Genomic DNA, 72089 nt, shown 5'->3' on the forward strand with positions numbered 1-72089 from the left:
AATGTGTACTAAATCATAATAGCCGTTTTTTTTTATTTCGGTCTAAATGATTATATTATAAATCGCCAAATTAAAAAATTAATATATCTAAGAATCATTTTTTTAAATGTGGTGAAGTTGAAGGCTAATTTGAAAAATAGGGTTAATGGCTGATCCATTCTTCAAAAGGGTTTGATTGAGCACCCAGAATAGTAACTCCACGCCTCTGAAAAAGATAACTGGATAATAAAAATTTATATTCTCAATCAGCCCGGATTTTTTTTCATGTTTTTTTAAAATATTGACTGTATTTTGTTGTATATTATTCAAAAGGGAAAATCGAAAAATGAGCCCCAAAATGGATATTAAACTATCCATTTTCAACATTTTGCAAACTAATGGTATATAATTTGGCCAAGATGGGTTTATTAAAAAAAAATAATAGTTTTTAGACCCAACCATGTGGTTTGCATTTTTTAAAAATTTATTTTTAAGATGGCTTAAAATTATTGTTTAGAGCTGGGGTTATGGTCAGAATATAAAATAATAATTTTTTATATAATTTTAAATATTATGATGTACCGAATTGTCCGTAGGATAAGACATTAATTATATTTTGCCCACATTTTTTTTTTACTATTCAATTTATAACATAAAAATATATATTAAATAGTAATAGTAAATTACTATAGCCCGTCGTCTCCCATCTTTTGTTCATAATTTAAAATTCAGGGGGAATTTTTTTTACTAAAAATAAATAAATATGTATAATATAAATAAAAAATTTTTTATAAATATAAATAATAAACAATGTTTTATATTATTTTTTAATTTTATTTTTACATTTTTAATCTTGTCTCTTGTTCACATAATATTGTAATGTTTTTTTTTAAAAAATACATGAAAATTATTATCTTTTTATCAGAAAAATATTAAATCATCCCTTTTTGATCAAAATTATTCGTCCAATCATTATTCAATTTCTACAACAACCCAAACGGGTATAATTTATAAATTTTAAAAATTAGACTTATATTTTTTTTGATTAAAAAACATTGATATCCTTTTCAAATTTTGGCCAGAGCACCCTCCCTCTCCACTTTATAATGTGTGAATTGATTTAATTTAGATTTAATCAGAAACTAGCAGGTCCCGCCCCCTCCCTCCAAATAATCGGCAGGGTTTTAGAAAGGACTGGGAAATGTTATGCTTTAAAAATTCGGGTCAGGCCTAAAAATATGACCCCGCGTGTCTCTGGTTTTAAATAATCTTAAAACTCTTAGTTAAAAGGTGGAGGTCAACTTACCCACCTATTATTTTAAAAAATTGCTCGCCAATTTATTTTAAAATGTGGCTTAGCCCCCCCCCTCTCCAACAAAAGTCATTTTTAGCTTGGCTCTTTTAATAGTTCTGCTCTTTCTTATTCTATTCAGAAAATATTTCAAATTCTAACCATTGTTTAGAAAATATTTTTATCCCTTCCGCCTGCCCATTTTAACATTTTTACCCCCCACCCCCACGCAATATTATATAAAATCTAAAAATAATTTTAAAATAGCTCAGGCAATCTATGGGCGTAACGGGAACCAAACCTTAAATTATATTTATTTATTTTATATATTGCATTGTAAAATGATAAAATTTTATTTTGTACTTGTAAATAAAATGTCGCAGCGGCATCTGTCATCATTATTAAAAATGATAACGTTGAAATAGAGAACTTAGAGCTGGAATAGGACATCAAATTCTGTGCAATATTATTATATATATTTAATTTTAAAATTAATATGAATTCACTTTCGAGTCGAAGTTTTGTTTGGCATTTTATAATTGACACAAAAAAAACTTTTGTCCTTTTTTTCTCCATCTATGATTTTTCCTAATCAAAATATGATTTTTCCTCAAAATATTTTTGGCTTAATTTTTCCCTTCTGAATAATATCTATCATTTATAAAATCCTCCCCATTCATTTTACCAAATTTTTTATTTTTACCGTCGCCAAGGAAATGGAAAATCAGAAAACATAAAATTACATTCATTCTTATAATAAATTTGATCTAAACCTTTCGTCTAAAAAACAGACGTATTTGAATTTTTTTTATATACAATTTTACTTTTTATAAGCCCCTTTTTTAGAGTACTAGAGTGTTCCAAGGTCCTCGATAACTGAAGGTACGAATCAATTGCGCAATTAAAATTTTATAGGATGTATCCATTTATATATTAGTTATCAAAGAGCCCTATTGTCACTGACTCAATTGGGCCTAGAATGCGCTGGGGTGTTTCTGCTTTCTTATGATGTATGCAGCGCATAGCACTTTCAGTTAGAGGAAATTAATCTTAATGAAACTCAAAATAGTACTTTTAAAGAAACCTAGATAGAAAGTATTACCATACCAACCAATATTTTAAACCAAAGATTTTGACTATAATCCTTGGTGTTGTTAAAGTAACTAGTTACCTACCCATAACTAATATAACTATGACTAGTTATTTTCTAAAGTAACTTTTAATAACTCTAATATATAAATATATAGTTTGCTACTACTTTATTATTTTTTATAATTAGTCCAATTCTTTTGAAATATTTTATAAATTTGTCACAATCATTCAGATACATTTGTGGACCATTTTACAATTTTATAAATGATAACCTTGGAGATATAGGATTGGATAAATATTATATATATACTGGGTATTTTTGGACCAGGACGAGTACGGACTTCTTTCAGAAAATTGGAATTTAAAATTCTTGACCTCTAATTTGAGATCAAAGCCTTGGAGCTAGTGAAGGTCACGGTCCGGTCTTTGGTCCGGACTGGACCTATACCCTGGGACCGGACCACGGTCCTTAAGAAAAAGATCGATCCAGACCGTGATCCTAAATAAAAAGACCTGTCCTGGACCGGTCTTTTTATTTGTTTAAAAAACATATTTTTTTAACCTAATTTGATTTGTTTTATCATTTTATTAAATATAAGAGTATTATATAAACAATAAAATATATCCAATGGTATTGTAAAAAATGATTTTGTGCTTGTAGAGGGCATATAAAAATTAAGAGTAGATTGTGTTTTTTGAGATATTTTCATTTTCATCATTAGAAGTATATATTTTATGTTTTATAAGATGTCTGCTTAAGGTACCTATTTTTACAATAAATTATACAGACAGTTTCTTTAAAAAAATAGAACTAGATAATAACTAAAATATTTTAATAATATTATTGCTTATTTTGATTAATTTATTGCTTAAAAAATTATAAACAATTATTTTGTTACTAGGTGCTGACGATACATTAAATTTGGTACTGCAATGAACACATACTCTATGTTTTTATTGGGACTATAAGTAAAATGTTTCTTGGACAAACTTATGGTTTTCATATTGTAAAATAAAAATTAACAAAATCTAAAATGACTCCTCTAGAAAAATATCATAAAATAAAATATACAAAAAAATTATATTAATTGTATAGTAAGGCAAACTTAAACAATAATAAAAGACCGGTCCGGACCGCGGTCTGGACCGTAAAAAATAAAAAGACCGGTCCGGACCACTGTCCTCAAGAAAAAGATCGGTCCGGTCCGATCCCGGTCTAAGACCGATAGGACCGGACCGTTGACCTTCACTACATGGAGCAATGGCTTGATACAAATAAACAGGGGAGGAATGGGGGAGCATATCTTTCGAATATGCAGATTTAATAAAAACTATTTCAAGACCGGCTTCTTTATTCTTAAGCCCGGCCCGGATTTATTTTTTTAAAATATTTATTATATTATATGATTTTAATTGATATAATTTTAATTTATTTTTTATAAAAATCAAAATAATTATATTTAAATTTATTAGATAAATAAAAAATATTTCGTATTTGATTAATGAGTTTGACAATGAATTTAATAAATCTTAGAGCGTCGTAGAAATGTATATTAAATTTTTTTGTGAAAAAAAAAATATTTTAAAAGTTTCACTATTAGATACAAAATTTTTTATGTATTTAAATCAATCAACCCCATTAAAAAATAAAGGTAGGACTAAATTTTATTAAAATTTAAGACAGGTGTGTTAATTTTTTTTTTTACGATAATGTATTTTTTTTAAATATATATATAAAAACATAATATTTTAAAATTGATGGTATATTCTTGACAACCATAATTGAAATAATTATTAGAAGATATATCATTTGTTTTGATTAATTTATTACAATTTTCAATTAGCAATGATAAATTGTCGAAAAAAATCATTAAAAAAAGGACTATTTATTATGTAAAAGTAATATAGATTTATATTGGAGATCTTACAAACTTAGATTTTTATAAAGAATTTCGGTTCGGACTGGGTCAGCGGACTAATATTTTAAATTTATTTACCGCTTTTTGGGACAAATAAAAAAAATTGTTCGGGATCTAACCGGACCGGATAATATAAATGTAGCAGGCCGTAAAATAAATTTTATCGGAGGCATTAAAAATAACAGTTTTTATATAAACCGGGCTGGAAAAATTAAAAAAATAATTAATATCTGAGCAGGGTCAAAAATACCTTTAAAAACCGGGTTGGGTTTGAAAATGATAAAAAAAATCAGGGTCGGGCGAAAAAAATTGAATTCTGCATTGAAAACGATATGTTTAAAATTTTTTTTTAGAAAACTTTATTAAATTCTCATAAGTTATTGATTTAGAAAAAATTATTGGGCTTATTATCTTTATTTATACACATTTTGTAGCTTTTATTTTTGTGAACCATAAAAATATGAAACTTCGTATTCTTCCTTCCTTTGCTTTTATATTTTAAAGTTTACTCGATACTATATTTAAGAAAGAAATTAACAACTATTTGATAGAAAAAAAAACTGCTCTATTATACTTTAACCATAGAGAGGTCTTAAGATATAAAATTATTTGATATTGTTTTATATGAGTGTGAATAATTTACCTTTTGTTTGCGAAATATTATTGTAACCCGCATTTTATGCCATAACATTGTTATAAATAAGTATATAGTTTACCAGTATCTGTATATATTAATATACCTTTAAGCATTTATTTTATAATAATTAAGAAAAATTTTATTTCATTTCACATTTTGCTTATATTAATGTCGTCTGCTTTTCATGTTAACGATCAAAAATTACGTGTATTCTTTATTTTACATATTTTAAAAATAACATTAAGAGAAGAGAATTATTCAAATTTAGAAGAATATCAAAAATACTCAAGATTCATTAAAGTGAAATAATATTAATTATATAAAGGTAGCGTTTTTAAAAATTTATAATTAATTTTTAATCAATATTTTATTTAATATTCAAATTCACAAATTATCCGGAGCCCACACTTCTAGATTTTAACTCAGTTTTCCTCTTTTTTATAAATTAAACATACAAAATAAGTTGTATTTTCTTTCCTGATGAATTATTCATTTTTAATTTTAAAGGATAAATTACGCATATCAATATCTATCTATTTCTTGATACATAAAGGCATTATTTTATAATAAAATATACTTTTTTTGTGAATAAAATTAGCTTATATTCAACTAAACGGATATTGTTTTATAAATTTATTTTTTTTAAACCAGTAATTTAATACTTGAATATATATTTATTTATTTTTAAAAAGCCTTCAATTGACAATTTATTACCTTAACAAAAAATGATTATGGAATATTTTCTTTACTAGAGTTCAGTTGTGTCGCTAGCTTTTTCAACTTTAAAATGGTGGGCACATTTTTTTTAAAAAAAACAGCAAGAACAAAGAAAATTCTATTCAAAATTAGCAAAAAACGGATGAAAATATATTTAAAATTACACAATAAAAATAGCAAAAAATTTTGCAGGAGAGAAGCTCTCCATAGTTTTCAAGGGATTAAGTCTCCCTGCCCCCCTCCAACCACTACTGCTAGAGTTGCTTATTAGGTTTAAACGAGGTTTATAAAAGAATTTGTTTCTGGGTCCTATTTTTAATTTTTTTAAAGTTTTTCAATTTTATTTCTTGTTCCCGAAGTCACGAGGTCCTTGATTTGTTCCTATATTATAAGTTCTCACAAGGAGTTGGCATTCGGTAAATTCGTATTTTACGAAGGACAGGGCATGTGCATTCGCTTTTTAATATATATCAATTTACTTTTAGACATGTTTGATAGTTTTACTCTAGAAAAATTGAGTATCACTCCACAATCATTCTATAATTAAATGTTTAATATTATTTTGTAATTTCTTCAAAAATATTTGCATAACTTTTGACAAAAAAATAGTTCTATCTAAATCATCATTTGAATAATATTATTTGTTGACAAAATTATTTTAAAGACTAAGATTTTCTGCTTTCAAGTTCAGTTTCGTTTCAGTGAGAAAATAACTTATTCGAAAAATGCAAAGGTTATAAAATACAATAAAAAAAGTGAGTATATAAGTTTTAATGAGTTTCAGTTTGTAAATATTTATAGTTACATAAAGACGGGTTCTTTGATATATATTTAGTTTTTAACAATGGATTTCACTTCAACCGTATAGAAAATATTTTTCTCAGGTAAGTAAGGCTCATCTGGTTATTAATCGATATACTAATAATATTCTCTCATGTAGCGTGTATTTATCTCACCGGGTAGGTAAGGAAAATCGATAATTTTTGCTATTTTGAGTTTTAATGTTGTAAAAAAGATTTGAAATTGTGTGGGGTCTCTCGGGTTAGCGTCGTTAGGAATAGAGGGGGAGAGGCGTACCGGGGCTCAAATTGTCTATAATTAATTATACCCTAACAGATATGATTTTTTTAATGATTACAGCTAGTAACATTTTTATATGACCTTTATTATACATAAAGAATGCATCATTTTTTAGACCAAAAGCAGGGCCAGAACCAATTTTTAAAAACGGTCTCGAAGCCCAATAGTTTGACCCTGAACCGGTCTTTGGCATTTACTGCAAATTTAGATTTCTTTGAGTAAAGTTAGATACGAGGGCACCTCTTCCTAATCCCAGATTGTATATCTATTGATTAAAAAATATTAAACAATTCGTATAATTTTAAAAGTTTTTTTTCTTTCTTTCTAACTTCAAAGTTTATTTTTGTTCTACTAATTACGATTTTATATTTACATCAAAAAAAAAACTATTTACATTATATTTAAACTTATTTTGAAAATATTAATGTAGGTTAATAAACATTTTTTTATATCGTGGTTATTACTTTTTGAGATATCCAAAAAATAAATTATTTTGATAAAAATTTTAAATATTCACCTTTTGCAACAATGAATGCATGAACCACCATAATTTTATATACTTTTTTTTATAAAATAAATTTTTATATCAAAAATCTACCATTTTTTTGAAGTTTAATTTTGCAACCATATTTTTTTTGTTTGATAAAAAGGCGCTAACTCAGTTTGATGCTAAATTTTTTTATTTTAACCTTATTTATAATATCCAAAGATGATAGAGATAGCCTTAATCTCTGCTTGATAATAATAATTTGTTAATTTTTTATTTATATAATTTTAATTTTTTTTCAAAGTGTATTTTTTTTTTAAATATAACTTAATTGGAATTGGAAACATTAGTTTTTCGAGATATAAGTATTTCTATTTGTCCAGTTAGCTTAAAAGGTCGATATTTTTTTAATTTGGCGATCTGAAAAGTTTTGCCTAAAATATCAAATAATTCAAGTGTGTTGCGTTCTAAATTAATATTCGGTTTACGGCGCCATTTTATTTTTAACCGAGTACTTTATATTGGTATGATATTTTTTGATAAACATTATCAAGGCTATCATATTAATTTGCAAACAGCCTGTCAAGAATGACAGGGTTATCAGAAATTTCTCCTTTATTATTAATATAGTTGAAAAGATTAGAGACATTATAAAATTGATATCCTAGTAATAGTAAATTTACAAATATGTTCAGTTTATTTGTTTGTATTGAAGATACGAAATATACATATACACTTCATTGACATATTTTATCTAAATAATAAAAAAAAAATTGGAAGCCATCAGAATAAAGGTAAGCTTCTGATTCATACCTCATTAAATAGTCAAATTTCTGATACATTCATCATCAAATAGTGAGAAATATCTGATTTGCTTGTCATTTTTGACGGCTATCTTACGGCTATTAATAGATATTTATGATATTGTTAGTTTTTAGATAAATTTTTATCAAAATTAACGGAAGTTATATTACTCCTCGTGGTAAATTATCGAGTAATGATGCATAACCTTTCGGACTTTATTGGTTTTTATATAAAATATTCAAAAACCTATGTAATCTCGTAAATTATTCATATAAACAAAAATATATCATTTTTTGAATAACGAAGGTGGCTCAAGAGGTTACCCTGAATTCACAGTTGACGCTAATTCGCCGCGATTTATATAAAAATACATATTTTGTATACTTCGCCGCGAATTCGTGCAAACTGGGTGCGAATTCATGGCGGAGAATACAAAAATACAGAGTATTTTATATAATTCGCGCAAATTATGAATAAGATCTAGACTGATTAAGAAGGCGCAGTAAGCTATTTAGACCTGAGTTCCATCATTCAGTGTTATTAGAACTAACTTTTTTTCTGAAACCAACTTCTTGGACTTAAAAGGGCCATAGAGATATGGTGTATTATGGTTAATATACATTTATAAGATGGTTTTAATAGAATTTGAAATTAAATGACGATGCTGCTGCTATATATAATTACTCTAAATGATTAAGTTTATATTCCCCTCCCGCTAAAAATCTGCCTTGTAAATGATGAGCCCTCAGAAAATCGTAGTTATTTTTAAAAAATGAGTTCTCGTGAACTTTTCTCGGCTTTTCCATGAAAATCGTTTGTAATCTTTTGTTAAATATAGTTATTATTGGATGGATGATAATAAATTTGATATTTTATTTATAATAAATAATTGAATTAGCTTTGATTAAATTAAAAATATAAAATAATGGACTAAATACAACATTCTCGTTTACATATTAAACAAAATGTAATACAAAACAAATACAACGAAATAGATGGATAACCATAACCATAACCCCTAAAACATATGTTATACTCAATTTTTCATAAAAAAATATATGAATATAATCATAAATTTTATGTCTAAATTTTTTTTAATACCATTCAAAAAAATGTTAAAATTTAAAGCGCATATGTTTTATGGACGCGAGCGAAGCAAATTTTTTTAAAAACTTAGTATAATATTTTTTTTCTTTTTTGTAAACCCTTGGCAACTCTATATTAGTGGTATGTTAGAGAATCCCCTAAGATCTAAGGTAGTCTTCCCCTTGTATGCTTATCCTATGACAATCTGCAGGATTAAAATAACGAAGCATGTGACTTAGTGGCATTTATGAGGGTATATCTTTTATGTCTCAGCATCATAAACATCTATGACGAATTGATGTGGACTAGAATATAATTAGGTCTTGTTTATAATAAGCGCGAAATACCGCTATGTCGCTCAACCGATGCTTAATTAATTCTACGTTGAACATAATAACTATATAACATTAATTTTATAAATTACGCATCTTTGAACCAACCGCGATGTTTCACGCTTGCTATGAATGAAGCCTCAGTTTCTATGAAATTACCCATAGATTAGATTACTATAATATAACATCTTTTATATTTCTAATTATAGTCACTTGCCTTTTTATTTCGATCTTCTAACAAAGGTTCTAATTCCAATAATAATCGGTAAACCGAATTTCGCAAAATGAAAATGTTTCCATATCCATATATAAAAATCATTTATCGTTGACAGAACAGCTATTTTTAGCTTATTTTAGACAGAGGAGTTTCGAAATTTTTTATCCCATTCATATTCAGATGATATTAAATAATATAATTTTTCCTGCCAGTGTTAAAAAAAGCAGCAATTTAAATTACTGTGCTGGAAAAAGTTGCGATTAAAAAAATATAATAGAACGGTCTCTTAGACAATTTCTCTGATTTAAGTGGTTTGGGAATTAAAATCTATATTTTGTTGAGGTCTTTTACAACTAAGCAAACTGGTAATTATTTTGTACTTTCCTATTATAATTTAAAAAAATATTAATATTGCACTTTATCCTATGTATAATTAATTATAAATAATCATTTGTGTGTATCATATAAATATATTCTTCTATATATTAATTAAATTGTGAAAAAAAAATAATTATTTTAGATGCAACATTTAGATTATAATATTTAAAAAAATATTATTAGATTTTACCTTTATAAATTTTGAATTTAATTTTACAGATGAACGACTACCGACGTTTTGAATTATCCAACTAATATCCCAATTAAATTCGTTATATACTTGGTCACAACACGACAACCTATCCTGAATATGGTTCCTATCCTAAACTTTAATCTTTTATTGATGGCATTACTCCCGCTAAATTCTGATTTTAGTCATCCCATTCCTTTCGTCGGACACTTTTTATCTTTTAGAGGTAAAAAAAATGTTATAATATTTGATTGAACCCTTTAAAAACCCAAATTTTTTAATATTACTTATAATAGAGATCTGCAAAGTTAGGCCCGGGCCGGGCCTAATATTTTTAAAAAAAATTTGGGCCGGGTCGGACCTTGGAATTTTTTTTAAATATATCTAAATTTCTCAATTTTATATTGTATTTTTTATGTAAAATAAAAATATTTGATTTTATTTATTGAAACTAAACGACATATAACATATGTCTTTTATTTTGAGTAAATATAAAAATTAATTTCTATTTTAAATAAATTCGGGTCGGGCCGGGCTTGAAAAATTAGTCCCGATGCAGATCACTAACTTATAATACTCCGTAGATGGAGAATTTTTAGTTCAAATTTTTATTATGCAATGTATATAAAAATAATTGGCACCTTAATACAAAAATTATATTATTCGGAATAAAAATGTTAGCATTATAATAAATATTTTCAGATTTTATGTTCAATCTACTATAATTGTAAAAAGTGTATTAAAAACTGTAAGAAATAGAACGTTTATAATTTTGCCAAAATCGTAACATAAATGACCAATAGTTAAAACGTTATAAAATACAAGTAAAGGCATATTAGCCTGAAAATTAATAAAATGGGATTGAATTTATTATATAATTATATTGTAATGTCAAATTAAATCATCAAGCGTTCTTAGTGGTTATAAAATAACATGCAAGGTGATGCTGCTAAATTAGCTCACAGGCTAAAATCGTAATCGGGCCGTTTAACAACATTAAAGGATGGCATATTATATCGTTTGTTTTGAATACATAAGAAACCCATTATAAATTTCCCATATATTCTAATTTTTTTATTTCTCAGCAGAATGCACCAATTAAAGCCCTGTCAAAGGAATATATTTTCTCCGACTTATTCTCACCGAATTATTCTTAAATCACCCCCAAAGATTTTGAAAAATTTAATTTGTAACGTTGACCATTTGAATCACTAAAGATAGGAGTAACTAAAAAAACTAGGCGACACATGTCAATATAGTTTATCCTTTATTTTAAAGTGGTACGGGGATAGATGAGCCTTAGGGACTGTTGGGATAGAAAATCTAAAATAAAAATGTCCATAGCGTACGACATAGTCAATATAGAATCTTTTCTTTATATTTTCCAATGTAATCCAAAATTATTTATACAGATCATCATTTTTAAATAATTTAATTTTTTTTTCCAAATTTAAATGAAAATGCAATTTAAATTAAGAAATAATTTAAGATACGTTTTCCAAAAGTAACTATTTACTTTAACAACACAATATACGATTTTGCTAATTTTTTAAAATTCTTCTGGTATTAAAATATTTTTTAAAGCCAAACTAAGATTGGTTATATTTATACGCGTTTTTAAATTTAAAATATTAGCGCTGGTAATGTACCTTTTTGTTACAATTTTTCTCACAATTTAAAAATATTCTTTAGTCAATTATCTTGCGAATAAATTATATATTTTTTAAAATGGAGGGGGGGGGGAAATAAATTTTTTATTTTTACCTTCAAATATATATTTTTTTATAAAAAAAAAGGAAGAGGAAATACAAATTACTATGCGATAGCTATACATTTTATGTATCTGATTACCCATTAATAATTTTATTTTTAATATAATATAAAATATCAATGCAATTATTCCGCATATTTATTTGTCGTTGTCATCGCATATCTAATTACGAATTATTTTACAAAATCTATTTTTCACGGTGATTAAATTTTTTTCTTTTATATTATAACTATGCTAATATGTATAAATAATAAGAGAAATCTTTGAAATTTTCTTAATTCCCCCCCCCCCCATTTTTTTGTATACTACTATATAAAATAATGGAAGACATTTTTTAAATTTAATAGTTATATAATATATATTTAATATGTATTATTAATTCAATTCATCCAACCTTTAACAAAAATTTTTTTATAACAAAATATAATGAGCACGAAATGGGGAAAAACTCTTTTTTTTGTCAAAAGGTGAAAATTTTGCGATGATGATATAATTTAATATATATTTTTTTTTCCCATTGCTTTTAAAAAAGTTTCAATTTTTTTTATATATATAATAGTCAAATCATGTTCATGATCATGATACATTTTAATATAATATTTATATAAATAAAAGTAATTACAATTATATATTACAATAATAAGGAAAATGGATAGAATTATCAATCTGTTATAAATTTATTATCTAATTTGATCTAATATAATAACAGTACGTACAGTAGGTAATTTAAATTTGAACTGATATTTAAAAAAAATATCCTGGTTAAATAATAGAAATATATTAGTTCGATATTAAGCCTCCGTTAGTTGACCGCTCTCGTCTTTTTTTGGTCATAGAAAGATTTTAACTTTTAAAATATAATTACCGGGAAAATAATTCGATTTAAGCCATCCCATGGTTGTAGAAATATTTTGCCCACCCTTTATAAATATTATAACTGCCCGCTTGGTTGGTTCATGATTCTTATATTCATACAATATTTATTAGTGTTGTTATTGTTAGAAGTTACTTTTGAAAAGGAACTAGTTTTCATCTGCTAATTACATGTTTAAAAAGTATTTTGTGGCATGTGTTTTTTTTAAACTACTCGTTACATTTTAAAAGTAACGAGTTACATTGCATATATAAATTATTAATATAACCCGTCAAATCATCATTTGTAATATAATAAATAATTATTATAATTATTATTTACTTTTTATAAAATATGCAGGTTTCATAAGGATATAATTTTTAATAAACATTATCCCATCCCGCTCATAAAATATTTTTTAAAGAGTGCCCATATTCTCCTCTTTTCAGACCTATAAGTCGATTTCATTATTTATACCACCCAATAAATATTTTTTTTATTCTGACCCACCATTAAAATAAAAAATAATAATTTAATATCCTATGGACGGGTGGGTTTTCCCAAACCTACGGGTGGTGGGTTTTCTTCAATCGGGTTGGTAGATAGAGTTTCGAATTACTTTCATGATAATATGTTTAAAAAACATTAAGTTAGGTTGTCGGGTAAACTCTTTATTTTATCGAGTACATTTAAAATTATGAATGGGTTACATTTGTGACGCCATTTCGATTTCGTATATTTTATTCTTTTTGTGTGATAATTGTCATCTCTTTTTCATTTATTCAGCTAATAAATTTATAAAATCATTTTTATTTATAATTGCTAATAGTTTAAAAACTTTAATATTTTTAATAATGAAACGCAATATTTTTATTTTCTTATACTATACTTATTGTATAAAAAATTTTAAAAAATATTTATAATTATTATGAATTAAGAAAATATGATCCTTCTCCTCGCTCATTATTTTTAATGTAAAAAAATATTGAATAATTATAATTGGAAATTTTATTTTATAAAAGTAAAAATAAATCTATAATTTTCTTTTAAACGGGTTAATAGGTCTTGGGAAGAATTTTTAAAGTTTCACGTGTTGTGTAGTGTATGATATTTATTGTCATCAAATATAAAATGTCAATTAAACTTTTATATTTAATTGAGTTTTTTTTTTAAAAAAGGTAAGTTTTTACTTTTTTAAAATAGTTTAACAAAATATTTTTTTTAAAAAAAATTAGTTTTATAATTTATAATATGATAATAATATTATTAAAAATAGGGTGATTTTTTTTAAACTGTGGGATAGGCTATTATATATTTTATTACTAAATTATATTTCAATTAAAAAAGTTAAAACTAGAGATGGGATGAATTAATCCGAAATACAGTCTATTCTTTTAAACAATTTATAAAATACAACCACTATTCAAAATGAAAATTTTAGAAAAAATGATCACAAATGAAAATCCATGCCAAAAATATATACTGGGCTAGGATGGATATAATTTTTTTTGTTGAAATTTTGGCCGACCAATAGATACATCTACAATTCTTTGATATGCATTTATTTTTTTAAAAAAAATATGTATTTTATGGGAATAAATTTATTATAATATATATAATAACGCAAAATAATTTAGTTTAAATGTTTTTTACAATAATTGTCACATCAGCGGGATGTATCATACAATATTTTTTATATGTTAAATTTTCGAATTTGACTCTTTGTTAAAAAAATATTATTCTAATTTTTGCAATTCTAGGTTAAATAGAGATAGGATTGGTAAAATAATTAGCTTTAAAGAAATAATTATTTTCCACTTTGGCACGCAAATTGAAAATCAATAATTAAATTGATTATTTGACTTGTAAAACAGTTTTCAGTGAATCCTGTGATGTATCAAAGAATAAGCCTTTGAATAACTCGAATAACATAGTGAATGATATTAAATTATAAATTTGAAATCAGGTTGCAAAGAATAAAAAAAGGAATAGTAGAGACCAGGGTATAGCGGACAAGGGACACTTGAGTTCAATCTAATTTATTTTAAAACTAGTTTAATAATGTGAGGTTTGAAATTTTATCCTATAATAGATATCGAAATCAAGATTTAGCCAAAATATTATTACAATACCTGGAAATTTTCCCCTATAGATGTTCAAATCTTTCTACCATCTGTGGCAAAATCTCCAAGCTTAGGTAATTATTTGACTAAAGTCGTCTTTTTTTACTGGAGAAATTTGAGCCGCTAGATTCTTAAAATCCTTTTTATTGAAGAGATTTTTTTTATTACAAATAAATTGAATATTGGTTCCTTTTATCAATCTAATATGAAATTAATTATGTATTAATTAATAATTAAATAAGCAAATACAATAAAAATATTCGGATTGATTCGGTTATACGCGAAATATCGGCACAGTCCTGGTTCCCAGTATAATTTTTTTATATGCTTCCATATGATCTTTAGTACCCCATTACGTGGCAATTTTTTTATTTGGAAAATCGAAAAGATTTCTAGCCATACTATCAGAACGATAATACAAAGCAGAGATCTGCCCTATGCTAAAATGTATTATTTTTTTCCTTTATAAAAAATTATTAATGACCGGGTTAAAAAAAGGCCGAATCGAAAACCTTTACTAGCCAGGCCATGATAATCTCGAATACTAACATGGGAATAATCATTATAATAATATTTATAGACCAAAAAAAAGACATTATGAATTAATGTGGTAATTAAATTAAAAAATATTACATTTATCATTATCTTATTTTTAATAGAAAACTTTATAATTATCTTTTTTAATTCAATTTAGCCAAATCTAGACTAAAAAAGATATATATAAATATTTTTATAAAAATCCTTATGATAAGATGTAATCATAATTTTTCCAGTTCACCTAAACTTCTTGTATTTTTTTAAAAATTAAATTATATTATGCTATTTGATTTTGAGTGTTTAGTGTTATTCATTCTTTATTAAACATTGAGTAGTGTTTTTAAAAAGCCCGATTTGGGTCAATTTTTAATAATGACCCGATAAATTTTTTTAGCCGAAATAATAATATTACCAAACCTTTATGCTATCTATAAGCAAAATCTCCAGGCTTGCATAATAATATATTATTTTGGCTAAAATCTTGATCAAGCAGAAATAACGTTGAGGAATGAATATAATATTTTTTTATACGGATTAAATATATAGGCTAGTCATCTACATCATGCCTAACGAAAAGTCCGCCCTAAAATAAAAATTATTTGTCCGCCAGGCCTGGCCTCAATTTATTTAAAATATGGAAAAATTAATTGTTAAAAATAATACACAAATAAAAATATATTTGCGCCTTGTTTCTAGTAAATTTAAAATGTATCAATTTATTTCACAAAATTTCAATGTATTTAAAAATACTAGCCCGGTCTGACCAAATTTTTTTTTTAAAGTATCCGGCACGATTTATCTCGACTGGTTTTTTAAAAAGGGTTTTTTATCTCTAATATAGGCTGTGCCCTAGCTCGTCTTTCTTCCTTTAAGATTTCTAAATATCTGTTTTTAAACATATTTTAAAAATTTCATAAACTGATGTCCTAATCTATAAAAAAAAATTTAAAAAAATGGGTGACCAGGCTTCTATTCTGAATTGAATTCAGAATCAAGAACAATAATTAAGTCGAGCTATGACGCGGCCATAAAGTTATTTATACACTTCAAACCCTTTTATAAAAAATATATTTTGTTTCAAAGTCGTTTTTTTGGTCAGCTTCTTTCATAAATATATTAGAGCTTAGCGAGTTGTAATAGTTTTTGAAATAACAGCCTTAGACCGTAGGGTTCATAAATAAAATAAATTTAATTTTTGTTACTCTTTAAATTTTACAATATTCGCGTCATTTTAAAATGAGAGATGAAATTTAAAACCAGAGTTTGAAGAAATAAAAAAAATTTATGATTCTTTGAAGATATTTTTTGTCCAAGAATATGAGCAAAAAATCTTATTAGAAATAAAATCTTCAATGATTCTTTGAAGATATTTTTTTGCCCAAAATTATGAGAATTGAAGATCATGAAAGAAGATTTTTTAAAAGAAGATCAAAAGATTTTTTTTAAAAAAAACTTATAATTATAGGCAAAATTTGATAAAACGTTGGTGTATTGTATTCTCAAATTTTTTTAAAAAATTTATTAATCTCTGAAGATTTTTTATTTTGAAGAGTATTTGAAGCTCAGTTTAAAACACAAAGCGGGGGAAATGTCATAATCTGGAAAAATTTTGTAAATTATATGAAATCAAAATCCGTAAAACGGGTTTCCTTTGAAAATTTATCAAAACCAAATTTGTTTGTCATATCAAGATTTTTCGAATAACCTAAATTTAATTATGAATAAAAGTCGCTCAATTGCTCATTGACTTTGGGATTGTCCTATTAAAAAAGCATGGTTCATTCAATAAATTTTGCTAAAAAATTTGTTCTTTGGGAAATTCCGGAAAATTTAATTAGACTTAAATCTAAAATATTCAAAATTTGAAAAAAATCTTTTCTTTTTTTGAAGAATAGAAATTTTTGATCAAATTTTACCTAAAAATGCCAAAATCCTTTCAAAAAAGCTCTTTTTCATAATTTTCATGCATAAAAAATCATTAAAAATTTGAATGGTCACTCTTTTTAAAAAAAATTGATGCGAATATAAAATTCGTCAGACTTTAACAAATTATTAGGGCTAGCAATTTACCTATGCTTTAGTAAAGAGCTAAGTTCTTCATTTTTAAGAATATGAATTTGATAATATTTATGCAATATAATAGAGCACAAAATTCAAATAGTTTGTAATAAATGACTGAATTAAGTAATATTAATATAGTTAGTAGCATTGTTAAAAGCTTTTATTTTGCTGATTTTAATATTGGCGAAATCGAGCTTTTTAATTTTTAACAAAATTATGCTTACGATATAAAATTAGACGGTTCCTAAAATAATCCAATATTAACGGCCCGAGGCCACTGCCCCGCCCGTTTCCCTTTATGTACTCCTGGATTTAGCATGGAACTAACCTATAAAATATGATTGTTATAAAATATAGATATTTATCCTTAAAAAAATAGGATATTTTTAAAATAAATTTGAACTATTTATTAACTTTTCGCAGTCTCTTTCAATAAATATTTTAATATTGACATTTAAATTAGAGTCAAGTATGTATAATATATTTGCAATATAATGATTACACTTTAAATGATTTTTGAAGGATGATAATACTATCATTAGCATCATCGTTCTAAAATGCGAAATATAATTTACGTGTATGTCCACATTTATGATTTTAATGCGATAAGATATAAATCCCCATATTAAATTAAAATATACTATTATAAAATGTAGGCCATGACTGTTATGTGAGAAATTATGTGAATTCTTATATTACATAAATAATATAATTATATCTTTAAATATTAATCTTTACTTCAGGTCAAATCAAAACTATTACCTAAGTATCATAATTTTATTTTCTAAAATCGAAAATGATTTAATATTTAGTTATTAATTTTTTATGTCACAATCACAATTATACATATGCATTTTATATTTGAATGACGATTGACGACATTGACCAGCTTAGCAAAAAAATTTTTTTTTTAAAAAGCCTAGCTCTAACATATTTTTTCTTAATTTTATATTTTTATATGCATTGATTCTTTTATATTATGAATGGCGATTGACGGCATTGAAATAACTAACCCTCATTCACAGTTACTTCGCCGCGGATTTGCGCTAACTGTGAATGCAGGATAAAAGAGAAAAAACATCAGCATAGCAAAAAAAACATTTTATAAATTAAAGAACTCTGCCCTGCATCGAACATATTTTTTTTAAAAAATTATTATTTTAAAAATGGGGTATGGAAGTTCTATCCGAAATAAATTAAAAATATTGGATCGCAAGCAAAGATGGCGGAAAGTTTTTAAGTGCTAAGAGGGAAATAATTAATTTGATTGGGTTTTCAGAAATCCGGCTCTGCCTTTAATAAAGAAATTTAATATGAATGCCTCGGTTTGCGCATTTTATAAAATTGACGCTTTGGGGCATTTTGTAGTTAGTCTGTATGAGCTGCCTTGTGGGAAGTAGTTAGTGGTAAATGGATATCTATATGGCCTAGAGTTTTGGACAAACGCCCGCCTGCCCATTGTTTAAATAATTTAATTTACTCTCCCGCGGTTGATAATGATTACTACTAAAGGCATTACCGAGCGAATATATTTTAGAATTTTTGAGGCACTGCCAAATGTATATTTTTCAATAAGACCCACTTATTTTTAATATTATATTAACTGAATCATGTGGTCGATCTACTATATATCATTTCCCCAAGGACGAAACCACCAAGTTGACTTCAGGAAAATAACATGATCCTTGCTGGATTCTAACTCAAAATCACCGGATTGACAAGTGACCCCCTTATCGACTAGGCTTTTCGAAAATTACCATTTTTTAAATATATATTGTAACCAAATTTGGTAGTCTCTATCTCTCTCCTTCGCTCTGTACCGCCTTTCCCAGTTTCATAAACTCCCGCCCGCCCATGTTTTTTTTTAAATTTACCAACCCATTTATCTAAAATTTTATTTAACCCAGAATTTTTTTTAATGATTGGTTTGGTTCTTTATTAATAAAATAATTGTTCTGCTCTTCACCCGAAAAATATTCAAAGTTCACCCGCCCATTGTTTTAAAACTCGCCTGCCTGCCCAATGTATGAAATATTTTGTGAGCGGGCGGTCTAAAAACTCGTCCATTGTGGAACTCTAATTGACCCGTTATTTTAAATATATATTAATCGTACCCACCGATCTCTAAAAATTTTTTAAAATTATAACTTCGTCCTAGAGGTTAATTTTAAATTATTTGGTTTCGCCGTGAGTCGATTTTACTCGAGTACTAAAATAGTAGTTGGTAGTTTTTTTTAAAGTGGGATAATTGAAATTTGAATTTATATAAAATATAATGTAATAACATGTAACGAACATCCCAAAATGAATGAATGGATGTTTTTTTTTACCCTTGCAATTTTATTCGATTTTTATTTATTTATATAAATTAGATAGACAAGCAAGACAAACACAACTCCCTGCCTATTTACATTTATTTATTCATCAATATAATTATATCTTTTATTTTTTGTTTGTAAATAATATTTTTCTTATTTTATTCTCTTCTCTTTATGATATAAAATAACGTAAATATTTTTAAATTACCTTTATTTTATTTAGATAAATGAAGAGTATGAAAAATATGATTTTTTTTTACTATTATTTTGGTTTTATTAGTGGACAGGTGAAAGATTACAATATAATTAGTTATTATTATAATAGTTTTATTGATAAAATATTTACCTCTTATTTAATTTTTTTTTACCCATTAATAATTTACTATGAAAATAAAAATTGAAACCTAATAATATAAATTTTGAAAAAAAATTGAATAAACAAATTTTTATTGATACATCCAAATATAACCTTTTTATCTTTTATATGAATAAAACTATCCTTTCTATTAAAACTTGATCATAATCCTCTTATCTTTGTGATAGTCAAATTTTGATGATATAACTTGCCTAATCTTCAAACAACAGGATGAAAGATAACAACAGAATTTCTTCAAAGTGGGACATTGTTAAAAGATCTCTGAGCCAAACCACTCGCGATTTTTTGGGAATATCACCTAGCTGCGATCCTATCCAGGATTTTTCACTACGTAGACTCAGGTTAGCTTCAAGGAGATGCGGTCACCTAAAATGCCCGGCCAAGATTGACGTAAATAAATTTGATCAAGTCGATTATCCGATCATTGATCATAGAACTGATGAAGATGGCATTAAATATTCCGAAAAATTAAGGAATATTAATATAGAAAAGCAGCCCACTTTGTCAAAAAGTAGTCTCGATTATAGAGAGAACCAAAAGTTGGACGTGATTAGAAAGCTTAGTAGGCGGCAATCGGTAGCCGAAATAGCATGGGATGGACTAAAGAACTTGAGAGAAAGATTGCGCGATGATAGGAAGATAGACACTTCTACTACCGCTAAGCACCCGTTTATATATCGCTCTTTTAGGAATGAACCTACCAATTTAGTATGTAGGACTAGAAGTTTTACTCCTAGTTCTTTAAATGATTTTAGAAAACCTTCAAGCGACCAAACAACCCCAACTACAATTGTAACTCCTGTCGATGTGGCTGATGGTTTGGATATGAGGCGCCTGGAAAAGGGTACTTTACCCGCCGATTCATCTTACATAAGTGACGAGGTATTTTTCGATTACTCACCAACTATTGGAAATTTATCTCAAACTCGACATCCAATTAATGATAGTACTAAAAAGATCGTAGATATCAAAGCACAAATATATAAAAGGGCCTTAGGAAGCATTACCTTTTCAGAGCCACCAGAACGGTATAAACACTACGAGCCCTACCATCCCAGACATATTGCGGAAGGAGACAAAATTACTTATTCGAAACCCAAACCAGAACATTTAGCTTTCAGCGGCATGAAGAGAATCGGCAAGGACGTCATTCATAAAGTCATGAGCAAATCATCCGAACTTAATAAACGATACATAGGTCAGGGTATGCTTATGGACCTTATCAATGATTCCGGGTACAACGCGACTAAAATATGGGAAGACCCAAATTTGGTGGAGAGCATCAAGAGGCTAGAAGATTACCGGCCTTTTTTTACTTACTGGATAACAACGATTCAAATAATAGTCACCATCGCCGCCCTCATCATATATGGTATAGGCCCCTGGGGTTTTGGTCTTAGACAACACGAGAAGATTTTGTTAAAAACATCGCTATCTCTTGAAAAGGCAGGTTTTTTAGAACCTGAAAATTTTTGGGTCGGCCCGACTCCGTTTTCATTGATCCATTTAGGCGCTAAATACGCTCCTTGTATGAGGAAAGATCCCGTTGTGTGGAAGGAAATCGAGCTCAGGCATGCATCGGAAAACAAAACGGCATGTTGTGTGCGTAGAGATGGTTCAGGGTGTGTTCAAAGTGCGAGGGCCGATTGTCTGGATGTTCAATTTTTTGATTGGATCAAGTATTCATCCAGCGTAGGAACAGTGTGTGGTCAAGATCCAAACTATTGTGATAATCCAAAATCTACACACTTGAGACCTTGGCCCAACGATTTAACGCTCTGGCCCGTTTGCAAAAGTAAATCAAAGAACGAACACGTGATGACATCTAAAAAGGAAGATAACAGTAGATACGGTTTAGAGAATGACGAGACATCCTATCTATTACCGCCACACATGAGCTGTGACATTATCGGTAAACCATGTTGCATAGGTATCCGAGGTGTTTGTATAGTGACCACGCAATCGTATTGCTCATTTGTTAGAGGCCACTTTCACGGGGAGGCTAATCTCTGTTCCCAAGTCGATTGTCTAGCAGATGTTTGCGGCATGCTACCCTTTTCGACAACTTTACCCACTCCTCAATCTAAAAAACATGGTGTATTGCAATACCGACAACAAATGGTATTCAAAATCGTCAAAATTCCTGACCAGATATACAGGCTTTGGATATCCCTTTTTCTCCATGCCGGTCTCCTTCATCTATGCATCACTGTGATTTTTCAACTCACTCTGATGAGAGATTTGGAGAAGTTATGCGGTCCTCTCAGGTTAGGTGTCCTATATTTTGTCAGCGGTATGGGCGGAAACCTGGGTAGTGCTATATTTTTACCCGACCGAGCCGACGCTGGTCCTTCGGGCTCCCAATTTGGGGTATTAGCGTGCTTGCTGGTCGAATTGTTTCAAGCTTGGCAAATTCTCAAGTCACCTTCCCTGGCTCTCATCAAAATGCTTTTCCTCTACACCCTCTTGATATTGCTAGGCTTCTTGCCATGGATAGACAACTATTCCCACGTGTTCGGCTTCGTTTTCGGGTTTTTGATGTCATTTTGTCTCATGCCCTACTTGACTTTCGGACATTTCGATAAAAGACGCAAGCTCGTGACACTCATCCTTTCGGCTATAGGTGTCGTGTGTCTATATACGGGTCTTTTCATCGTTTTCTACGGCTACCCCGAGGCCTCATACTCCTGCAAAAATTGTAAATATTTTGATTGCATACCGCTGGAACCCAATTTTTGCAACAATCACGAAATTTTGATCAATCTATAAATAAACCGAATAAAAGCAAACTTCGCAAATGTGATAATCACAGTCTTCAAAGAAAAGGCAAATCGATAACCAGTCATTATAATATTATTTTTTGCTCAATCAAAAAGGATCCCAATTATAATATATTTATTTATAATTTATTGACAAATCATATTTTACAAGACCACTACCTTTTCAATAAATCCTATTTTTGTTTAAACGTTATACAATAATATTTAATATTATTATTTTTTTCAAACATTATACGACCTTTTGATAATATCTTAACTTTTTTTTGACAATGTATATTTTTCGCTATTATATGATGCACATTACTATATTTTTCTTACTACTTTTATATGACTTTAATAAAAAATTTGCTTAGCGTATATTCACAAAAGTAGAAATATGATGATTTCTATAATTTAATAAAATAAAATTATGCAGTTTATAATATTTTGAATGCAATATTAATTTATTAATATACAATACATAATAGAAATGAATTTATTAAGATAAAAGATCTAAATTGAAAGATAACATTTCATTTTATTTAGTTAAATTATTTTAAATAAAAAAAAATAGCTTTGTGGTTTCACGTTTTTTTTCTCCTCCATAATTAATTTAAAAAAATATATATTTTTTTCTAATGTAAACTTCTTTTAACATAAATATAATTAGTATTGTTTTCTAATAAGTGTAAAAAATTCTATTCACCTTTACCATTATTTTTTATATAAATTTATATATTTTATTTAAATATAATGGTTTAACAAACTTTCACAACTTACAATTATTTAAGAGAGGAGAATTTTTTTTACGCTAGGTTTGATATTCCTCAGTGTGCACCAAACCCCTTTCCGAGTATACCGGCCATAGTGTTGTTTTAATTTTTTAAAATGAATAACCCATTTATCCAAAAAATTGTATGCAAACCTGGAAATTTTGTTCATAATATCAAACTCCCGAGGCTTTCGTAATTTTATTTTTGTTAAATCTTTATTTAAATTCGGCTAAATTAAGACCAAGCCTTTGAAACAATTTGTGTAAAATAAGCCAGACATTTTAAAATTTGGGGCTGGAACCGTAAAATAAATCCTAGGGTAAAAAATTCGGGCTTTAAAATCGGATCGGAGCTAAAATTTATATCTGCCATATTTTTGTTGGAGTGTATTGCTATGCCCCAAAACCAGAGTTTGAGAGAGAGAAAAAATATTATTAGATGATTTTTTTCCTCAAAATTTTCAACAAAAAGTATTTGTGAAGATCATGAAATTTGAGATTTTTAGGTAAAATTTGATAAAAATCCTTGAAGATCTTTTTTATTTTGAAGAGTATTTCAAACTCCGCCAATAACTCGAAGGAAAATTAACAAAATAATATAAAATGGCCATTTTAAAAAGGTATATACTTTTATATTTAACTTAATAGAAATCCAGCCGTATCTTATGAAATACTCATCAGCGCACACGAGAAACTATAGCGTCCTTGTTAACGACCCTAATACTCATACTGTTATAGTCGGAGCTAGGTTTATTATTTTAAAATTGTTTTTTATTATGATATATAGACGAAATATCATTGTTTTCCTCTTTTTTATTGGTAAGTTCTATTTTAATAATAAATATTTCTGGGCGAAATCACATCATATTATAATGATGAGAGTGTGTATAAAATTCTTTAAAAATATGGTAATGAATTGATAATTGTCATATTTTTATTTAAAAAAAATATACATACTCGCTTAAAACGAGAAATTAAGAACTTTGTCATTTTTTTTATATTGTCGATCTCGATACACCTTTGCTAGAAGCTATAATTGAATATTTTAATTTTGTTTTCTTTTAAAAATAATTTATTATCTTTATATAGAATTGGATTAATTCTCTTTTTCTAGGAATAAATGGTAAACTGTACTAAACTAAAATTTAGCATATATATAACATAAAATACACCCTAACTAATTTAATATCCCACTACTGTAGGGTCGGTAAAAATATGAAAAATTCATTTTTTTTGATTAAATCACAATTTTTTTTCTATGTCCTAAATATATTTTATTACGTTAAAAAACTCTTTTTGTCAAATTTAAGAATAAATTATTGTTAAAGAAAGCTATTTGCGATTGACTAAAAAGTACGTTATCCTTATTATCTGTAATTATCAATATTTAATAATACCAATTTATACTAATTTTAATATGTATTAATTTTCTTAATATCAAAATATCAATATTTATTTAAATAATGGCAAAGTGAAGTAATAAAAATTATAATCCTTAAATTTAACCAATTTTAATTAAACTGATTTTTTATAGGAGTTTATTCTATTATAAAATTAATTTCAAGTCTAACTAACCCACTAAAAATTATTTTTAATTAGTTTAATTTCGCATATAATTAACTTAAATACAAAATATAATAAGATAATATATAATCAAATTTTTTTATTTAAAAATAAAGACTAATATTTATTAAAATTTAAATTACCAGCAAAAAAAGAAAATTAATTTTAAATCGTGATTTGTATTCAAAAAAATTGATTTAAATCAATTTGCTTAAGCTGTGTTAATCCGACTCCTCATATAAATTCAACTAATAAAAAGCAAATTAAATTTTATAAGCCGTGTGTGTTTAGAAAATTCAGCCCCTGGTTTCTCGCATTTTTTTAAAAAGTATTATATTATTGCGCCTTTTTTAATATTGGAAGACTTAATTTTGCCCGAATTATGTTCTATCTTGTATTTACTTTCCCTGTATATTTCAGACAATTTGTCCTATAAAATTTGTGTATTTTTTAAATATGAAATATTAAATCATATTAATAATTTAATATCATGTGAGTAATAGCTCAAAAACGCACCACAATTTTTTTTTCTCTAATTATTTTAGGCAAAATCTGGTCTTTCTAAATTAATAAAACAAAGTTTTGAAGATTTGTAGCCTGATTTACTAAACTATTATGTACAATTTTTCTTGTTTTTATTATCATTGCCCTAATCCAGGGATCATCTGATACGATTAAATATTGATACCTTGGAGGAGATCGAAAGTATTAATTTGGTATCAGATCCAAAGATTCACAAGGATTGCATGATGACCCATCACCAAGATTCGAAACAAGTTCTATTAAATTTTTATAATAAACAAATTGTATATATATACACTTTATATTTTATTAAAATGTTTTTGGAATTAATTATTGTATTAGTTTCGACGATAATTTTAATATTAGGAGATAAAAAAAATTCAGATAAAAAACGTTTTAGATAAAATAGAATATGCGATTAGTTTTCATATTTTTTTAAAATAGGAGGATCATTTAGGAATTATTTAAATAATTTTAGATCTAGTTTGCTTAGACCATATTTTTCATAGTTTTTTTTAGTCACATCGGTGTCCTATCCGTATCTAATTAATATTAAAAAAATACACCATGAAACTGCAAAAGGAAAAGCTATATTTATTATAATCAATATAATTATAGGAGGAATGCGCCAATTACATCAGAATTATGCACCAATATAATAACAAATTATTTGTTTGCGGTACCAATAGCTTAGATCCCACGTGTTCTTGGCATCAAGTTATTCTAAATATTATTTATATATTTTAAATAACTAAAAAAAGTGTTATTAATTGAAAGTTTTATAAAATAAATTTTTTACTCCTTCAATTGATTAAAAAATCTATGTCGGAATGAGAAATAATAATCAATTTAGTTTTTTTACAGCAGATTTTAAACAATTTTTTATTCATAAATAAAAATCTTTTGTTTTTAGTTCATCGTAATAAGGCCTCACATTAGCTATATGTAGGAATTTTTATCATTAGAAAATTTAAATTTACACCACCATTCAGTGATGCATAATCGCTCCATTTGAGCCGATTTTTTAAAACGGCTAACTCAGTCTTTTGTCAAGAAAAATATTACGCAAGCTTGATGATTTTGCTCATTGATGGAACAAAGAGTTGGACATCTATTATTAAAATCTCGTGGCTTATAGGCAAATTTTGGCTAATATCATGTAGCTGTTTTTAAAGTCGGCTCAAATGGAGCGATTTTACAACACTATTACCATTAACCAAATATATTTTTTTTCCTCAAAGTTTAATAACCTGAGGAGCATACTTGAAACGATGGACGGTAAAGGCCGAGCCCCCTTCGCTTCCTTCGTTCCTTCAGTTTCCCTAATAGATCCTATTACAGCAAATTACTATGTTGGAACTTGGTTAGATTTATCTGGGAAAGATGCAGTATTTTACAGAAGTCTCGGACCTGATCCTTTTCTCAGAACAATGCAATACGCTTACAACAAAGATTGGCTGAAAAGTTTGTTATTATTTCTATATCAATATTATAAAATTTGTTTCTTTTAAACGTGCAATGATAGTAATGGGGATAAGGAAATTATTTGATCATTAATAAACGCTAGAACTATGAAAAGGAAAAATAAATATGGTTTAGTATAAAATGTAAATTTGGACGTTATATTCTATACGCAAATTTTGCTCCCATTGACGTGAAAACGAAATTGTTTTAATATGATTCTTAAAAAATTTTACACTACATAATGTTACGTATATTAGTATTACAAAAATTTCTTATACTAGTTAATGTATATTTTTTTATGATGCTGAAATTTATTGAAACTATTTATTTAAAATCCTTTAGAAAGGTAGTTATTATCTGATAAACTTCGAAAATTATGATTTTGATAAATAAAATAAAAAATATTATTTCGATTTTTTACGAAATATAATTAGGGCCCGAATTTATCGCGATATTCAACATTGGCGATTTCGTTTACACATTTTTCAAAGAAGTAGCCAAAGAAGCCCAGGATTTTAAAAACGTAAGATAACATTTTCATCCAATATATTTAAAATTATATAATAAATAAACTATATTATAAGTTATTATGTTTACAATGTTTCTAAAAAAATAATATTAATGTTTTTATTTAATAAAAATGCATGAAAACATAAACTAAAGATGGTATATTCGCGAGTGAGTAGGGTGTGCAAAAATGACAAAGGGGGTACTCTTATGTATGACAACGTTTGGATTACTTTTAGAAAAGCCAGAATAACCTGCCCTATCACTATAAAAACGGATGATGATCTCCTCTTTCAAACACATACACTTGACTCTATAATCGATGTTCATTTTGACGTAGAAAATTCTATCTTTGTTGCGCTGTTCGAAGATCCCACGTAATATTTTTTTCTTATTTTGTTATGCTAATGATTAATTTGTTTCAAAAAAAAATCTATAATAAAACTGGTTTAATATTTTTTATATTTCTAAAGCTCCAAGGTATCTGCCATATGCGCCTACAATATGACAACCATGAACGAGGTCTTTTCCGGCCCTTACACTTACCAGATGGTTAGCGCGGAACCGAATCCTTCATCACGTGGCAACGTTGATAAGAAACAAGATTATTACTGGATAACCAAACCCAACCCTTACTCTCATCCGTCTCATGACTTATGTAAAGTACGACTCCTGGCTTTCAACGATACAACCGAACTAGAAAAATTGGTTAGTCAGGCTTCCTATTATCAGACTATGAAAAGGGTTATACTGCCAACGTCTTTAGTGTACAGTAGTTCTACCCAAGGCAGCGACACAACGTAAGCTTCTATAAATAGAACAATAGTTTTTTATGAGTTCAATATCATTGAAGCTTTTTTTAATGTACTTAAAAATAATTTGTTAAATTAATTTCTCAAGGATATACTAATTATTTGATATCACCATAACCCAGTATCTAACCTCCACCTAATCCAATGGAAGGCCAAAATATAGAAGAATTCAATTATAAAAATTTGACTATGTATGTTCACTAAAGGGGTACCCCGATTTATGGCGCAATTGATTCATACCTCCTTTTCCCCTATTTCTTGATAAAGGGCCCTGGAATAATCAGATGGTTTTTTTCTATCGTATCTCATTTGTTACGGTCGGAAATGTCCCGAAAATAACTCCGGACAAAAATATTCATGGGCAAGATAACACCGCAAAAATACCTCATCCTTAAAAAGATAGAAAGAATGTTCAAAAAACAAAAATTTAAAAATGATCAATTTTTAAGTATTTAATTTTTTCCCCCTTTCTTTCCTGAAGATATGAATGGAAATAAGGGTATTTTTCCGGGTATTGGACATTTCTGTCTATAATTCCGAAATTTTATAATCGTATTTTACTCTTTATTCATTTAGCTTCTCTCATATGCTTGTTCATTCCGTTAACACTGATTCCCAAAACCAGTCCTACCTGATATATTTAATTAGCGGAAACGGGTTAATGTACAAACTCCTCTACGGGTTTGACAATATTATGGTGGGTTCTCGACGTGATCAAGCCTGCATCTTAGAAATCATGCGATTACACGAATCCCCGAAAGGCCGCAAAATAAATCGCATGATGGGCCTAGACCAAAAAGGCAATAAGTTACGGCTCATCCTATTTGAGTAATGGCAAATTTGGCGAGAACCATACACCGAAGAATAGAATTAAAGACTTGTATTTCAGTTATGACGAGGTGAGTTATTTATTTTTTTTAAACTTTTTTTTCTTATTTTTTAAAAATAACAAATTTAATTCTTTTTAATTCAAATTTACTTATAAGGCTGTTTCCTAATAAATTTTCATAACTTTAACGAAAAAAAAATAATAAACTAGTTTTAATGTAAAAAATAAAATAGTGGCCAAATCATTTTATCCAATTTACGAAACTTTATTAATTCTTTAAAGTTAGAGAAATTATAAAAGTTTGATAAATTTTAGCATAAAGTTGTGAAAGTAAGCAATATTATTTTATATTTTACAAATTATATGAAAAAATGGGCAGTTATGTATTTAAATTAAATGGGAAGTATAAAAATAATTTGGTAAAAATTATAAATTTCAAAATTTACGAAACCTTAAAAAAAATTTTAATGAAAGATTTTGGAAATATTTTATCATTTTATAAAGTTACGAATTTTGAATTTTTTTAAATATATTTAATACGGGCTAAGAAAAAGTTTTATCTTACTTAAAAAAATCCAATTATACTAGAATACATGAAAAACAAATTAAATTAATTTTCTTTTTTGATTTTATATATAATTCAAGAATTTTAATAGATTTGTGTCCAAAAATTTTCCTAGTCCTATATAGTTTATTATAAAATAAGTTTTGAAGTTATGTTTCATTTCATTTTCAAACCACGCTAATCCAAAAAAAATAAATAAAATTTATTCAGAAATTCATATTCATTCTCTCCGATACCTCTGTTCTTAAATTAACCTTGTCCAAGTGTGACCGGAATTCACATAGCAAATTTTTATGCACTACATCCGGTGACCCTCTGTGTGGGTGGGATACGTTGATGAACGAGTGCGTTCCGAGACCCTCGTCTCTTTCGTTTAACGCTAATTCTCAATATTGGGAACCTAATATAGCTACCTGCCAAACCTTGAACCACGCTTATCCTAACTATGATGGCAACAAGCTCGAGAGACGTGGGTACAACGGTGCGCAAATGAGTGGGCGGAGTTATATGAGGGATGGATATAATACCTTAGAGATGAAAAATGAACACAGTAGCAAATCCGAAAATTTGAGTTAGTGATTGAATATTTTACACTAATTTGGATGATTTATTGATGATTAAATGTTTTAAAAAACTATCTAAAATTCGAAAACGAATTGCAATTTTTTCCCACAATTTAAGTTTTTTAATTTGAAAATTATCCCAAAAATAAACAGGGAGAGAGGATGATCATTACACCGATTGGAGTGATTGGAGAGAATGTGACAAGCTTGTCTCACTGTCGGGAGAACCGATTCCGGGTAGTTGTCAATGTAGGGAGAGATACTGCGAATACGAACCTATTTTCTCGTCGCCTAGATCGAATAACATGGATGATTGCTCTAGACCTCAAATCCAAATATCGAATTGCACTGGTAATATATTACATAAATTCGAATAATTGTCGTTAAAGGGATAAATTTGAATTTTTCATTGTAATTTATCCTTTTTTTGTGATATAAATTTTATAAATCACCGAAATCGTTATGCAGAATGAACATAGTATTAACTTAAAATTTGATTATTCACTCATTAAAGGTCCTGCTAATATATGTTAATTTTTTTATATTGTAATTTAATTTTGGCAAACCCAAATATGTTTAGTAAATGGAGAATGGACTGAATGGTCCGCGTGGAGTGCGTGCACTCATACCTGTGGCTTGGCCATGAGATACAGGTACAGATCATGTTCTAATCCACGACCTCAGTTCGGCGGCAACGATTGTATGGGTAATAAAAAAGATCATCAAGTGTGTATCTCCAACCCGCCTTGTCCTGGTACGTGTTTTAAATGATCGAATTATATATATATCGATAAAATAGTTTTATTAAATTTCCATCACCCAAAAAATGTTTCAACACATTTTATTTTTAAAAAAATCACATTGTATAATTTTCTTTCCTTGACAAACAAAATTGTCAGAAATGAAACCAGAATCCATAAACGGCGATTGGTCGGAATGGACTGAATGGCGACCTGAGTGCAACACGAATTGCATTCAAAAATCTTTTGATTCCATCGTCTTGTATCAAAACAGGAGTCGACATTGTAACAACCCCGCTCCTCAAAATGACGGAAAACATTGCCCGGGAAACGATTTTGAAATCCGGAGTTGCCCCTTGAACGATTTTGGTTGTCCGAGTGAGTATACAAAAAAAAGATATTGATTTCAGAATCTAATTTTTGGATGTCGATTAAAAATAAATTCGGTTATAGCTCGATAATTAGGAAAATCACTATAATCCTATGATTAATCAATTCCTTATTGGTATTCGATTGTCATTTGCCCAAAAAATTTTTTCCCAGTTTCGGTTATAAGCATTATTGGTTTTTTTGAACAAAATCTTGAATTAACTATTCGATTGTTTAATAAAAAAATAATAAACTCATAATACTTAAGATTATCTTCTAATTTAGTTTTAAGAAATATATATATATAGATTTTTTTCAATTAAATATATTTCCCTCCCCTTCGCACCCTTTTTTAGACCTCATAAAATACTCCAACTGGACCGATTGGTACATCATCAATTTCACGAATCCTAACTTGTTAAAAAACTTCAACGAGAACTCCCAAGGAAAAAATGATTTGAAACATTTTGAAAATTCTCCCGTAACACATAATAGCGTTGGTTATTACACTCAAACCAGGCTTAAATTCGGTTGTCAAGCGGATGCCTTTAATTCCTTACCTAATCCTTTGCTCAAATCCGAAAGTAGAATATGTTCTTTGAACGCTGGCACACAATGCACACTTTTAAGTAATATTATAAATATACTTTTTATTATATTTAGGAATTCATCTCTTTTTATTTGCAAGTTCACTAAATCGAAAAGTATTTAATCAATGATCTTATATTTAAAAAATAGTTTCAATGATATTTTAACTTCTTAACATAATTTATTAACATAATAGTCTTGATAAAATCAATCTTTTTAATATAATTATTAACTAAGAGGATCAGAAACCCCAAGACAAAGAATATTTTCTCATCTTATAATTATCTCTATATTGCTCTCTTTAAAAAAATTCCATGCAAACCACCAGGATTAATGTCATCTTAAACATCATTTTTGATAAATCAAAATTTATTAGGTTTTCATTAAAGGGAATCGATTGAATAGGGTATATGAGTTTTTTTTATCGAGCGCAATATGATTTTATTTTTAGGGGTGCTAAGGACACCGTTGACCTTTCCTTTTTGAACCAATGAAAATAATTTCAAAATATTTAAAAAAATTAATATTTGGCCTGAAATATATTCAAATAAATTTTATAAATTGGGGAAAAAATATTCCTCCAAATATCAAATTATTCATTTTTTTGGTTATAATAGTTAGGATTTTTTTTAAACTATAATATAATTATTAAATATGTCTGCTTCTGCTAAATTTTAAATGCCTTTCAATAATTTTTATTTTTTTTTATTTTATCCCATCTCAATTAAATATAATTGTCCTCAATAAATTGCTTGATAAAATTCGATAAACAGCAAAAATAGTTTAGCGGACTATTTTTAATCCTAGTATTAATATCTATAACATATGTTCAAGTGATACATTGATGTCAGGAATCGATCTACAAAAAATTTATATGTAAAACTTAATATCATTTTTTAAAAAAAGAATCTGATATAGTTCCAACATCTCATTCTCTTCCCGCTATTTCGTATCCTGATTCCGACCCATCAAATTACGATAAAGGTTGGGGTCCATGGAGTACTTGGGCAACATGCGATTCTGATAAAAATGAACAAACCCGTTTCAGAGTTTGCAATACTCGGAGGCCAAAGTCTGACGAATGCTTGGGAATCAACGTGGCCAGACGAGCGTGCTCCCCTCTTCAAAGTATTTTTAATTAGGACATTTTTTATGACAAAAAAGCTTTAGATATATGCAAGGGATAAAAGGATGGGCGATAAATAATGAAACAATGATAAAAAAACACCTAAAAAGGAATCAAGTTTTAGGAAAATGGATTGTTTATAACCCTATGAAAGAAAGAAAACATTGTTTATAGAATCCTGCATTCAAATTGTGTTCTTAAGCTTTCAGGCTGTGTCTGAGTTAATCTTAATTTTTGTAACTTTTAAATAAGCGTGATTCTTATTCAAAGTCTAAAAATCACTTCAGACGGCTTAAATAAATGATTAGTTGGAAGCATCACTACAAGAAAAAAAATTGACCAATGATTTTAATAAAATTTCCTCTGTATAACTATTTTTAAATGTAAAACAAAATAAATATCCCCATATAGCGAACCGGGAATCGAAGAATATTCAGTCCTCGCAAAATTATATTCATGAAGAAGATTTGGTTGACGATAATTCTGTTCTTGCCCGTTTCGTTTCATGGAAAAAGAGTCGTACAGACTCACGAGATATTTCTGACAGAAAAACAGAAATCTCCTCCGAAATTTCGAATACTCTAGCCAATGAATTTCTTTTATCCGATCATCAAACACAGATGGTGAAACAAAAAAACAATTATAAATTAGTTATATCTTGCCTCGGTTCTTTTACCGCCGGGTTTCTTGTAGCCGGATTCCTGTTGTACGTTTGGATTAGAAGGAGGAAATTAACGCAAGGCAGTTCAAAGCTCAAAAGCTCACTTCTCTCATCGTCCTCCTCGAACGATAAGAACGGGGGGGATTTTATTATCAACGGGACCAATCAAAGTTCTATAGATGGTAGTTTGGGTTATAGATTCGATAAGGAGTACCGCTATTGCGAAGGCAGTGGCTTGGATGATATTACCAAAGCCAATGGTTCCTTGGGTATATTATTTTTTAATATTTATGTTTCTCAAAATTTTTATGATTAATCAAGTTATTGTTGAATTGGACCTATAAAAAATACGAATCAGTTAAAAACGAATTCTGCGAATTAAATTTTTGAATCGAATAATTAACTACCCACGAATTTTAAAATATTTCGAATAAAGAGGTTATTTTTTACGAATACATCTTCATTGTTATTTATTCATTAACGTTATGTTTCTCCTTTACAAGGTATTATTTAAACAAAATAATGATTAACAATTTTACAAACCCCTCCTCACTTATATATAGCTCATGATATGAAACAACACGATATCAGCAAACGCTCAAACCATTACTACCAAATACCTACTCCGGCTCAACGGCTTCTGAATCATGGCAATCTAAATAACAATCAAAACGATATATTGCTGCTCTCAAACCATGAAGAGGCAACTCTCAATGCCCAGGGACTATTAATGTTTTCCCCTATTAAACCAACCATCGCAAATATTCTCAGAAACGATTTGTACGACTTAAACAAAAACGGCAATAATAAATACGATTATTTTAACCGCGACACGCTTTTAAAATTATCGAACTTGAGTAACTCCGATGGTCGACGATTTTATACTCCCAATGACTCCAAAATTGCCGACCATTTGTTGAATAACGCTCCGAACAACGGGAATTTAACGATAAGGACAAATAATTGTCTCGAAAATAACACGTATTATCAAAGACGAATTTTGAATGGTAAGGATAAGAATAGAATAACCAGAAGCAAATCTAATCGCGTCGCCAATGACGTGAATCGAGATCAAAATGTTAATTCAACTAATACCCTACGATATAATAATAACGAATCAAACTTAAACAATAGTCATAAGAGCAGTAAGAATTCTTACGCATCTTTGCCTCGCCTTAAAAAGGAGGCCTCTTTCAAGGATTGTACTAATAACAATCGCGGAAGACAACAGCTTTTTCACCCGCACGTTTATGATGAACCCTTTTAAAAAAATATATAACGGAAAGCATGCACTTTTGAATTAAACGCGGGGAGAATACTCGCGCGCATATAAATAGTCATCGTTATGCTATATATATAAAAAGAAACGAAATGTTGGCTATCATGACATGAATAGTTTGAGGGACTTAATGTATTTAACCATTCATTATTGATATATTATCTTATTTTTAACTTTTTTAAACACTGCCCACCATCACTGATTTTTGAAATAGATTAAATTGTACCTAACACTTTGTTGATGGTTTGCGCTTTGTGGCGCATGTACAAAACTCCTCCATACCTTTGAGTATTCGATGATAAATTTTACATACCATTTGGCCCCGTGCGTAACAAATTTCCGAATTGTATTATTAAAACCAAATTAAATGATTACAACAAAAAAAATGTATTAAAAACATAAGAATCTCAAATATTATAGACCTCCGTGGCATGCATTTAAATCCTAAAAATAAAATAATATATATCTAACTAATAATAAATTATACAATCATATTATATTTCTTCAATCAATAATATTTAGCACTTGTGCTTTATCTTGTTATCACGTTGATAATTCGCTCATATAGATTAAAATATTTTAAAATCCAAAAGAATGTGTTATAGTTTAATAAAATATGTATTTTTTAATAGTATATATTTATAAGAAAATTATATTATTTAAATTTATCAAATTTTACAATAAAAAAATCAAAAATATTGTATTTATATTTTATACAAACTACATATTATTTTACGGATAAATTTTATTTTGAAATTAATTTAATTGAGAATTTTTTAAATTACTAAATTAAGTTAATATTTTCTAGATGGAAAGATAAAGAAATAAGTTGAGGAACCTTACATACAATTTCGGATATTTAAGAAATGATTAGTGATGTTAAAAGTTACTTTTGAAACATAACTAGTTACATTGGCAAAAACATAACTAGTTACAGTTACTAGTTACATTTTTACAAAAGTAACTAGTTATTAGTTACATTTATTTTCAAAAGTAACTAGTTACTTACTTTATACATCATTCATATGCGCATTATTTATTTATTAAATGCATTTATTTAATATAAAAAAAATTAGGATAAACAAAGTATAATCAGTTATTTAAAATAATATACAATTTATTTATATAAAAAAAATATCGCAAAATTGAATATTTACATTTTATTTTAAAATAATTATCGACAATTTTTTTTTTATAAAGGTCATGGTTGTTTTTTTTTAAATCTTAAGAATCATATATTTATATATAAAATTTCATTAATTATTTAATAAATTATTCATTACGCGATTAAAATTATATAAAATATATTCTAATCATCATGTGAGATGAGGCTGCCAATGAAGCTGATGTAATTGGCCCTGTGAATTGCTATGGCGAGTCTTTGTCTTAAGAAAAAGCCTTCACGAGGTTCATCTGTTAGTTTGCGGATTAGCGATCCAAGTTCCTTGAAGAAAGAAAGAGCACGGTTCCCAAAGGTAGTCAAGGTAGTGGAAATGATGGGAATGAATAAGTGATCTTGGGATATCTCTGAATATTTTGCAATTTTTAGAAGCTCCTTGTTCTCCAGAATGTTAAGGGATTGATTGGAAGGAGCTAATGGATCAATACAAGAGTAATCCCAGACCAAGAATTGACCTCGCTTCCAGGGAATTTGAGAGATCCCGTCAGGGCGTTTCCCATCAGATCTGAAAAGACCAGAGGGTTCGAGAATAGAAGGAATTTGAGCGGATCTCAGAGCTCTAAGAATTATAGAATTGCAAATGTTATGTCTAACGATGCGGCCTTTACATGAACGACAATGTAGACTATGCCTTCCATTACTCAAAACAGCAGAACTGCAGCCGGCACAGATGTGGGGTTGGGTTACTAAGCAATTTAAACGGATGCCTTTGCATGAGTTAGCTCATTTTAGGTCAATTGTAATTGTAAGTTCGCGGATGGAATGGCTTCGAGAAACTCATGTCCAGAACCATTAAGCAGAGAGGAGAATAAGGGACGGTCCAATGATTGCATACTGGAAAGGAGAGATTAGACGCAGCTTGCAATAATGGGCTTATCCCAGTCCTTCTGCATGTTCGTTTCTGGAATTGAGTGGTCGGCAATGAATCGAGATTTCCATTCAATGATGGCACTATCAAAGGAAGGGTCAGAATTTAAGGAATTAGGATTGACTAAATTTTTGGTTAAAAGGCAGCTCGTAAAGGCAGTTAAGGCAAGATCGGAAGGGGATCTGATGCCTAGTCCTCCCATCTTGGTAGGAAGGGTGGCTTGTGTCCACGCTAATTCATGGAATTTTAGATTAAGGATACTTTCAATTAGGACTTTAATCCCATTTTCATAAATGCCTAAGGAAGTGGGAAATTTAAAAATAGGGGTAGAGCGGAGCGCGTAAAGAATTTTTGGGATATTGAAAAAATTTTTCATATATATTTGCATTGAAAAAAAAACATTTATTTTTCATAAAAATTAGAATCTAATAAATGTTTATTTGCTTTTAACAACAAATTAATTTCAAAGTTATTATCTAAGAGACATGCTCGTTTATCTCCAAAAATAAGCTTACCTAGACTGAACAAGCGCTCTATGGGAGCACTTGATGTTAGAACAACATTATATTTAATAAAGAGTAATTTTAACTTTGGAAAATCGTTATATAAAGAAAAAGTGTTGTTATTAGATTTGATAAAGTTTTCTATAAGTTCATTATCCAGAATATTTTGGCGCTTTAGGTCAAAAAATCCAACTACATCAAGTGATGTTGGTTTTGAGCATGATTCATTCGTCTGTGATTCACTTTGAGGTATTAAGGTATTTAGTAAATTTAAAATTTCCTCCTTTTTTGCTTTATTCCTTTCTTGCCTAATCCAAGGCCATTCAGTTTTAAATAAAGGGTGAAGAATCGCAGCAATGATGTTGTCATTATCATAAAGATTATTAAACCTATAACATGATATTATTAATTTATAAATAATTATTTGATTTGAGTTACCTTTTTTCAATACTAGCTAATATAGTATCCTTTAGAGGTTGACAATATTTTAATCCCTGCACATCTGCCATACATATAAGTATTTGTGTTATTGTTGGGGTATAATAACCCAGATAATGTATTTTTCCCCTTCAAGAATATCAATAGCTTTGGACACTGGTTGCATAATCTAATTTTTAAATTGTAAATTTTTATAAGACATTAATTTAAATTTACACTACAATATTCTTTTATAAAATCACGATCATCTGATGTGAATCTACACAATTTTAATTCATCACATAATGAATCAAATTCCACAGGCACTTGATTTAAAAACGATAATATTTTGGCCAGGGATTTATAAAAGGAACCCCATCATGTTATAAGGGGATATGGGAGTTGAGAATGTAATTTTTTTTAATAAGTTCGGCGGATGGCCCAGATTTATTTTGGAGGTTCCACAAACGTTGGCATTTAGATATAGCTAAGTTATAAACTTTCCTATACCCCTCATTGTTTAAAAGTAACTTGTTGGCATCTTGTGTTGCCACTAAGTTTAATGTATGGCAAGAACATCTTCGATGCCTGGGAAGGTAGTTGAAGTCATTAATATCATAACTGGAGAGCCCAGAAGAAGACATTATATCTTCTATTGAGATATATTCAATATTAGAAACAGAATCTTCCTCCATTATAATAAATTGGCAGCTAAATACTTTAAGAGAAATAATTTATAAAGTAAATTAGTTAGGCATACCTAAACGCCTTTGAAAAGTTGCTTGCATTATCCGTTATTGTGCAGATATTTTTATTTTGGATATGGAACTCCTTAAAAACAGCAGTTAAGGCTTTGCTGATCACATCATATGTATGCCTACCTTGTAGTCTTTGGTAGGCTAGAATAGCTGAACGCCTTTCCAATTTATCCACATCAATCCAATGTACTGTTATACCAATATAGGAGCTATTATTAATATAACAAAAGATAACCAAATGTATTGTGCACTTTAGTAAAGTAAAATATAATATTTACCGATTAAATGCTGTCCAGCAGTCAGCTGTTGTACAAACATAATTAGGCTCTAACAATTTTTCTATTAGAATATCCTTCATTTGAACAAAATATTTTGATATTCTTAAGGTTAAGGTTTGTCTGCATATAATCTTCATATTAGGTTGCAGGGTGTTTATCAGCTCAATAAAATCTTCATCATCACAGGTTGTATATGGGTGATTTCCATTTATTATATATTTAATAATTTGTGAATCAAATTTATCTTTGCTGATACTGGTACCTTTAAAATTTGATTTTCCACCAAAGTCAAGTTTAGTTTGTTTTAACTTACTTGATGTGGCTGAATTAATTTTCTTATTATCTATGGTTTGTTTTATATTTACGGATTGGTTAGGATGCTTTCTCTATAGATATATGTTTTATATATATAAATATTTAATTAATATTAATTATTCTTATAAAGTTAATTCATTTAATTATTCTATATAATATTATACAATTTATGTAAACTTACAGAGATATGTTTCCATAAATTAGCTGTGGATGACTTAGACGCTGCAATATACTTTTTATATGGTAGGCATAAGAGACATTTGACAATAATATTAGTATTACTACCAGCCTTCTCTTTGTGGAATTCAAAATATTTTTCAAAACTTGGCCAAGGAAGGTCTTTTTTTTGCAATTATTGTAGAAGGAGAAGGTATAATTTCTTCATCATCTGACTCAGAATTCATATTGTATTCTGTTTCTATCTAGGAGATAAATATAAATAACACTATCTAAATTAGGAATAGAATAATCAATTAATGAGTGAAACATACAGTTCTAAAATGTGTCTAATTTATATATAATTTGATTATAAATAAAAATTCAGGCTAGTCCAAAAAATAATTTTCAGAAAGCAATCATTTTTTAAAATTTGAGTAATGTGCTTATGCTTTTGTTAGACTTGGTTCTTGTAAGTAATGATTAATAATTTAATATTAAATTCTAAAATAATATGTCTTTGTTTTTCCTTATACTAAATTTAAATTTTTTTTTAATACGTATGATATGAAGTTCCAATGCTTGTTACTTGACGGAAAAAATATCTTGTGCTACATTTGGAAATAAATATAATATTAAAATTTATTAAATGAATTTGCTTACAAAATTATGAAGCCCAGCAGCAATGTAACAATTTAAGAAAAGAAAATCAATTTGAACGGGAAATTATAACAATCAGACATTTTCACAAAATTTTAAATTAATAAATTTAATTTTAAAAATAAATTTAATTTAAAATTAATTTATCACAACATATTAAAAATAAAATTAATTATTTGAATATATCTTTAAAAGTAACTAGTTACTTTTGGCAGTTACATTTCAAAAATTATAACTAGTTACAGTTACTAGTTACAATTTTAAAAATATAACTAGTTACAGTTATTTTTTAGCCAAAATGTAACTAGTTACCTTAACATCACTAGAAATGATCTCATCATAATCAGACAACCTATCCAATATAACAAGAATAGTACAATATATTTATATTGAGAATAATTTATCGACATTTCTAAACACCGCTTTTACATTTTTTTCCTTTTAATAAACTGTAACATTATTTTTTCCATTGCAAATCTAAAATCGCGAATAATATGCATAGCAATTACTTTTCAGTTTGTATAAAAATGTCAATATATCGCCCGATACGATAATTTCAAACGTTAATACCGGTGCAGACCTAAAAAATGAGGTATATTTGGCTCAATCTCTTAATGAATGGAAATCACCATAAATGAACAATCGTTGATTAGTATATTTGCCTGAATTTCCTACATATAGCTATATAATGTTTTACGACCGAATATTTAAAACTCAGAAAAAAGATATTTTAAGTTTAATTGGCATATATACTATGTTTATGTTTGAAATTCCTCTTTTCCGTTTAGTGACTTACCCAGTAAACCAATTTACCCTATGATTTTCCAATTTTGAAGGTCCTGCACTTTGTTAGATCCATTTTCTCATATCCACAGCTATTACCTTTATCCACGTTTTCTCGTCCTTCCTCGAAATATTGAGCCTATTATTTTCATTGAGATGCATCTCTTTAACCAACCATTCTTCGTCTTATCCTCAAACTCTTTTCTATTTTTTTCATTACCACTCCAATCACTTCTGATCTAATCCTTGTTAGTTTTTCTCTTGCTCAGAGATATTCTATACATCCATCTTTCTCATCTCCTAACGCTATAAATTATACAGTTCCTCACAGTTTACGTAAACTTTCAATCAGAGATGTTTTTATTTATTAAAATAGACGACAATACTCTGAATTTCTTTCACGCTTGTCTGACCCATGTAACAACAGTAAAATCTATACCATCTGCGTTTAGCATGTAACTAATAACTTTATAGGGTTGATCCATTGCCTAAATCCAAACCATCATTTTTTACGTTATCATCAGTATACCGGTGATAGTTGTTTCCCGGGACAGGTTATTTCTTCTCAGATGATTATAAAACTAATAAACTTTGTTATTTAAACTAACAAGATGTGTTAATTGTTCTAAATATTTTTTACAGAATGTGCTCATGAAAAGTTTTAAATGCAGATTTAAATTGAACACGCCAAAATTAACTTTAATTTTTTACATTTTTACTAATAATTTTTTTTATGAATGTACTCAAACTAAATATCAATTCTAGGTGATAAAGTAATCTCAATTTTATCAGGTATAAAAATACTGGTAATTTAATATCTTAAAATTAAATGTAAAGACCTATGGTAATAGCCATTTTTAAGGAAGGATTTTTGAATAAAAATCTAATAGTATTAATAAGAGAATTAGAAGCCACGAGAGTTTTCTATGGTCACGAAAAAGATATGATAATGATTGACTTATTTTTTGTAAATTATATGACAGTTTTAACTGGTGACAAGTTTTTCCGGGTGATATATATAATATAGATGAATGTGTCAAATTTGAGAATTTATTCTTAGGATTAATATTTTTATATAAAAAAGATGTTAAATCGAAAAACAAGGAAGCGCTTTGACACGTAACGTGAAAAGGTAATAGTAGCCCCGAGTGTTTTCATAATTCGATTGTTTTCTTGAATATTAAACTACCGTAGAGATATATGTAAAGAATATTAAATATAAAATTTACTTCCTTTATTTTTTATGAACTGTATAACTCCGGTATCCCCCAACCCTTTCACGCATGTTCTACAAATAAAAGTCACTAGCTCAGGTTTCCTTTTTCATCACATCATTTTTTACGCGCCAAAGCTTCTTGTGCATTTGGATAGTATTTCTAGCAACTCCTTTTCCACATGCTTCACAAGGCCAGTCGCCGGATTTTCCCACCTGCAGATTTTCTTATCATCACCTTTGTTTTTTCTGCATTTATTTTCAGACCTTTGCTTACATAGCCATTTTCCATCCAACAATTTTACCCCCTTAATTCTTCCTCGGTAGTTGCCGCCAATTGAAAGTTATCCGCACATAAGAGTTTCCAAGGAAATCCTTCACGCGTCACTAGGAAAAACCGCGGGGGCTCAAACCCCTTAAAAAATTTGAATAACCTCTTGATGGAATTTTTTTTTCATTTTTTTAATGGCTTCCTAATATCCCCTTGAACTAAAAATTAATTATTTTAATAGCTCTCTAAATGATTTCTTATTTTATTCTTTAAAACAAATTTATTATTAACATATTATATCTTTAATCATTATAAAACTATATAATTAAAAGAAGGGGAATTAAAAAAATAGTTTTTAAAAAAAGCATATATATTTAGTTATGGTCGGCGAGGTTTAATGACCTATGTATGGATATGCAGTTGGAACGACAGATTTCGACTGATAACCTTTGTCAAAGGTAGAAGAAGTCTTTTGGATCACCTGTGATTAAGTAACCTTTGTCCTATTGTTTTGAATAATTTTAGGGCTTGGGGTCCATTTGATTCATAGGCGTCTTAGACTATCTGAGGGAACAAAACATTATTAAAGTGGCAATATTTATTGATTTTTGTATTCTCCGCTTTCGTGATGGAGTTGGTATAAAAATATCTGGCAATACGATTTACACATGTATAATCCCGAGCGAGGGGTAAACCTTTGTTTGAAGGGACTAGCGCCATTCCATCCGGGCTGGTCTTATTATCGGAGCTAAGGCCAGTGGGTTCTAGCTTAGAGAAAATACTTGTGAATTTCAGGGTTCTATTGATGATTGAATTGATAGCCATAGCATAGTGCCTAGGAAAATATTATATATAGATTTATTATTTAAAAATTAATAAGACTATCTAAATTATATTAAATGAGTGCTAATTTAATTATTAGATTAGATTAATATATATAAATTATATTTTCACTATGCCAGCTTGCAATCATATTCTGTGTTAAGAATTTCAATATCACTAAATATATATAATCATTTATTAATCGAAAATTAACAAATTTAATATGTAATTAGCCGAATTCGATTACTAATCCTTTTTAAATTTAATTACTATGCCTCTTCCTAAAAATATTTCCAAGGCCCAAACAACAAGTATAAAAAATTTCTTTATAAAAAGAAGTAAACATATAGTTGATAATCCTCTATTATATAGAATTGGTTACAAAATATTAGGTAAAATGCCACAGACATATTTAAAAGTTATAGAATATATTACAGTTATATTTAAATAAACTTTACTAATCAATGATTTTGATAATAAATATAGGTAACAATTTGCATTCAATTCTATATTTTTAATAAAATATATTATTAAAAATTAAATCTTATTATTCATCCCACATGGATGTAATCCTTTAGATATCCTTTTTTTTCCTTCTCATTTTTTTACGTGTATTTTTTAGAAAAGTTTTTTTTCTATGAAAGTTTTGAGTTAAATTTTTAAGAGGTTAATAATTTGATATTATTACAAACTACTATTATTTTAAGACATAATAAACCAACTAGAGGTGGTGCGACAATAATATATAAAATCTTAATTGCTTTCATCATATTCCTTTGGTCCTTATTTTCTAATTACTAAATGATTCATTTCTAATATGGCATCCTTACAGTTTAAATAACTCAAGTCTTCAATATATTGGCATAATTATTTCTTCCAAAGATTCTTGGTGTTTTTATTGTATCAATTTATATAACATAATAAATTCTATACTTCCATAATGTCATCTAAGAGGAAGCTCTAACCACCATATAGTTTTATGATTTGGATTGGTCGTTTATATTCTCTTTTTCAGAGTTATTAATTGGTTAGACCTAAAAAATTTCCATTCTATAAAATATTGTCTAAAATGGTAATACAACGTTATATTAGTTTCATGACCTTTTGTCAATGTATGTTAGCCATATAAGCTCGGTTGTTATGAACTATTTACTTTGAAAACAAAAATCTTCCATTAAGAGATTTAAGTTGCCTTAACAAATTAATAGAATAAATAAAATTTTAAAACACTAAGATTATATTTTAAAAAATGAAAGATTCTTCAAACAGATTTATATGACTTAATTTTTATGCCAAGAAACTATTTTAAGCATGCACTAATCTTGTCCTCTGAAGCTTTCAAGATATTTGTTAATTTTCAATTTAATGTTGACTTCGAATTTATTCTATTTCTATAAAATCATGACCAGCCCCATTTATTCTTCAATTTAAAAAATGGATAAAAATATGAATAAATGTTTATACAAAAGATTTTAGACACAATTATTTGGACTGTGATAAAATTAAACTAATTTTAAAAAAATAACTGTTCCTTGTTTTAAAAATAACACATCTTAAAGGTGATATTTAGCGATTTAATGGGAACCAAATTTGTTTGATATATTACTTTAAAATTTTTCCTCATTGAAGCAACTAGTCTGATGAAACCTTCAAGTATATTTAGAAATTTATACCCTTAATTAATTTTTTATAGAGATTAAAATATTTTGCGAATTCTGGAAGAGGAAATCCCATATCATAATTTTCTGGGGAAATTACTTTGACTTTATGATCTGTAGTAAAATTATCTTCAATATCAATCTCTATCGTCGACATTTTAAATTATTTTGAAAAATAGGTTTATTATAATGTCGATTTTTAAATATAAATTTCTGAATCAAATAAAATAAATAGATTATGATTTTAGAATTAATTATAATTATATTTTAATAATTTTTATGTGCATTTAATATATAAAATTGAAAGTAGCTTTGTAGCGTTCTAAATTAGTAGCGAGCTACCGCTATCGCTATTTCTTTTCAAAGTTAGCGCGCTAAATCTACCGCTGCTGAAAAAAGTACCGCATATAGTAGCCTACTTAGCGCACTACTTAATAACACTTCTATTAAAACGAAACGCGCCTCAAGGAGTCTATACTTTGGAGGGGGCGTTTTTTCTTCTAACAAGGGGGCCTATATTTGACTTATATTTTTAGTTTAAAATGACAAAGTCGTATCTCAGATGTGGCATTACTAGCTCTGACTATTTGAGGTTTCTCAGAAGCTACTTTTTAATTGATGGTTTCAAATAAACTTAGGTGCAAAATTTTAAAAAAATACCTCCCCCCCCCCGCTATTCTGTCGTCATTCAACCATAGAGCTTGATGGTGATTTAAACACTTCCCTTCATTTTAGTTCGTTTATAGGCAATGATGTATTACTAAAAAATTTGGCAAGGGACTATCTAATTTCTTTATTGCGAATATGAATAAATTCTTTACATTTATATTATATTAAAAATAATGTGGCAATTATAATATTACCGATATTTATACAAATTAAAAAATAATTTGATAGGAATTATATTTTACATAAATCATTCATTTCTTCCTCTCCTTTAGGTTGTATTTTTTTTTGAAAAGATTTCCATTCGCCTATCTTTCTTTTGATATATGGTTCTGAAACCCCCTTCGATTCCGAATATTTATAAATATTATAATTGTTAAATTTCTTAAATTCGCTCGTTTAACATAATCAAATTCATTGAGGCTGAGGTTTAGAGACAATAAAAGTAAAAGCAGCTGCATTCTATCCACACACATGATTTAATTCTTCTAATGATCAATCACGCAAAAAAATTGTTCAATATCAAAAGGTCACCGAAGAAGCTGATAAAAAAAATATCCCACATTTCTTTAAAAGTAGATCGATTAATCTTAAATTTCGAATTCCAGAAAAAAAATTGAACATTTGAAAAAGATTTTTTGAATAGGACTATTTCTTGCCTAGAGTGTTGTTAAATCGGTTCTTACCTAATAAAAATATTCGCTAAATCTTGAGGTGCATGTTGATTTTTTTTTTGAGATTGAGCTATCCTGTTTAAAAGTTGATCGAGGATAAAATGATAGTTTTCGCGTAAAAAGTGGTTTAGCCTTTTTAGAGTCGTCTTAAAACTTGTTAAAAATGGAGTCAATTTATCACCACTACTTACTGCTGGTGAACCTTACTTTAAATACGTAAATAAAGCGAATATAAAATTTTTTATAGGGATTTTAAACCTTTTTAAATAAAATTTACCGCTTAAAATAGAATCGGCGCCACTGATATAGAGTAAAAAAAATTAAAAACCTATCATCACAATTGCATTTTCTTATTCAACAAGCACCGTTTTTATTAGCCTTTGTATTTTAATTTTAATATTTTCAAAAAAAAAATTTTTTAAACACCAATCTTTTAACATCAATGATAATTGCAAAATGAGATAAATCAAAATTTTTACTTTGGTTGTTTATAAAATATAAAAATAATGAAAAATAAAACTTGCTTCTCTATCTTCTATGCCATAAAAGGGTCAGCGTCTATAAAAAAAATAGGAAAAAAAATTCGACTTAATAATTTTCTTTAATTCGTAACAATAATCAAGAGAAAGAGGCCTCTCAAATAATTTTAAAACCAATAAACTTTAATTATTGAAATTTGAACCATAAATGTATTTTAATAAGATGCTTTAATAGTTCCAAAAATGATTAGCAGTAATATTGTCCCATGATAAGTTTTAAATGCAAATTTTTTAATAAGTCAAGAGAATCTTTTAAATATTTTTTCCATTTTTACCAATAAATTTTTTTTATTAAAGTTACTTAAACTAAATATCAATTCTAAACGATAAAATTAATCTCAATTTTATCATGTATATAAAAATATTGACAATATTTATGGTAATTAATATCTTAAAATTAAATTTTACAGGTTTTGGCTGGGTGTATATCAGACATTTTTCAGGGATTATTCTGAATAAAAAAATTCAACTACATTTATATGAAATTTAGAATCCACGAGTTTATTTAGGGTCATGAATGGACAATATGAAGATGATTGACTTATTTTTTTGTAAATTATATGACAGATTAACAATAAGTTCTTCCGGGTGATATATAATACAGACGAACCTGGTAATTTAAGATATTTTACAATTTAACATTATTAATTTATTTAGAATTAACATTTGTAAATAAAAAGTAAACAATTTTAAAATAAAAAAGCGCTAAGACATGCAACTAGTGTTGTTAAACGGCTCGTTTTGAACCGATTTTTAAAAACGGCTAACTCAATACTTCATCCAAAAAAATATTACCTAAGGTGAATATTTTGCTTATAGAAGGAACAAAGGTCTAGACATTTATTATCAAAATCTTGAGGCTTAGGCAATATTTTCTGGATAAAATATTGAGTTAGCCGTTTTTAAAAATCGGCTCAAAACGAGCCGTTTAACAACACTACATGCAACGCGAGAGGGTAATAAGTACCCCGTGTGTTTTTCATAACTCTTAAATTTTCATTATTTTAAAAAATTTTATATTAATAAAAAAAACTAAGAGATCTTTTCTTATCTTTCAATTTCAAAATAATATGATGTGGATTTGGCTGAACTTAAGAGATCGAGAATATTATTATATTACCACTTTAAAAATTAAGAGATAATATCAACCAAAAATTTTACGATATTTATGTGATTGTTGAGGCGAAAGCAAAAGTATATAATTTTGAGATTCTTAAGTCTCGACTGGACTCAATTAGGGAATATTATTAAATAACCGTTTTTATTCTACTTTGGGTACATCTTTGATTCAAATGAATGAACGATTTGTGATTCATCTAATGGCTCTATCCAATTTATAAATCAATCACCTATAAATCCTTCTTAGGCCACTTCCAGACAGAACGTTTTTCAAAACGGTTTTTGGGTAATGTTACCAGCAATTTTTTTTTAAATTTATTTACAAACAAAAGATAATAATTTGTCGAATTAAATTTTTTTATATATTATAATATTTTTAATCGAGCGCCCCATTTCAGAAGCCATTTAATCATAAATAGAAAACCAACTGGTTCGATTTTAATTAACGATTAAATGAGTGTCTGAAATGGGGCGAGTTTTTTTTATAAAATATATTATATTATAAAAAAATTAATTCAACAAATTATTATCTTTTGTTTGGAAATAAATTAAAAAAATTGCTGTTATTATTACCCAAAACCCGCTTTGAAAAAACGTTCTGTCTGAAAGTTGCCTTAGGATATATTAAATCTTGATAATGAAAAAATTAAATAATTAGCTAAATTTTCCAAAGGATGTAAGGAAGGCCAATTAATTTAATCTTGCTATGAAAGATTAATTTTAGTAGATAATCCTCAAAGAAACGCAATGGAGGCATTGCATACTTTCACATATATTTTGAAGTTTTTTCCAAATATATTAAAATTATTGTATATTTTGGCAAAAATACCAATTGATATAAAGCCAAATGAGAAGACCTCTTCTTCATTGCGGAGAATAATCTCAATACGAAATCTTAAAATCGAGTGAATGAATTAGCTTTATTAATATATTAATATACATCAAGATTTAATCCCCACTACACAACCAATTACTGAAAAATTGGCGTAAAGGCAAAGAAAATAAAATTTTCATAGATGAACGATATTTTTATTAACTTTTTAAATTTTTTTTTTCCGGTCATAGATTATATTATTTTACTGCGATTTACATTAGTGATCTGCATCGGGCCTTTTTCAAGCCCGCCCCGGCCCGAATTTATTTAAATTTAGAAATTTATTTTTGTAATTACTCAAAATAAAAGACATATGTTATATGTCGTTTAGTTTCAATATAAAATCAAATATTTTTATTTTACATAAAAAATTCAATATAAAATTGATAAATTTAGATATATTTTAAAGAATTTCCAAGGTCCGACCCGACCCGGCCCGAATTTTTTTTTAAAAATATTAGGACCGGCCCGTACCCGGAGCCGGGCCTAACTTTGCACATCTCTAATTTACATACTTGTTTATATAGCTATCATATTTTTTTAACAATATTAAATTCGCTCTTAGATATTTTATATTATACAATATTTTATTATTTGTGTTCAAAATTGTCATTTTTTAAAATATGATTGGGTATAATAAATTTTATATGATTATTACTAGTTCTAATTAAAATTTAATGTTCGGAAAAAAAATTATTTCAATATTAAAAAAATTGCCCTTGTGGCCACATAAATAGAGTATTTTTGCCACTGATTTTTTAATCAGAAATATTTTTATTCAATATATTTTTTGCTGTATATATTTTTTTTATCCTCGGCACACTTATCCTGATAACTTTTGTCTGGCATCCTTTTAAAAATATTTCTGCGAAGGGGCTCTAATTAAAATAAATTTTATAAAAGTCAATTTGAATATAATAATATATATTATAACTGTGCAGTGTTTACAACTATATACATAAAAAATAATTTAGCTTTTCTTTTAAAAAAAAAATTCACGATTCCTTATATCTAATTCCTAATTATTATTTAATTAATATCCTTTTTTTTAATTGTTTTTTCTTTCTCCTCCTATATACCATTGATTTCTAAATAATTTTTAGTTTTATATCATTTCACAATATAAATGTTTGTTTAACTTCATCTTCTATAAAAAATTTTTATAGTTTTATCATTTTTTTTTTCATTTTTAATTTTTTCAAAATTTATATTATGAAAAAAATTCGTCTAATTATTTTTAATAGCCTTCCTTATACTTATTCTAATAATTCAACTAGAAAGAAAGCCGCAGCCTTCCTATATATTACCTAATCTATATTTAAGATATGATATCAATAATTATTCAATTTTATATATATATATTAATTATACATACATAAATATACAATTATTTATATATAAATGAGATACTAAAAGATATTTGCATTATACAAATTAAGATATTTGTATATAATTAATAGCGCAATTGTAATATCACATCAACCCCCCCCCCTCCCCCTTTATAACATTTTAATTGAATTATATTATACCTTAAATTTCTTAAAGTCCTTTAATTTTTTTTTTGACGACACAAGTATATAATATAAAATTTTAATTTGTAGAATTGGACAATTAAAAATTATAGACCCGATTTTATATTATATGATGATATTTAATAAATTAGATATAAAAATCTAATGTATGTATTAAATTTTGATTTTTTAAAAAAACTTTAATTGTTATAAATGTTATAACAAGAAGAGGAAGTTGGGAAAATTGACTTTTATAATTGTTCTTTTGTAAACATTATAATATAGGTAATCAAAGGAAATAACCGCTAATATAATCATGAAATATAAAAATAAAATAAATCCCACATACATAATAGAGTTAATTTAATTAATTTGATTTTTAAAATAATTGTTTCTTATAATCAGAGTTATAATAAATGATATTTAGATAAAAATAGGTATATTATTTAAGGTAAAAAAGTGGAAGTGGTGATTTAAAGATTGTATTTAAATCACATATTAATGTTTTTTATAAAAATCTAAAATGCCCATCTGACCTTCCGCGTCGGCAAAGGCTTTTTATGTACCAATTAAAATAAAAATTGGTATAATTTTGCAAATGAAGATAATAATTTTACTGGGGATAATCGCTTTTAACAATTTAAAGCGAAAAAATGCTATATTCTTGTTTAATTCTTCTTGCCGACACACAAGGATAATATAATATAGTGTCTTTTAATACAGAGTGTAATTATAAAGAAAATTATAACATATTTATATTAACTCTATGAGTTTGTATCAAAAACCAAAGTTTATATTTAAAAACATGCAGGATAATAATTATATTTTATTGTTATAATAAAGGTAAATTAATATTTATAATAAAAAGTTTGATCACAGCATACTTTGTAATTATATTTATAATCATATAGATTCACTTCACATTTATAGTTTAAATTTTATTATTATATAATTATGGCATATCATTCTCATGATTTCGAGAAGGTTTGATATGTATATGATATTTTTTTATAAAATAATATTAAACATTGCCTATTTTAATGATAGACAGTGAGTGCAAATCATAAATTACCTTGCCAAATAATAATATCGAAAACTTAATCTTCGTTTTTTGGTATGAGGAGATATTTTAGAAAAGTCTACTTGGTTGGTGGAAATTGGGTTTGACCTGGCTAGCCCTTTAAAGTGTAATAATAAACATATCTCCTATATTTGTGTTAATTGATTGGTAATTTAAAATGACATTTTTTAAAATATTGGAAACTTGAGATAAATAAAAATAGTGGCTTAGCAACGTATTTCCGGATCTGTGCAAATTTTTTCAAAAGCCCCTAGAAAAAATAAGATGTAGCTCCGATCATTGTTCAATGACTTCATCAGTGCTTAATATCAGCTCCCTATGTATATTAAGAAGGACTAACACCCATTTAATATATTTTCAGGACTAGAACTTCTCAGTATTGTTGTTAAACGGTTCGATTTGAAACGATTTTTAAAAACCGCAAGCTCGATATTTTATCCAGAAATATAGTATGCAAGCCTGAAGATTTTGCTCATACAAGGATTTGGACATTTATTCTTGAGGGTTAGGCAATATTTTTCTGGCAAAAAATATTAGAGTTAGCCGAGCCATATAACAACACAACTTCTTAAGTATGCTTTTAATATTGTTAAAAAGAAAATGTTATTTTATTGGTAGTAAAATATATAATAATTTAACAAAATAGTCTAAAATGTGTTTTAAATTATGCGAAGCATCTATAGCATTTCTTGTAAGTTTGCATTCAGCTAGTAATGCATCAGGGGAATTTTAACATTCTCACAATAAAAAATCTGCCATATATTTAATTTTTTATCTAACAAGATTTTAAATTCGGAAGGATTCTGCGGTAATAATATTTGTAGATTTCTAAGTGCTGCCTTATTAATCAAGAACCTTTCATTCATTTGAGTTATAAATGTATCCAAGAGGGAGATAATGACATTTATTTTATAGTATATTCGACTAATTTATATTAATATTGGAACGAGGGATTTGTCTTGGAGTCGAAATAGACAAATATTAAATTTATTATATCCCCGCTTTTGACTCAACAATGATATACAATTTATGAAATTCTTCATCTAAACTTGCCCCCTTAAGTTTTAATTTGGGAAATTTTAAAATGGTGGATAATAAATATGACGCTATGAATAATTTGAAATATATTAATTCATAGAAAAAAATTAATAGCATATTTATGTCACCGGTGAATTATAAATAAATGTTAATTGGAATATATATAAGATAAGATGTAGGAATCAGTAATATTTTTGAAAAATATTTTAGCCTGTATCTGTTTTTGGCTTGAAGGGGAGAAGGGGTGCCCACCCCACGCTGTCTACTCCAATGAAGTCGATATTTTCTTAAAAAACGGACATTTTATTTTGGATGCGATATATTCATTAACAATAATTGACTGTTTCTAATGACACATTAAATATCTAAATATATGATTATTTATTTAATAAGCTACTAAAAAAAATCGTTGTGGCTAGCTATAATAAAATTGATAAAATATCTTCCATATGAATTCTGGGGTTGAGAAATGGACTCGAACTTTCATGTTAAACTTATTAAACTATCTTTTTTAGTTATATTTTACGGATTTATGTCTAAACCTGACAGACAGAGAACGAAAATAAAATTTGTTTCCTGGGTAAGACTTATTTAATTTAATTTGAACGAATATTAGAAAAGTCAGCGTCGATATTAGATATGGCTAGAGCCCTGCAAATAATTATTATGTCCAAGGCCGACCTAAAATTTGCATTTATATTTAGACCCGTTTTTTTATTTTTGGGGCTAGCCCAAAATTTTTAATTTAAAATTAAACGCATTTTGATGAAGGAAAAAAAAAATTTTTAATCACAATTTTAAATTTAATCAAGCGAAAATTTTAATTATCACTTTAAATAAAAGGAATGAAAAAAAATCCTTTTATTTTTTTAGAACCTGCCCTGATATGCCAGGTTTTTGCATTTTTTAGAAAGCATAAAGTGATCATAATACAAAATTTCAATATACCGAGGAGATGAGATTACCAGGATCTTCGAGTAACAAATATCAACTAGGAAACTTAATAAGTTCTTGTACAATTTTTTAAAATTTACTCAATATCGGGGTATTAATTTATTTGATGTTAGATATTTTATTTTTTGAAATATTTTGTTTTTTTTGGATAAGATTATCATCTCATATTTATTGCATTTATTCTTTAACATAAAACAAAACACATAATTAAAGTATAAAAGGAGGGGGGGGGGGTGGAATTGAATATAACAATCAAACAGTAAATATCTTGTCCAATTATATCACACTTATCTGGATTCGATATTATCTTGTTTTACACTTATTAATTATATAATATTATTAATAAGTTTAACCAAAGGATTTTCAATTTGTATTTTAAAAAAAAATATTTATAGAATAGAGAAAAAATATTAATAGAATATAAAAAAAATATTATAACTAAAAAATAATTGGAAATAAAAAATTTTTAGAAGATTCTGAATCTGAAGCAAGAAAATATACTTTATTTTTATATGATAATACTTTTAGTTTTATTAAAATATTAATAAAAATGAATAAATCATTGGTTTTATCATAGTATTATCTTGTAAATTATGAAGGGAAGTTACCACTGAAATGAAATAAAATTACATACTTTTATGACAATTTGTAATTCTTTTAAAAAACTACAATTATAGAATACCAATATCGATATATAATATAAAAAATAATACGATTTTATTGTTTTGATAGTGGAGTGGGTGATTTGATAATTTCTCAATTAAAATTGAAAAAATAATATTTATTAAATATATAAATTTAATATTTATAATCAAATATCATGAAATCTAATTTTAAAGAATTATGAATTATTATTGGTATAATAAGCAATTTAATATATATTTTTTAAATTTTTTTTACATCAGTTTATAATTGTTTAAAGGTTATGATAATTGGGAATTGATAACAAAATTAAGCATCAATATGATTAAATTTTTTTTGTTGTATACTTGTTATAGTAGAATGCGAAATGACTATATATAAGATCAGATTAATATAAAGTAGCTCAAAATAAGATCAAGAATACGTTTATAATTAAATTTGCATTCTCTTAGGAAAAAAATGTGTTTAAATTTAGGCCAGCCCCCCATCTTAAAATATTTTATTTGAATATTTTAGGCTATGTCCAAAGCTGATTTACATTTCGTAAGCTTATGTTTATTATAACCCTAAAAAAAGTATCGCCCTTTGATTTTCTTAACATGCAAAGAAAATAAGTGTTCGGCACATATTTTTGTTTTGTATAATATTACAAAGATGTGACTGCTAAAAAGAAAATTGGTTGTTTTTCTATTACTTATTCTTATTCCTGGTAGGTAATTTTATTGATTTGGCAGATAAGGAATTTTATATGATGGTTCTATTTTTATTATTATAAAAATGTTAAAATAACATAACCTAACCAAAACAGTATAAATATATTATAATCATATTGTTTGTAAACTAATAAATCATGATTCAGTTTGATATAATTATTTTCTTTTCTTTTACGATTTTTCTGTTAAAACAAAATATATGGATAAGATAGAATACTTATATAAATAAAGAATATCTTATCAAGTTAATAAGATATTAAAGTTAGAGTGAATTGGAAATAGAGTCATATCCCATGTCTTCTAAGCATAAATGTAAATAATATATTTTTTACAATATTGGAGAAAATGATTAAAATAATAAAAAAAATTAACAGTCTGGATTTAATGGTTTAATATTTTAGGAACAAATATTAATCTCCATTCTCAGCATCAGATCTCTCTTGATTGAAAATTAAAAGTTCAAAAAAAATTTATAGAAATATAATTTTCGAAAATCGGGTCTTCTTTATTCTTATCAAGTACCAAAATAAGAGGTCCGCAAATGGCAAGGCCAGGCCCGGTGTGACGTTAATTAATGGCGGGGCAGGCTAAGTGTCAATTTTTCCTAAAGTTAGACCCAGACCAACAGGGTTTAAGTTTTTTTTATATATACAATGCCTAAACCAAAATATATATTGTTAAACACCAAAAACAACTATTTATAATCTTGGGGAGTGGTTAAATAAAAAATACTATGCTTCACGGATTGTGAAATCTATGAAATATAATTAGTATATATTAAAAATTCTGCCCAACCCCGGCCAAAAAATTCTTAAGCGTCACCCGAGTCGGGTATTGCAGATCTCTGCTAGGAATACCTGATAGATAATTAGGTATTTATATTCAAATAGGATACAAATTTATTAGAGCATCAATTACAGTTTTTATATATTATTTTATGATATCATATGAATATTTACCTATCTAAATTAATCACTGTATGCGATGCAAGGTCCTCTAATTGAAAGGGGGGGGGGGTTTGCAACAGCAATCACGGCCTTTAAGTCTCACTAAAGATCTATTCCGCTTGGGCCTACAGAAAGTGTTTCAGAAGAGGCCAAAAATATTTTTTACCTCAGCATATTGTCATTTTTATCTTTTTTTATATATTTTGTATTTGAATGCTTTACAAAAATTTTGCGTAATTTTTGGATAATCTATATTTATTTTTTATGGCATTTCTCCATATTTTGCGTTGAATGTCTTGCTTTTTGGGCTTGCTTTTCTATCCTTTTGCCAGTTTTTTGCCTCATTATGCATGCCTTATAGTCATTCGTGATTTAGTGATAATTTTTTGCTTAATTTAATATTTTTCATTTTTTTAGAACTTTTGCACATTTCGCGTGTTTAGCAAATTTATGTGTATAAAATTTTGGAAAAAAGGTCATTTTGAAAATGTTAACTAAAAAAATGTACTTTTCAAAAAAATCTGAGCCCACTGACATTGTAAAGGCTACCGATACCAATGCTTAACTATATTAATATTAGAATAGAATAATTTATATTTAAAAAACTATATATATGTGGCAAAATTTTGAATCATTGGCATATCATCCGAAAATAAAATTCCATACATTTATATTAAATAATAGTTGCAATCTCTTTCACTTTTATGAATTGAAATAATTTCTGAAGAAAATTTTATTTGTCTATGGTTCGTTTGCCATGGATATTTGCCCTGAATTCACAGTTGGCGTGAATTCGCGACCAAGTATACAATTATTTTGCTTCACCGCGAACTCATGCTGATTATGAATGAGGGGTTAAACCTGAAAAATGAGGCTATACCATCATGCATGGTTGACCGATTTTTTTTTTGACTTTTTAAAGTGCCATAACTTCTTTCATTTATACATGCCTTAATAGATAATGATAAGGTCGGCAATTAATAGTACCACTTTGATGGATTTGATATATGGTTATCTTTATCTTCTAGTATTGGAAATATTAATTTAAATGAAATTAGAAGATTAATTTTTTCAGAAACCTGGAATAGAAAATAATTTTTGGCTGGAATGGGAACGGAACAGGAAGCAAAAATGGTTCGGGTCCCTGGGGGATAAAATTGGGTGTGAGCTGGGTCTTTATTTGGTTTAGAGCATTACGGGGAAACTTTGGACGCGTTTACCCTTTATAATATGTTTTTTAGCTTAAATCAAATCAAAATTAATTTAATCTAGCATAAAATAGAGACTAAAATGGACGAGAAAAAAACGCAAAAAATACTCAGCAAAAAAAACCCAAAACTGTTTTGAGATTTTTAAGGCAAAAATAATGTTTGAGAATATGCAACGGTAACATTTGAGACACATTATTTATCGAATCCCGCAAAAAGAAAACGCTTCAATTTGCAAGCATAAAATATGATAAATTTATTATAAATGCTCTCTGTAATTGCAATCCTCATTAACTTTTGCAAAAAATATTATAATACATTCTGAATAAAATTTTAACTCTGTCCTTTAGAGGTGGGCGATGGCTAATTTTTAATTCACGGCCCGCCCGCTCACGGTGGCAATAAGAAAAATTCACGCCCATTCACGCTTACCACTAAAAAATTCTAGACCCGACCCGTACGCTCACGAAAAGCAATATTTTGATTCACGCCCATCACGCCCGAAAATTCACGGTGTTTTTAAATTTTTCAAAACTATTGCTATAATTTTAGACTTTTTTAAATCTTTCTATTTATTTCTCTAATTTCATAATCCATATTAATAACAAAAAATAAATACAATCTATAAATCGAAATTTTTTTAGAAAAAGAAGAATGTCCATCTTTTTTTATTTGAATTGTGTACGCCTTTTCTCTAATAAGAGATTAGCTACAGAAAATAACCTTTCAAACTTGCAGCTGACAAAATTTTATTCGATAATTTTCTCAAAAAAGAAAATGAATATTCCTGCTTCTAAAATTTCAAAATATTGTCTTGTTATTTATCTTATATGAATCTTTTAAGTTCATCCTCACAGCTTTCATCGGTGATGTTGATGATTCATCAGAATTCTAGAAATTCTCTAAATTTATTATTTAGAATATACGGTTTTTTATGAGTTTAAGGATAATATAGGAAAGTTATAAATGATAGTTGGCATCGACTTATGCATATCATCTAATTTTATATCATTTAGCATTTTTTAAGATTGTTTTATATATATCATCCTTTTCTTCTTTTATTAAAAACTTAAGTCTTTTGAAATTCAGATCTAGAATTAAGCCTACCTTATGTAGTGGCTGCATAATAATCTTATAAAAGAAACCTTGTTCTGTATTTTAAGGTTTTGATTATTATTGTATCACGTTCAGAAGGTTAACAAAATTTTACTAATTTTTGTTTCCATAGACAAACTTCATTTATTGTGGGACGAGAATCTACTCTTAGATTATCCGCATTCTTTAAATATTGATAAAAATTTATCTAACTCTCATGTGATGCTGATGTCAATTGTGGCCAATCTATTTAATTCTTGCTTGCTAAAAAAGTACACCTGAATTTCAGAATATGATTTTAAGAAACTGTATCATGATATATACAGAGTTCCATCTCGTTATTCTCGTTATTACATCTTGTTTAAAAGTGTGGCTTGATTGTTTGAAATATCGTACTATTTTTTTACACCATTTATATTTATGGCTATTTCAGTTAAACAATTGTCAAAAATATGATGCATAATATTATTTAGTATATGGCATATACATGTTAGCCTTTCGTCATCTTTGAATGCACTTATAAGATTTGCTCCGTTAAACTATACATTTATTTAAGTAATTTTCTTCCTAAAATTAAATTGACTACACTCATGGGCCAAAAAAAATTTTTGGGTTCCCAAACCTGGCCCCCAGAAAAAATCTTCGGCCCCCAAAAATGGCCCCCATAAATTTTACCGCCCCCCCCCCCCAAATTTAAAAATTTTTGTAATTGATTGTTTTTATATTTTTAAAATAAATTTTAAGTATTTATTCAAAAAACATGTCTTGTTTGTAAATTTCTTCCTATCCTGTTTTATTTTTATCCAATAATAAATCATCATTCATTCATATTTTATTATTTTCTTGTGTGTTTGTGTATAACATTATATAGGCGCTTAATTATATCGTTTAAATTGTACTTATTTCAATGATAATTATTTTATTTATTATGGTTCAATCACAATATTATTATCTTTTGAAGGTCTCTGATATAGATCTGGGTGCAAATCATAAAAAACCGGGATTTTCTGAAGCTAATCAAGTGGTTACTCAAGGCTTGATATATATATCAAATATAAGGAAACAGATTAATACCGATCCGTAAATATTTATTAAAATAAATTTTTTTATAAAATTTGGTAATTATTGTGCAGTTTTGCTAAACAGCTCGATTGGCCGATTTTTAAAAATGGTCTGATTAAGATCTTTGACAAAATAATATTATCTAAGCCCGATATAACCAGTTATATAAAACAGCGGTGAATATTTTAACATTATGAAGAAATTACTGAGATAACAACAATTTTGATAAGCCAGCAAATTAACCGTAATCTTTAGGATCTTAAATCAAGATTTCATATTTCTTAACATAAGAAGCCACCTTTCCCTGGGACTGGTTCAACAAAAATTACGGATCCTGCAAATGTAGAAAACATAATTTATTCTTTCTGGACTACTTATAGCAATGTTTTCATACACCATCCAAAAAGATCCTGAATTAAATAAAATTACGAAATTTATATACAAAAATACGCGATATACATCACTCGATTTAAAACGAAGTAATATCTATTATGGTAAATATGATGCTTGATTATATTTCCGATAAATATAATAAAGGTGAGATCCTTTTATTTTGTCTTAAGGCTGATGTGACAAAAGATGCATCCGGTTTTGAAAACATGAGCATAATTATATTTTTTTTTTCTGGAGAAGTCCACGAAAATTATAAGGGATTATTAATTTACAATGTCTTTCTGCTGAATGCATTCCTAATTGCATTTTAAAGCAACTTAATGAGTTAAATATTAATTCAACGAATATGATAAACCAATGATGGTGCAAACGTTATGTCTGGCCGAAATTGAAGAGTGCAAACCCTACTTCAAAAAAAAATTAATAAAAAAGTTCCTATTATACATTGCTACAACCACATGTTGCATCTTTTGGTTTAAAATTGGTATATAATATTGTTATCATTTCTAATTTTTTCAATTTATTCAATGCATTGCATAATTTTTTAGGCGGTTTAACGTATTCTGTAAATATGGAGGCCATACTTAAAAGACTTTTAGACCAGAGGTGAACTGGTCATTTAAAAACATCCCACATCATTTATGTTAATTTTGAGGCTATTGGTGAAGTATTATACTTTTCTAATAGAACTTTTAATTCAGAGGTTAGCACTAATGATTCTGTCAAAGCCTCTGGTCTTTTATCTCAATACGTTAATATAAATTACATTATATTAGCCATTATAATTTATGAGATATTAATAATAATAGATCCACTATGTATCTACAGTCGGTACTTATCAAGTGGATGTAAAAATTGTATTGATTTCACTATCAATATATTTAAAAAGAAACAATAATTCTATTAATTTGATTAGAATAAAGGCTGAAAAACCTTTAACAAAATTTAATCTCACTCCCCACAAATCATCAAGCGTACGTAAAACGCCTATAAATTTTCAAGATTTTTTAGTCGAACCCAAATTACAATTTGCAAATTACAATTTGATTGCGAAAAAGACTCCAATTGGAGTTCTTTAAAATAGATGAAATTATTGATTACTTTGTTGATAATTTTTTAGATAGATTTACAGAAGATGATTATAATCATCTATCAAGTTTTAATGCATTGTCCCCCTTTGATAGTGATTATTTTATATCGTACAAAATGGCCCGATTAGAATAATTATTAAACTTAAATATGGAAACTTTACATCATGAAATGGAAATTGGCTAATAGATTATTAGCTGCAGAAGTTAAGAAAAAAAATAATTTTGAAAATATCCTAAATATTATGTATAAAAAAATATCATCATGCATTTAAAGAATTGTATAAAAGCTACTCAGCATTGGGGTAACAACGGCTTCTTGTGTGGCTTCTTTCTCTATAATAAAGAGATTTCTATCGAGCACTAGAGAGTCGATGAAAGATCAAAGTAAGCAAAATTTAGTATTGATGGCTCATGAAAATAAATTAACACGAAATTTATGCTTTAATTCATTTATGTTCAAATTTAAAAATAAAAATCATCGTATAATATTATAGTATTATTTTTGTATGCTCATATTATAGTATTATTTTGTATTCATATAACATTAATAATTTTTTAATAAAAATAGCAAAAAATTTCTATGAATGTTTAATTAATTGTTTTATTTTTTAAAAATAGTGGCCCCCCTAAGTAAGCAGCTGCCCCCCTAACGGAAAATTCCTGACTACGGCCCTGACTACACTTTTAATATTGACGTTTTTTTTCATCCATTGCCTTTGTGGCCAAAACAAATGTTTTTAATTTAAAATCCTTAATGATAATATGTCCTGTAATGGTTAAATTTTATTTCATGGTATATTTTTGGACCTATAGTATTAATGAGAGTTTTCCGGTTCACAACTTTTATATTTTGTTATCCATATGTAACACCAACATATATTTCTTAGCCTAGCTTGTAAAATCCTTCACTTTCTGTTGCATTTAAAGATTGATGATCTTTACAAAGAAAATATAACTTACATTTCTGTAAAAAGTTTAAGCAAAATTTAGCATAAAGTCTCGCGATAAAAAACATCTAAACATAAAAAGAAAATTGAAATAACGAAATGATAGCGGATGTTGTTTATAAAATGCGGAAGATTTTTAAATTTTATAAAATTGCAAATTTATATTTATAAAAATACAATTTTAAAAATTAAAATTTCCATGATTCACCGGAAATTTATGTTCACGCCCGATCACGCCAGGGGAAAATTTTGGGAAGGCCCGTCACGCCCAGTCACGCCTTGGAATTTAAAATTTAATAACACTCATGCCGTGACCCGCCGTGACACGATGGGTCACGCGTAATTTCACGGCCCGCGCTCACCTCTACTGTCCATTATTAGATTGCGAGGTATAAATAACGTACATAATAATAATGAAGTTGAAATGTCACCACGCATTGTTGACTAGCTAAAAAAATTTTAGACTTTTTTCAAATTGCTAAAAACTTTTTCTATTGCACATGACCTAAACGTAATAAGTAGAGATAAGGCGATTAACAGCGCCAGTTTAATTCATTTTTAAATATCTATGGTATCTTTTCTAGTATCTTGGAAATATTAATAGAAATTAGAAAATTTGTCATATTTTTTTTTCTCTTTTCACATTTCATAATACGAAATATTTGTTTTTTTTCCCTAGGAATATGTCAATATGATTTTTAATAAAAATCGTATTATTTTGCTACCATTTTTCAAAGCTTACCCCGTAACATCTTTAATTTTGATTGGATTGCAATATAAGTAATAACAATCTATGGATTTATTATATTTTTACATTATCTTAATTTTTCAATTAGTAAAAAAAATCCTTTAAGATAATATATAAAAGATTTAGAGGGCGCCTATGCCTCGCAATATACAATTTATAACTGTAACAAGTAGCAACTTATGTGAATTAAAGTCACAAGTCATATCTTTAATAGTTTTCTAGCTAGATTATTTTAAGTGAAATTTTTTTTTTATACCCGGTGTTAATTGGCCATACCATTTTATTCAAACAGTTTATTATTAATGATATAAAATCAAATAAACTCATACAAACCGAGATTATTGTTTATATTGGAATCTGAATCTGAAAATATATTTGTTTTTGATTTCAGGCCATTGCGATTGTAGAAATATTTTATGTTATGTATAAAAAGGAATAATCATTTATAATTCTTAAAAGTTAAATAAACTTTACATTATTATTACTAAGGCCATTCAATTTACGGCTACCTATCAATCTTCTATTTATTATATGGCATAGGCGCCGACTTCTTTGCGCAGCGAGACTAGTGCTCCAATTAACTATTCTAGAAAATTGATAATATTGATATAATATTTTAAACATCAAATATTTATTAAAAAAAATTTCAGCCTATTGAAATTTAATGTTATATGATCATTTCATTTATATAGTGATAAGTTAAGTATTTAAATTTAGATGTTTTTACGAATATTGAGTTAAAAACGGCTAACTCAATATTTTATTCAGAAAAATATTACGGAAACCAGAAAATTTTGCTTATAGATGGCACAGAAGTCTAGACATCTTTTAGCAAAATCGCGAGGCTTAGACAATATTTTATTGCCTATTATATTGAGTTAGCCATTTTAAAAATTGTGTCCAATACATAATTAGTGAAGGTTTCAGATAAAATAATCCAATAAATGAGAAGTTAATAAAAGTGGCTAGTTAATCCCTGACTACTTATCCCCGGTCTCCCCTATCTTTGGTTCATTTATAAAAATAGTCTCTACCCCATACACTCATTCAGGCACGTAACCAAAGGGGGGATTCCCCCCACCCATCGTAAACATCACTGTTCTTGTTTATATCATATTTAAAACGAATTCCCCTACACCCCTCTCCCAAAATTGTATACAATATATCACTATAAAGAAGAATTTGAAAGAAAAATTAGTAAAAGTTAATTAATTACCTTTAAAAATAAAGATTATAATTTAAATTTTTAGAAAAAAACATTTTTTTTAAAAAATAAGTGAAAACCCAAAATTAAAGTGTATCTAATAATCTCCAATAAAATTTATAGCGGAAAATAATTCCGCCTATTAGCGTTTTTCCCTATAGGAAAATCTGGATACACCTACGCTCTCATTTAAAATCATATTTTAAAGCATATTTTAATACGTTTTTCTTATCAGGTAAATTGATATATGTACAAAATATTTAGAATTTTAAAAAAAGATCACATTTTATCTATAACCCCTGGGCTTAAAATATCCCGGGTTCTCACCTATTAATTTAAAAAAGTCTGTGCATGCAATGCATACGCTGAAATGTGTTTTTTAAATTATATTTAAAATCATAAATTGTTTAGAAATCCAAAATCAGCACCCCTTCATAAACAAGAATCCGAACAAGAATTGGTTCTAACAAAAGAACGACTAATTCATGTATAGCTATATACTGACCTTCCTTTTTCAGAAAGAAACAGATGGTGACCTTTATAAAAAAAACAGCGTATATTCTAAACGAAACCACTTTTTTTAAAAAACACAGAATCTGAACCTTCTTTTTTCGCCCAATTTATAAATTCAGGTTTCAAAATGTCAAAAATGCCCTCTTTTTATGCTTTCATATTTGATTTTATTGATTCTGATTTTTGACATTAAGAAATCGTATATGAAATAATTATTATTTCATAATAATAATATTCTTTTAATTTGCTATACAATATATTATATATTATAGTAATAATTTTATTTTAACCTTTATTATTATTGTAACATTATATATATTATATTTTTTTATAGTTATTTAATTAATAGGAAAATTAATTAAATTAATTGAATTATACACATATATAATATACATAAAATTTAAAAAAAGATAGCAATATTATTTGATAAGCTTTAAAAGACATATCACACCACTTAACACAAAAATTATAACCTTTACGCGAAAGTCATACAAAATCTTAGAGAAATGTCATTAAAAAATAATATTTACTTCAATTGATTTACTTTTACAGTTAATATTAAGATATATAATATGTAAAAATATCCTTAACTGAATCTTTAAAATGATTACAACCCTCTCAATATTTATTTTATAAAACTTCCACTTATGCGCCCTGGAAATCCAAAAAAGAAGGATTTTTTTTAAAAAAAACTAATCGGGTTTAGATACAAAAAAGCTTTTTGTTCTAATAAATGTTTTTTCTCCCTCCCAAAGAACTCCAATTCACTCATTCAGCCCCCTCCCTTTAACGCTGCAATGACTTATGTTATGTCACTGCTCTGGAAATAAAGTTATTAAAATATGAGCCTTTTCATTCCTTATTTTAGCGTAAGGAATTAGATTTAGAGCCATTTTAAACCCATACCAAGGTCAAATCATTTCAGCCACCTGGAACTAATTTATTGCTATAAATTACATGTTTTACAGAACAATATTTAATGAAAAGCGATATTAATGAGTTAAATCAAATTGAACAAACTGAAACACTTGATAAATATATACACGCTAATATGCTAGATGAAACATATACAAAATATACTAATTCTCCTTTAAAATAATTCCTAATAATTTCGATCATCAGCCTTTGATGAGTGTAGTTTTTTAATACTTAATGTATTGCAAAAACTATTTTAGATTTTACATGGCTCACGATCGGACAAGAATATAATTTATTTGTGCTATTAAATATATCCACTTTTTTTTGAAAAATACTTTTTTTATACCTTTAATTCTTCAATACTATATACATTCTTAATATATTTATAATAAAAATGTTAAAATACAATTTAGAATGATCCTTTATTTGTATTATTACATTTTTCCTATGTAAAACACAAAAAATACTCCTTTTCTAAAAAAAATGCTCACCTGAAAATTTTTAAAAAAAGGGCCGACGATTTCGAAAAACTGACGATATTGGAAGAAAATTATGAAAATATAAATATATACATCATTTACCCTTCTTCTAAGTCCTATATTAGTAAAAGACATAGCCCTTTTAACGGTCAAAAACCTTAAAAAAATTATCCTCTAAATCCTAAATATTCATGCCTGAGTGTAATGAAATATGAAGAAAGATTAATAACAACAAAGAATATATATATATAAATTTTCATTCAAAAAAATATTATTAATAATTATGGAAAAAATATTGGCGGTGATATCCCCCAAAATGACTATTGATATTTTTAAAAAAATTCTCTAAGATCCGACTTAGTCTACGCCATACCAGAACGTTCTACCGTTTGAGCATCGAGCGCAAAATATTAAAAGATAGCAAGCCAAAACCTAGCATTGCACATTCGAAATATGGCGTTTAAACATTATAATTATAACGTTCTGATTTGTAGTTAGCACATTAACTTCGAAGAATTCCCTTTTAAAGTAATAGGAATATATATATATTTTTCTATAATGTCTATCAAATAGTGATGTAAAATCGCTCCCTTTGAGCCAATTTTTAAAAACGGCTACATCAGTATTTTATCCAGAAAAATATTAATGCAAGTCTGAAATTTTTATTTATATATGGCACAAAGATTTGGACATCTATTAGATAAATCTTGAGGCTTAGGCAATATTTACCTGGCTTAAATATTTACTAGCAATATTTTTAAAGAATTGGCTCAAATGGAGCGATTTTGCCTTATTGCATCAAACACTCACAATTCCTCGAACGCTCAAACGTGAGAATGTTTTTGGTATGCACTTAGTCATAGTTTAAAATACGGGAAATATTTTTAAAAAGAAGAGTCTTGGTAAATCATGGATCGGAACCTCGAAGAACCCAGATATCGGTAGAATTAAAAAAATAAATACAACCAGAAGGTAAACCTTTTAAAAAATATATAAAGACGCTTCTTGGGTTAACCAGCTATTATAACCAGAACCTACCCTGCTGTAGATGCTATTAATAAGCATTTTTGTTACCAAATTTTTCAGATTTGGGTAAATTACTCGTTGAATTTGAGCTAGGTAACCTTGCTTTGTAGGGAAAAGGGTTGCACTTTGATTGTAAGAGATTTGTTTATATATTTTAGAGCTCGGGAATGTTTGTCATATCCAGACCAATTAATAATGATAATGGAGGTGCACATTAATTAATGTCACTGCCCCAAACTTTATAACAGAATGAACATCACTATAAAATATATAAATTTAAAAATAATTTTAAATACAAATATAACATATAAAATACTTGATTCTATTCTTTGCATTTTATTTTTGTAATATCTCATGAAATTTATTATATGTAATCCATAAAATAATAAATCAAAGATTAAATATAAATTTTTTAAAAAATTTTTTTAATCATACATTGGCAGTTTTAAACCCTGGTTTTGAAAGCCCCACTAGCTTTGCGAAACATTAATAAAGTATAATATCTAGGAAGCATAATTGATGTAAAACTCAAATTATAAGAATGGGTTCAACTTTGTTATAAAAATATAATTAAATAAGGGAGAAGTGGCATGTCCATTATTATATATTTTTATTATCGCAATGTATCATTTTCGGGCTTTAATTTAATTTTCAACATTTTGAGCATTTTGCTTTATTTGTAGTTTTTTACAATCATTTTGCAGCTTGTTGCGTCATTTTCTTGCTTTGGCGTGATTTTCCGTACTTCTTGTATATTATAGTTAATTTTCATGTTTTTCAGTACTTGCTTATCTATATTTTACTTACTTCTCTATTATTTTACTCGCTTATCTATAACTTTTGTGTTTTTCTGTGATCTTTTAATTATTACGTGACTCTTATGTGCTCTAACATATTTTGCTTATACTTATCACTAATTTTATATCATTTTGTGTGCATTTTGCGTTATTCGGAGTGCTTTTGCGTTATTCGGAGTGCTTTTGCATTATTTTAGGTATTTTGCATATTTTGCCTTTTTTAGTGTTGATCTGTTTTTCGTGAATTTAATAAATATTTTTTAACGTTAAAATTTTGCGTGGTTTAATAATGTCTTTTCAAATCTAATATTTTATTATTTTTTGTTTTGGGCCAAGAGTTAATATATATCACTTATCTTTGAATTAAAAAACTTATATCTATTATTTTCAAAGTTATCAATACTATATGAAATTTCTCTTGCCTAGAAAGGTAAGAATTTCGATTCAAAGTGCACTAAAACTTGTGAAGAAATTCAGGGCGTATGATTGCAATTAGAGAGGCTAGTTCATAGGGTAATTTCATGTGAAATCAGCATGTGTAGGTAATTGCAAGAAAAGAAAATTAGGGGAAGAATGAGTCAAATATATAAAGTGTCCTGAGTGAATGCACTAGGGATATAAAACCTATATTTTCGGGGAAAGAGGAGCAAAAATCAAAAGGATTTGCTTTAAAATAGAAAGACTACTAGGAGGGACTGGGGTCATATGGCAAGTGTTTTTCTCTTTTCCAATAAAATTTTATTTTTTATTATATTTAATTAAACTATTTATTTTATTGGAAAGCCTCGTCATTGGACTACGAAATAAGACAAACCGGAGCTACCTACCCTTTAAACTGTAGACAATATTTAAGATTAAGTAAAATTCGTGCCTTTTACTATTTACCAACGATCTTGGGTAAGAATGCAAAGCCCCTTGATGATGGCAAATATCCAATTTAACCCATTAAACACAACATTTTTCATTTTTATATTTAAAAACAAATAATATATATTTTTTTTTAAATTAGTCTTCGTAATAAAGGCACCATAAAATAGATGATTTATTGTAAAAATTATGCCCATTCTGCACAATTAGTGCATTATATAAAATCTTCGTTCACTGAATGACTAAAAAAAATTTAGCACACCTCCCTCAGAACTTTTTTACCTATCTCCTAAATCATAGCCCTATCCAGGAATATGTTAAGAGGGAGAAGTATACTATTAAATGGGGTATTTCCCCATAAATTATTGGAAATCTTTAGGACTTATAGTAGGCCTTTGGCTATATAGATTTTTATAAAATTTAACTTTTTTGATTAAAATGATTTTTAGTCGTTATTTTAAAATTTTACTAATATTTCTTTCAAATTCTTTCTTTGTAGTCATATTTGATAGAAGAGGGGCGGTAGGTGAGGACGATTTTTATTAGCTTAAAATGATATTTAAGAACAGGCAAATTGGCGATGTGGTGAGAATTCCTCCCCCGGGTTACGCGCCTGCCCTAAATGTTTCTTTAGCAATAAAATAAATTCAAATCATCAATTAGCTTAGATCTTACGCATATTCTTCTTACCTCCTTTCCACTCATGTCCTATAATGTTTCAACAAAGATCTTGCTACACCCCCCCCCCTCTACGACAGAATTTCCTGCTATCATGATGAGATTATGAGTCGAATATAAACTCATCAGCCATTCCGAGACTTATATCAGCGTTTTGTAGGTATAGGAATAACGTCACCCAAAAGAATTGATCTCAAGAACTATAATTAAACAAATATAATAGGTAAATATATCCTGGCTTAGAGGGTATATTCCATAGGGATAAAATAGAATCCCTAGTTTTAACAAATTTGCCATTTTACCCCTTGCCGTATAGCCCTAGCTTAGACATGGAGAAGTATATCTTATGAATTTCATGAAATTTGAACTAGTCATTTTACCTCAAAACAAAAAGTACACCAAATAAATAAAGTTGGTGAAAAGGGGCTAAAAAGTTGCTTTCAGAATAAATTTTGAGCAAATAAATCTTTTGAAGGTCATAAATTAAAAAAAATTTTTTAAAGAAGGTAAAATTTAATCAAAAATTTTGTTTACGCATTCTCAATATTACTTTATTTAAAAAAATCTTTCATGGATCCAAATTTCCTTAAAACTTTTATTTTGAAAATCATATCAAACTCTGTGTTTTTATATATTAAATGAATATATGTTTTTAAAAAATTTTGATTTTTAGTCACTATTTTAATAATTTATTCACTTTCATTTATTTTTCTTTCAAATTCTTGTTTATTGTGATATTTTGTATATATTTTTAGTGAAGGGAGGGGTGAGAGGTGGGGGTGTATAGGGGAAATTTTTATATTACTCTAAAATGTTATTTATAAGAACTAACAAATTACTCTACGTGGGGAGTTTCCCTTGCCCCCATGTCTACGTCTACGCTATTGGAATAAACAGTATTACTTAATTCAGAATATTTCATTCTCTTGCCTGGGAAATTTATGAGCAGGATGTGTTGGACTTTACTGAAAAATCTATACATGAAGCATCGTGCCAGGAGATGCCACCCAAATTAATTTTTTCTCTAAGAAATTTACTGAATTTAATTTTTAAAGTGTTTCTAAAATTTGTTAAAATAATTTTTAAAGCATGTTTTGTTGTTCTATCTTTTACATGTAAGACAGTGTTTTTGTGTTAATTTTTTTTAAATACAATTACACTTTAACCGGCTGAAGCAAGAAAACTTTAGCATAAATGTTAGAATTTATGCCTCCAATTGTTCCTCCAACTAAGGAGTTGACATACAGTTATTATACTTATTATAAAAGGCAAAATAAAAATAACCATAAATTAAAATTTATAATAATGCAAATTAATCGAGCGTTTTCGAAAAAAAGCAAACCAGTTTGCGTTTTGATAAATATTTGTAAGCGCTGATTAATTTGCACGATATTATTTGAAATGCATTGTTTGCGTTTTGTTTAAAGAAACGAAATTAGCTGGTACTATAATACCTCTTTGGAATAAAGATAAACACTCAAATTCAATCCTTAGATATTTTTTCAGAAATATTTTATATATAATATACAAGTTTGGCAACTGGAAGCTCGGAGGGGGAAGAGTGGTTGTCCCCATTCACCCTCACTAAATGTGCTCCCGATTGAAAGAATTTTAATAGCAATAACAAATTAAATAGAAGATTATTCCTATCAATAAAAAGCATTTACTTAGATTGTAATAAAGAAACATTTTACCCTGCCTTTAATTTTTATAAATATCATATCCTAAACTAATTTCATTTTATTTCCATTTTACAATATTGTAATTTATTTGGTAAAAACCATAAATTTAAAAATACCCGCATTTATTTGATTGGCATTTCTAATTAACCAATAGTATAATTAGTTTTTTTTAAAAAAACGATAATGATTGACACTTTAAAAAAATTAACATTTAAAATTGTTTTTTTTATTATAAAAAAAAATATCACTAACAAAAATATTCAAATATAATTTTTAATATGCCTAATTTCTTTAACTGTTTTTTTTATCTGAAATATATTTTTTATATTCAATTTTGATAATTGAAATAAAAGGGATGGTAAAATTATAATAACATATATTTAAATTTCGGTTTTATCAAATGAAATTAAGAAATTTGTTTAATATTGTTGTAATATAAATAAAGTCAAAATTATCATAAAATTTTAATATTCAAATAGTATTTATATTAATATAACAAACATGATTCCTTATCAAAAAAAAATTATCATAAAAAAAGTATAATATAATATAAATATATTAAAAATAAAATTAATTTAATTAATGAAATAGGGAACAATTCAGGAGTATTTTGCATTTGTATAATATCTAAATGTTATTTTATTTTTAAAGTTATTAAATTCTAGTTGATTTTAATAATAAATAAATAATAATATCGTAATAATAATAATGATAAAATTAATTATTTCAATAATTAATTATATACCCACACTCAAAATTAAAATAAATCTTAAAAGATAGTAAGAAATTTTAAAAACTTATTTTAATCCAAAAAATTTTTAAAAAAGTTATGTTAAAGTTTTAATTTGAAAAAAAAAATATATAAACATAAATATAAATATTGAATATAAAAATAATTCGCTTTCATTTAATTCTTTAATTTACGTGATAATGTATCAATGGTAACACTCACAAATCCCATACTACTCACAAATAGGATGAACGATGAATTGAGACTCCTGAACAAGAAAGAAATGAATTACAAGTTGCATTCCAATCGCGACCGTATTGTAAATGGTGGGTGCGATTACGACTTTAAAATGGCAAAAGATGTCAAAGAAATTGATGATTGTGAAAAAAATAATGGTAAAAATTTGAGGAATGGTTCGGTAGATAAAGGGATAGAAGCAATTCGAGACTCCGATTGTGTCACTACAATGCAGACCAAACGCTTTTCCAGTGATAACAAAGAAGATAATGAAAATGAAAAAACTAAGGGCATTAATAGTAAATTTCAAAATATTACCCAAGTTGTTTCAAGTCAATCAATGGATGATGAGCAACAAAAGAAATTCTACGAGTTAAATCCGCCAAGTCTACAGCGTACAACCATGA

The 72089-nt window shown here is 27.4% G+C and overlaps 2 protein-coding genes across 2 annotated transcripts; both read left to right on the plus strand.

The window, feature by feature from the left end:
• The first annotated feature begins 848 nt into the window (after positions 1-848).
• Positions 849-35921, plus strand: LOC135930246 (semaphorin-5A-like). The gene is made up of 19 exons (XM_065467028.1): positions 849-980; positions 10239-10435; positions 24428-24527; positions 26001-26118; positions 26483-26581; positions 27106-27328; positions 27763-27851; positions 27992-28212; positions 28309-28635; positions 29224-29475; positions 29687-29693; positions 30252-30612; positions 30758-30955; positions 31185-31358; positions 31504-31722; positions 32070-32342; positions 33208-33429; positions 33839-34357; positions 34652-35921. Exons 2-19 carry the CDS (start codon positions 10330-10332, stop codon positions 35353-35355), a joined length of 4212 nt encoding a protein of 1403 aa, XP_065323100.1. The 5' UTR covers positions 849-980; positions 10239-10329; the 3' UTR covers positions 35356-35921.
• LOC135930088 (inactive rhomboid protein 2-like) lies at positions 20296-23290 on the plus strand. The gene has a single exon (XM_065466873.1). The coding sequence runs from the start codon at positions 20459-20461 to the stop codon at positions 23015-23017; it is 2559 nt and encodes an 852-aa protein (XP_065322945.1). The 5' UTR covers positions 20296-20458; the 3' UTR covers positions 23018-23290.
• Positions 35922-72089: the final 36168 nt, after the last annotated feature.

Source organism: Gordionus sp. m RMFG-2023, chromosome 5 (assembly GCF_954871325.1).
Source record: "Gordionus sp. m RMFG-2023 chromosome 5, tfGorSpeb1-WG-v2, whole genome shotgun sequence".
In the NCBI taxonomy this organism is placed as follows: domain Eukaryota; kingdom Metazoa; phylum Nematomorpha; class Gordioida; order Chordodea; family Parachordodidae; genus Gordionus; species Gordionus sp. m RMFG-2023.

Coding starts and splice junctions, on each gene's coding strand:
- LOC135930246 (XM_065467028.1), top strand. CDS start 10,330: ATGGTTCCTATCCTAAACTTTAATCTTTTATTGATGGCATTACTCCCG. Junction 26,119..26,482: donor ATCACCAAGATTCGAAACAA/GTTCTATTAAAT, acceptor ATATAATTATAG/GAGGAATGCGCCAATTACAT. Junction 28,636..29,223: donor ACCCAAGGCAGCGACACAAC/GTAAGCTTCTAT, acceptor TTATTCATTTAG/CTTCTCTCATATGCTTGTTC.
- LOC135930088 (XM_065466873.1), top strand. CDS start 20,459: ATGAAAGATAACAACAGAATTTCTTCAAAGTGGGACATTGTTAAAAGA.